This window comes from Marmota marmota, unplaced genomic scaffold (genome assembly GCF_001458135.2).
Source record: "Marmota marmota marmota unplaced genomic scaffold, marMar, whole genome shotgun sequence".
NCBI lineage: Eukaryota > Metazoa > Chordata > Mammalia > Rodentia > Sciuridae > Marmota > Marmota marmota.
The window spans coordinates 76498770-76570858 of NW_026000026.1; the positions used below are offsets into that span (position 1 = coordinate 76498770).

General features: G+C 38.4%; 2 long non-coding RNA genes across 2 annotated transcripts in view; one reads left to right on the plus strand and one right to left on the minus strand.

Annotated features, from left to right (window-relative positions):
* Window positions 1–26359: 26359 nt before the first annotated feature.
* On the minus strand, window positions 26360–41098 carry LOC125619191. Its single transcript, XR_007350704.1, has 3 exons — window positions 40951–41098; window positions 39489–39493; window positions 26360–26372 (listed from the first exon to the last, which is right to left on the minus strand). It is a non-coding gene; the product is annotated as an uncharacterized LOC125619191 (long non-coding RNA).
* Window positions 41099–61399: 20301 nt separating this feature from the next.
* LOC125619192 overlaps window positions 61400–72089 on the plus strand; it is a 20646-nt gene continuing 9956 nt past the window's right edge. Inside the window, exon 1 of the long non-coding RNA XR_007350705.1 lies at window positions 61400–61410. This is a non-coding gene — a long non-coding RNA (uncharacterized LOC125619192). The remainder of the gene's footprint in view (window positions 61411–72089) is intronic.

The window sequence follows — 72089 nt, forward strand, 5'->3', positions numbered from 1 at the left end:
AGACCCTCAAATAAGGAGCAGTTCACCCATGCTCAGACTCCTGATGCACAGACCCTTAGAAATAATAAATTCCTCTTGTTTAAAGCCACAAAGTACATGGGGACTTTTGATGCAGCAGTTTTAAAATTTATATAGCAGTTACATGTGTTCTAGAATCAATTTACTTATCAACTAGTAAATGATTTTCAAGACCAATGTGCTTCATGCCCCATTTCAGTTCCCCACATCTAACATCTGAGTCAGTCTTAGTGGGAATACAAACACTAATTCACATTTCCCCTTCTCTTCATCCACAGCAGAAGCAAAGAGCCAGCAACGGAGAGGATAAGCTATATATATGTCTGCTGAACCAAGAAAATCAGCTCCAATCATCTCCAGTGAATCTACAGGACCACTCCAATTGACAAGGATATCAGACAAGCTCTGAGTCAAGAAGCTTTGCAACATGCACTCCAATACCATGCTGTTTGCTATTCTGATTTCCTAGGGGGAAAAGAAAAAGTTCACAAGTGCACACAATTGCTATCAAATCAGCCGCCCTACTTGTACCTCTCTGTAACAACTTCTGCTGGCTTTAGGTCTCAATAGAATAAATGGCCACTATTTCCCCTGCTTTTCACCTGTCTAGGCAAATGGGAGTCTCTTCAAAAGCAATGCTACCACTCTTAAAGTAATTTTTCAATGTACCTCATGATATTGGGCAAATACCAAAACAAGGATATAAGGATCACATTTCCAGCAACTCTGTGAAAGAAGATAGGATTCTTTCTGACTCCCACAGGGAGAGCACAGATGCCTCAATTTCCCCTTTCAACAATTGCTAGAAACTGCTTGATGTGATAGAAACCAAGTGTTTCCCTTCTCCCATGCAACCAAGTGCATTGTACTCATCAGTAGGGTGCCCAGGTAGTCCAGGAAAATAGGTTGCCCATCCTTTCCCCCCACATTCTGGTACATTTGAGGGCAAGGTCAATACAGATGCATTTGCCAGCACAACAGCAATAGTGTCAAAGTTGTTCTTCTTGCTTCCAATTCCCATATTTCAATCTTCTGAAAGTTATCTTTCTCAAATTCAAATGTAATTTGATCATGCACATATTTTGGCCCTTCACTCACAAATAAAATTCTTTTAGATAAAATCCAGACTTGCCAGCATGAGTTACAAGGCTCCTGATTTCAGACTTTCACACCTTGCACTCAAAAGTTGCACCAATATTCAACTTGTAAGACCCCTAAACTAAAAAGTGTGCTGTTTTTCCACTCAAAACACTGTCCCTCCACCCTTTCCACTTGATCAACTCTGAGTCATTCCCACAGAGCCCTCTCTAACTCACTGGATCAACTTGTCAGATGTTCCCCCTTTGTCTCTGGCTATTGAGATATTCGGCACACTCTTATGGAACAATTTACATATGGGTCTCTCTCCCTCACCAGGCTGAAAACTCATTAAATAGTATCTGGAAGAAAGCAAGTTTTAAATAAATATTGTTGAATAAATGAAGAAAAGGATAAGTTAATGAAGTCATTCTTTTAGAAGACATGTTTGCAAAAATTATATTTGCATATTCAAAGCCCTCCAGGATGAAACCTTAACTAAATTTTTCAACCTCTTATACAACATCCATCATCACTCTGTAGCATCCAGCCAGACCAAAACATCTATTATTTCGTATTCAAACTCTTCACAGTCCTACCTCTGAGCCTTATTCACACTGCTCTCTTGACAAGAACCCACACATCAGAATCCTACCATCAAGACATTTCATCTGTAAATACTTGCTTGGTTCCCCTGATGCAGAATTAATTTGTTTTCCCTCTGTCCTTACAGCGTGATACTTGTGCCTTCTGTTTAGCACTTTGGAGTTTTGTCTTGAGTTGTTTATGTGCCTCTCTCTTCAAATGAATTATAAAATCCTTAAGGAAAACAATGTTTTAATCATCAGAGAATCTGAAATGTTCTCAATAAATATTTATAGTATTATATAATAGAGCTTATACCAAAAAAAGTGTGCTTTAGTGTGATTTTAGGAGTAAAGGATATAATAGAAATAATAATAATTTATAATAATAAAATAATAACTATAGGTATTAACTTCAAACCATGCATCAAGCTATTTTGGTTTAATGGTTTACATTTATTACTTGTGATCTGCTCAAAATTGCATGCAATTGTAATGCATTCTGCTGTCATATATAACAAATTAGAATAAAAAAGTTTTAAAAATTGCATGTGAATATTAGTATCCCCATCTTATAGATGAGAAAACTGAAAATTCCTTTACAGAAGATGACACAGATCACACAGCAAGGAAATGGAAGATTCAAGATTAGAATGCAAGCCTACTAGTATGGCCAAAAACCAGTGGCCTCTCCCAGGAAGCTAAACAAAAGACTCTTCCAACCAGAGTATTTCGCATTCAATTCAGGTTGGAAACTGACCATGAAAAGATACTCTGTCCTAAAGGTCTTCAGATGTATAGAATTTGTAATCATAGCAAATAACAATTATTGGGTACTATATAACAAACATTTTTGTGCATTATTTCATTGAACCTTCATAAATATCAAATGAGATAGATACTACCATTGCCCCTACTTTACAGGTGAGAAAATTGAATCTCAGAAAGGTGATTAGATCCTGCTGGTCCAGGGCCCCATGTCTAGAAAATGCTGTAACCAGGTTCCTCAAACCCAGCTCCCTATTAAGTTCAGATGTTTTCAATATTGTGTTCTCTTCCTGGAAAAGTTCCAGGGTTTTGCCCAGAATTGGAACTTCTCTTTGCCAAAAGAGAGCAATTCTCAGAACTGAATCACACAATTAACTGGTAGAAGGAAAAAAAGACTTTATAAAGATAAAATGATTAATGATTAATCAATTAGAAGAAAAACCTTGTCTAAGAAGGTGACATGCCAGGTCCTGGAGGATGTAACATTCTACTCTTAAGAAAAGAGAATGAAAGGAAACAGAGATCATCATCTCCAACTGCCTCTGCACAGATGGGAAGGGAGTTTCTGGAAGTCTGAGTGTTACTATAGTGATGCATATATGAGAGCACTCTTCATGTTGCCCACAATGTCAATATTATCATCACTGCCATCACTATTACTATTAGCGTGAGCAGTAGTTGAACAGTTACTATGACTTTATTATTAAGACTGTGAGATGTTTAGCTTAAGCTGTCCCAGGCTGTGTTCCCCACCACATCAGCACTAGGATACAGTGAGGCACTCTCCTTATGTAATGATGCTATACACAGCAACAACCATAGCCAGAGTGTAGTCCTTAATACCTTTCTCTTACCTACACATACACCCTCTATTCCACTTCTTTGTTGAATTTTCTCTCAAGCACTTATCACTATCTAAATTTACTTATTTTATTTACCTCCTTATTCACTTATTTATTATTCAGTTGGATGTTTACTGTCAGTCCCCTCCACTGACTATGTGGCATAAAATCTTGGAGAGCATGAATCATATCTGTCATGGTGTCACTATATCTCCTGAGCCTCAACAACATTTATTGAGTGAGTGAAGGATGGTACCATTGACAAGAGACAGTTCAAGTATGTGAATAATGTTTCCTTTTGAACAGATCTGTCTGAGGTAAGATGGATTTTATAACAACAACAAAACAAAAGACGGGGGAGCTGGGGCTGTGGCTCAGTGGTAGAGCATTTGCCAGCACATGTGAGACACTGGGTTCAATCCTTAGCACCACATAAAAATAAATAAAAAATAAATGAAGGTATTGTGTCCACCTACAACTAAAAAATATTAAAAACAGAAAAGATGAGGAATAGCATTTCTATATTTTTATATCTTACTATGATGTGATCCCTGGCATCATTAAGTTTTAATAAATAAGTATTGCTTATAAATAGCATCCTTTCCTCCCAGCACCTAGGAAGCAAAGAGGAAAAAAAAGTCCTCACCTATTGTCGTAGCAGATTCTGTGATGAAAACAGATGTAAATGCTCCTTAATACTTGCCACTTCTTGGTACAGAAGTTTATGCCAACTTAGGTTGACCCCATGATTTTGTTGGCAAGTCAGAATAAGGTAGTGTTTTAGATCTTAGATGGTATGAGACCTGGATTAGGTGCTGTCTTGGACCTAAGGGTCTGTTCTTCAAGAGAATCAATGATAAAATAAATAGCAAAATATACAAGAAATAGATTGACTTTTCCAAAAACATAACTCTGGATTTAAAAGATCATTTATAAAGGTATGTACATAGCAGGTTTGAAATCTTAGGTCATAGAAGGAAAACAAGTTATTACAAAAAACTCTAAAAGACAGCTTCAGTCATATTATATTGTTAAATGCAATTGCATAAACATAAATATTGTATACTTAGCATAGTAGGGGCATGGAGGAAAGTGAGATAATTACAATAAAAACCACTTTCAAGAAACAGAACACAGTTTGAAAACCAGAGGGAGGAGGGCATGGTTGGAATAGGGTCATACCAATATGAATATAGGTAAAATGCATTTTAGAACCATCTGGAGGACTCTTGTTTATGTTCCCATCCCCAGTCCCTGAAAGATGTCTCAACCATTCAGAGCCAGAAAAAGAAAAAAAAAAGCATTGAAATAATTGCTTTGGGGTCTTGGTGCTTAAGAGACCATACTCTGGATCCACTAATGAGTTTACAGTCATGGCTTGTCAATATCTTATCACAGTCCCAAGATTCTTCACTTCAAACAGCCGTCTACCCTTCTTATTATATTGTTAAATGCAATTGCATAAACATAAGTATTGTATACTGAGTATGGTAGGGGTGTGGAGGAAAGTGAGATAATTATAATAAAAACCTGCTTTTTCTGCTCAATGTGAAACTACTCAATTCTAGAATCAGGAAAGTGCTTCAGGTTGGTGCTCTGAGTTTTGTTGTTGTTGTTTAGTCTACAGAATGTTTTATATAAAAAGTTGAACTAATATTTAATAAATGGTAAATTCCATAAATGGAATTTAATACCATTTAATAAATGGTAAATTCCTTTTGAATTTTGTTCTTTAACTCTGTCTGGAACACATTTATATTCCCAGTGGCAAATATCAGCTGGAGAGAGGCTGCTCCCTTCGGACAAGACTCCCTGCAATCCTCACCACCCTCCCCTGTGTCCAGCATCATGGTCCATGTTTATTGGCATTTAACCTTGCACTCACGTTGTTGTGGGGTTTTAATAGTACATGATTGTTTCTTCAAATAACTATCTCTATCAAAAATGGGAAATCAAAAGAGGGCTCTATGTTTCAAGACAAATGGAAAATTCGATCAAAACAGAGAAGATCAAAAGCAGCTTGATCAAGTTGTGTTTCAAGACAACTTTGAAACACATATCAAAGGACTCAACCTATGGTCATATAATAAAACTTATTATAAAACTAGAGTAATGGTTTTAAGTAATAGTTTAAATAAAGAAAGCATAATGTTGACACATGTAAAATGAAAATCAATAAAATAAAGTAGAATCCAGGGGGGAAAAAAGTGTGTGTGTGTGTGTGTGTGTGTGTGTGGAACAATTAGATAGCAATGTTTTAAAATAAATTAACTTATAACCATATTTTATAACAGTATCTGGTAGACACCATTTCATACACATTAGTAACAACAACAAAAAGGATAACTTGATAATACCAAGTGCTGGTTGGGATGTAGAGAAGTAAGGACTTTCATACGCTACTAAGGGAAGAAGAAATGGCCTCACCATTTATTTTTGTAAGGAATTGGGCATAACTAGTGAAGTCGGAGATATGTATAACTTTTTTAAAAAATTGTTGAAGTAAACATAATGGGTTCAGTAAGTCCAGTATAGATGTATTCTGAAACTTTTGCACATGTGCTAAAGAGACAGGTCCAAGAATAAACTACAATTACATGTCTCAACATAGATACATCTAAAAATATAATAAACTATATTTGTAAAGTATACCATAGTGTCCTATGTAGAGCACTAAATAATGTTTGAAAGTACTCAAGTAGCACTATATTTTGTGAGTTTAGGCATATATAACAAAAATATCTTTTAAATAAAAACATTTAAATAGAACATCATCTTCGGATAGTGGCTATCTTTGACAAGGGCAGAAGATAAAAGAATTGTGTTGCCATTGTTTTTGTTAAAGAATAAATTGTTGATTCTTTGAAGGTGATTATTTTCTCTCAGCTTTGAAATTTGCTCTTTATCCATGGTTTACCTCAGTTTTATTATGATGCTTTTAGGTGTGATCTTCTTTGTATTATTCTGCCTAGGGTTTGTGGTTCTTCATGTATCAATGGCTTTAGAATTCCTGACAATTTAGAAAAATACGTGGTCCTTGTATTTTCAAATGCTACTTCTACAATATCTTCTATTCTCTTTCTTGGCCAGTCCAAGAAATTCTAGATACATTCTAGATACATTCTAGACTTTTCATCATGCTTCTTCTTCTTCTTTTTTTCTTGTACTCTCTTCTGTATTTTCCATCCTTTCTTTCTTCCAGATTTTCATTTCTCCTATCCTCCAGTTCACTACTTCTCCCTTCAGCTGTGTTTAAGCTGCTGTTTAACCTAATTAATTCTTCATTTCAGTTACTGCATCTGAAGTATTCAAATTTTCTATTAGACTTTTTTACATTTCTATTTTTCTGTCAAAATTCATCAGTTCATCTTTTAACTCCTTGAGTATATAAACTGCAATTGTTTTAAGTATAATATCTGGTTCTATTGTGGATTGGTTTTCATAATGTGTTTTTATACCAACTTGTTTATTGTTGTTTTGGTCAAGTCTTATCTTCTATGCCTGAAATATCTTCATTGAGTATTATATACTGCACAAGAAAGCTGTAGAAAATACATGAGACTCTGAATGGTGTTGTCCACTTATAACGCCTTTCCTGCTTTCACATGATAGAGCAATAAGCAAACAGAATTAAATTTAATCATATTTATATTGACAGGAACCTCAAAAGAAAAAGTGTAGAACTTGAAATCTATTGTGCTTTATGATATACTAGGAAAATGATACAAACCCTCCTTATATATAATATTGACCTAATAGCATGACTCTACCTATATCACAGATTTCTTTGGAAGATTAATTAGAACATGTTAGCAAAAGCATCTGTCTGATACAGGGCCTAACTCAGAGTCAATACTCAATAAACATTAGCTTAATTATAATTTGTGGAAATAGAATATTTATACTTTTTTCTTATTATTAAAAGTTTATTTCTGGATCTTCCAAAGGAAGAAGTCTAATAGACAATAATCATAGCCCATTCAATAGCATTCTCAGCATGCATACAAGGATTTGGTGTTAGTTTGGGGATTATTTTGCATAGCTATGCTATTCTTTCCCTTAAGGTGGATCCAACGTTGTGAACTTTGTTGAAAATAGGAAATCTGTACAAAGAGGAAAGTTTTCAAATAAAAAAGGGCAAGCTCCAACTAGCAATTGCTGGATGGCTTTGCCCTCTGGCCTCATCAAGGATACATTAGCTGAAAGTGAAATGAGTTCTTAAGTGCTGACAGATGCGTCATGCGCAAACTCTGGACTCAATGTTGCTTCAGTCTTGGGGACAGAACATCCAAGGTTACTTCTCCAAAAAGGATACAGAGATTCAGAAGGTCCCCTTTTGGCTCATGAATTTTCCCTGCCAACATCTGGGATGTGTTAAGCATTCTACATTCATTGTCTTTTGGCATCCTTTCCAAACCAGTAACAGAGGAGCCATTATTCCCTCATCCCCTCCCATATTCTGCAAGTCTGTAAACTGATGGTTCCAGAAGTCAAATACCATGCCACATGCCAAGTCTCACAGCCAGTATGTGGAAGACAATTCAGTTAAGATTATTGAGTACCTCAGTTAAGATTATTGGTGTGACACTCATGTGTTAGTCACTGAGGCTACAAAAGTGAGCAAGGCAAGTCCCTGCAAGGATGATATGCCAAGGAAGGAAAGTGTCAAGGAACAGTACTGAGCACATGCTCAAAAATGGCTCCTCCTATTATAAAATGCTGATGTGACAACAATTAGGACTGTGAAAAAAAAAATGTTAAAGGAAGAAGAGGGAAAGCAAAACCATAGACAGAAAAGGCAACCAAAGGGTAGCTTCATGCTCCATCAAGGTCCCGTCCCTGCGCAGACCCAGCCCCTGACCCCTACTGAAATTCCCAGCTCTGCACTTCCTGGAGCATACCTTCACATGGAAGTAGAACAGAACATGTAAATCAATAAATAAGCAAGATAATTGCAGATTAAGTGCCAAGAAGGAAACAAATCAGAGTAATCAGATAAAGAGTACCTGAGAGGAGTAAAATGTGTCACCGAAAGCTCCATGAGGAAGTGTATTTAAACTGAGATTAGACTGAGGGCAAAACTGAGGCAGGGACATCAGTACTTGAGGCAGGAAGAGTCACGTACGCTGAGAAACTGTGCCTGCTGTAGACAGGTCAGACGGGAGTCCATCCCAAGATGAGGCTGGAGTTAGAGGGGGGGTCAGAAAGCAGTAGGGGGACATCATAAACTTACAGATCAGCTGCCAGTACACATTTTACTTTCCAAATGTCAATAACTTTTTGTTATTCCATAACTCCCAGAGAATGATCAGCCATAGTCCAAGTACTGGGCTGGATTAAGGCAACTCCGTTACTTCATTGATCCAATCTGGAACTTTGTGTACATTTTTCTCACCATTTGCTTTAAGGGAGAGCCCACAGAAACTAACATGGTGCTTTACACATAGTAAGTGCTCAGTAAGTGTTAGGTGGTCTGCCTGGAGAAGGACGTGGATATGACCTTGGGAAAGTTGCAAAGGCTGGTAGGAGTCAAGACGAAATGGTTCAACTAGCTTAGAGTTGAGGTGAGAAGGAGAGGTAGGAAAGGAGCCTCCTTGGGTCTTTCCTGCCCCACTCTTAAATCACTTCCTCAATCACTTGTACTTACCCTCAAGCTTGGGGTGGAGAGATTTGAACTTGAGAATGTGGCCTTTAATTCCCCAGCCTGATATAAATGCACTATTGATTTTTCTAGACAAAGCAATTCAAATAAAAAGAAAAAGATGTTTTTAAATTATGCTTCTCAGCAGTGGTAAAAAGAGAAAATACTATATATTTGGAGAATGACAGACTGATGGCTCCAGACTCTGCATCTCTATCAATTACATGTACTTGAGAGAACAGCAGTAGACGTTTGTTAATTGGAACTTTAATGACAACCTTTTACCGATATCTAATTTAGTGCTTCTGTCAGGAGCTGTGTTCGTTTTCTCAAAAATGAAGGATAAATGAAAGACTTTGGGGCTTTGGAATGTCCTATTACTGCACTGCAAGAAAGAAAAGACCCCCTTTTCTTTCATTTTAGGTCAAACTATCCAATGACTATATCACAATATTTGGATAAAATAAGTCTCTCTGTTTGAGTTAACACACACACACACACACACACACACACCATCTCACCCCACATCTCTATCATTCAGAGCATCTCATTTTCAGTTTGACAGGGACAGAACAGCTACTTAGAAAAGATGGTGTTTGATCTGAGTTCTGAAGGGTGAACAGGAGTTTTACAGGTAAAAGAAAGGGAGCTAGGGGGGAATGACTTAATACTTCATTTAACCCTGTAACTGAATCCTTACTAGTTTTTGCTTTTCGTTGTGTATTTAGTATCAAAGCATGGTGAGTCTGGTTGGGAAGGGAAAGCATCGCAGGAGGACACTCAATGCCTAGAAAAAGACCTACACCTGAAAAATAATAATAACTCCAGCAACAGTGAGAGTAGCCCCTGCATATTAAGCTGACAGGTCAGACACAATGATGAGCACTTTGCATATATCATTTTCATCTCTGCTGACACAACCACTACAGGGATCATTACTCTATTTTGAAGATGGTGAAACTCAGGTTCAGGTGCTAAATGGCTTGCCTAAGGATTCATAGTCAACAATGAGCAGGACCAGGAGTTACCAGGTTTCTCTGGAGGACAGTGAAATGGAGTATGGACTTGGAGTCAAAGATAAAGACACTCTGGAAAATATGCCTCACCAAATATTTTTTGTGTGTATTTCTTTTCTAAATTACAAAGGCATTGAATTCCATCATCTCTACAGGTCCTCACAGGTTGGTGCTCTAAAATCTTCACAATCCAGCCCTGGGTGGGACCATACCACCATGTCTTTTTTTTTTCCCCCCTCTTCTGACCATCCTGTATCAGGTCCCTGCCCCTGATTCTCCAGATAGAATAAAGCTCAAAAATGAATTCAAGAAGAAAGCTTTTTGTTATACTCTATTACTGATGCAAGGTGGAGGAGGTTACTCATCCAGTGGCCCTAGCACTAAGAGCAAAGCTTTCTAAGCTTCTAAGCCACCAAAAGGACTCTTACAATGAAGAATTAATGGATGCCAGAACCAGCATCAGACCGACTGGTGCCAATGGGGTTCTGCATAATTTAGTAGTATACTGTCAACTACGAAATATCACTAGGCAACAGCCTGAGTATCTTTTGAACAACCTGAATCTAAAGAAGGGACAGTAGGAAGAGAAGGGGGAACAATGTCAAAGGGACTAATATAAAAAAAATGTTATCTGAAGGGCTTGAATAAAGTTGATCAGAAATATAGAAGTAGGGGAGAAGTCTTTCTAAATTAATATAATACTTTCTGAAGTATGTATGTGTAATGAACTGAATAAATATTATTTGTAGGTAGATAACCATGTCATCTATGGACATAGAAGTGCAGATTCAATTAGATCAAAAAATATTTTAAAATCTCATTCTTTTTGGAGAAGATACTGAGTCTTCTAATTTAAGGTTGCCTTACATTAGGGCTTATGGGGGTAAATATTAGGACTAAATTGATCTATTCCTTGGATTATAAAACAGCTCTTGACTGCTTTTCTTATACTATGCTATCTCTAGAAATAGGAAGTGGTACAAAATCACTCCGTAATGGTGATGTTCAACTAATGTTTAAGGAACAGCATTTGCTGACTTAATTTTGCCTTTCACATATGCACACAGGCCTGTCTTTCTTCATGTTTCAGTAAATATGCATTCTCTTTTGGCACTGGCATAACGGTACGCTGTGTGTCTTTCACATGCACCAAGTGTTACCGAACCTTAGGCACTACTGCATGACCTATTTAACTCTAAATTCCAACAGACAGGGCTTTGCCCACATGAAGCTGCCATCACAGCAAAAATCAGCTCACACGTTGTTATTGATCAGCGTTTGACAGCTTACTTTCTGCTGGAAGCTGGTTTAGACCCACTGCCTGGAATTATTCAAACAGAAGAATGGACCCCGTCACTGTAGAGGTTAATGAAACCTCTGTAATTAAAAGTGCTTCCTCCGTGGGCCTGTCACCCTGCCTGAGATCCACACCATGGACACCATTCCCCAATATTAAAAAATAACAAGCCACCCAAAACAAAATGCTCTCCATAAAAGTGCCATTTAGACAAGGAAATATTAGCTGTCTAACTATTCCAAGTGGAATGTGATCAACAAGCTAAAAGCAAAGACTCCAAAGAAATGCAATCCAGGATGCTGAGTGAGTTGTAAAAGATGAACAGGATTTACTTTTTTCAAGAAAAATGTGGGGGACAGGGGCCAGTCCCTGATGATAATAAACATCACAGGACAGTGAAAAGAATAGATTGAGCATTGGCAGAGGGCAGACAGGCCGAGCCTGACTGACACTGTGCTTTCTTCACAGCTTTATCAAGGAGTTCCCATGCTCAATGCGTAGACAGGATTCTGTGTACAGCTCATTTTTTTTCCCAGTTACAGTCTGATACCTCTGGGCCCAATGCCGGCACTTGTCTAGATCAATATCCCACTGTGAATGAATCCTGACAGCTGCTGCTCTTTACCCTACTGTGGTGCTGATGAAATCTCAAGCCTGGAGGACCAATGAACCAAACGTTCCTACCTGTTGGCCATCTGCTCTTTGGCAACAGGCAATGGAATTATAGAGAAAACCAGGGAGATGTCACATCGAAGAATAAGTGATTGAACACAACTGGATTAACATATAGGAAGAAACTGTCTCCCAAATGTTACTGTGGAAGCTCATTTTGGCCTAAAGACAATGCTCTTCTGACCTGTTCCCTTTCCACCTACTGACATCTCCTGTTCAGTACTGGCTGGGTTACGGCGTAGGGAGAAAGTAACAAATGGTTGCCCTTTGGTAAGCAGATATTTTGTCTTCAAACCAGAAGCGTGGATACTATACCTGTAATCTGAATATAATGGTTTTTGATTCTCCTGGAATTGCAGATTCAGTCATCAGAGAAAATGAGAGGGAGAATCAGTAAATCTATAAATATGTGACAACTGGGGGAAGTTCAGAGACTGAAGAAACCGTTAATCATTTTCTCAAAAAGCAATGATCTAATCATGAATCGAGAGTTAGATGTGACAAATGTGTGGCACACAGGCCTCTTCTCTCCTAACCTCCTCACAACAGACATCGCTAATTGATTGTGGTGTCCTTTCGAGCTGGGCTCACATGCAGCATCAGAATTATTTTGACCAGCTCTTTACCAGCCATTGTCAGTCTTTCAGAGTTAGCATATAATTCAAAATATTTGAATTATAATTCAAAATATTTTAATTATATGCTAACTCTTTATTTATATTAGGCTAAATATTTGCTACCCGTGGTCACTTCGAAGAGAAACAATGACAGCACATTACTAGCTCCTATTATGAAAAGTCTGCTTTTGGGGTACAGACAGTAAGGCAGTAGGGATTCATAGGGCAGCTTTGTACAGGAAGGACTTAAACTGGCTGTGGACATTCAGGTAGAATTTAAAAAGCAAAACAGACTAAACACATTCACCTCTATAAGCTGTAATATTTGGGACACCAAGACAAGAAGCTAACAGGAAAAAAAAAAAAAACATTTTGTTTTCAAGGCCTCCCAGGCAACTAGGCTCTTCCTGACTCTGGGCAAGTACTTCTCACCCCAGAGTAGCATCTGCAGCCCTGTGCTCAGTATTTGGCCATACCTCTGATACCCCAGCTTAAAGCAGACTGTCACTGCTAAGAAGTAGCTCTATAGTGACCCCAAACTTCAGCCTTTCATGAACCCTGCTGGCCAGGCATGAATCACATAGATTTGTGCTATATCCATGTGCCACATTTATTATTATTATTATTATTATTTACTTAACATTTTACTTAAATTGGTTCACTTTTAATTTACATAATTTGAAATGCTATATCAATACCAGTAGAAAAGACAATCTCATTTGCCTACATTAATTTAAATAAGAAATAACTACCTTTTTTTGTTTGTTTTTGGTACTGCAGTTTGAATCCAGTGGTGCTTAACCACTAAGCCACATCCACAGCCCTTTTTTTATATTTTATTTAGAGACAGAGTCTCCCTGAGTTGCTTAGGACCTCACTAAATTGTTGAGGCTGGCTTTGAACTCACGATCCTCCTGCCTTGGCCTCCTGAGCCATTGGGATTATAGGCATGTACCACTACACCCAGCAGAAATAACTACTTTTTAAAAGTATTTGTTTATGTGTCCCTAAAATAATTTCATTAGCCTCTATTAATAAGTCTCTATTAATATGTACCACATCAGCTTAATCAAGCAAGGCCTGAAACCTAACCCCAGCTGCACAGCTTATTTGTCCAGAAGGCCTTGCACAACATAACTGGAATCTGGACTTCCCCTTCTGTAAAATGGACAAATAATAGAACCCAATGCATAGTTTATTCTGAGATTGAAGAAAATACTGTAAGATGCTTAGCATAGTGCCCGGTATCCATTATTTTTAGGAATTTGTCATTCTACTTTATCCTGATTGGGGATATCTGTTCCACCTCAAGTCATTTTCTACACTATAAGGTATTAGGATAATTCATGTTAAAAGAAAAAAAAAAAAAAAACTGGGCTTGGGAACCAGACTGATGTGTGATGAAATTCGAACTTCATCACTTGCTAGATGTGCAAGTAATTTTTTTGAACTCTCGGTTCCTTCATTTGTAAAACAAGGGCAATAACATGAGTCAAACAGTGCAAATGATCTCATGTGAAGAAAGGGCTGGCATGTTTATGTTGCTTCATAGATGATAATTTTATATACAGTATCATGTCCAGGTTTTCTTCTCCAAATTTCTGAAAGCATAGATACTAATAGGCAATTGAAATTCAAAATCCCCAATAATTCCTGTTTTAGATCCATTTTTCTTCATTGTAAAACACTGGATTCCCAAAAATACTTTTGCACTCTCCTTTCTGTTTGAGCAGTCAAGATAAAGACTGTAGTAAGAAGCAGAATGAGGGAACCCTTCAGAAAATTTTAAACCCCCACACCAGAGGACCAGCTTCCTTCCGACAAGGTCTCTTGAATGCTGTCAAATAAGGAATTTCTCTTCTTGAATTAAAATGCAGATTTGATTTACTCTAAAGATTCTTTTTATAATGGATCTAGGAAATACATCCCCTCTCTGCTATCTGGTGGGTGGAAGGCAGACCACTTCTCAACTCCACAGTCATTCAAGTTCCCAGGTTTTTTAATCTAACTCTTTGAGCCAGCAAATGAACACAGACTCCACTGCCCAAGAGTGTCCTTTCTTCAGTGAAAGCTCTCACTGTAACCTTTAATGCAAAGGGCCTCGAGGTGGCTCTGGGAAAATCTCTTTGATGGGGGGGATGCAGCAGCCCTGTCTCCACTTATTCCTCTGCCTTTCAGTTCAGCACTCCCTCTCCAGCAGTAACTCCAGAATGGCTCTGCTGAAGTGGACTCATGCTACTAGGAATGGTCCTGAGACACGTAACTCATTTCACAATGGCTGCCAAGGAGCTGTCAGACAGTGGTTCTTATAGCCACAGGTCAGATTTAAGGCTGTGACCTCAAGGAAATGCACATGTTCCATATCCCATTAAAAGTAGCTTGAGCTAGACATTGACTCCCCTGGAGTCCATCAACTTTGTTTTGCTTTCTGGGTTAGAGCTGTTGTTTGCATTGAGCGAAGCAGAAAAGTTACGGTCTTTCTTAAAGACTGAGATTTCAACTCAAAATATATTTTTTTCCTTCTTATCAAACACTCATCCATTTATTTCTACAAGTTCAAAAGAATTTTTGCTCTACAATACAACCCCAAAACAAGAAGCAAGAAGCAACCCAAGGGAATTTCAAGTCCCATTATGCTGTCCATATTGACTACTTCCTGAATGGTCTGAAATAGCAGGTAGATTTCGACGTGAGTACCAGCACTGACAAATAATCAGTAATGGCTCTCTGGAACATTGGGCGGAGAATGCTAAACTGGGAAGGGGGGTAGTCAGCTAGCAATATCTACCTAAGATACAGGATTGGGAAAATATGTCAATTATGTCATATATTTACTGACTCTAGTCAATGAATATTTTATGGCTTTCATGAACTGCTGCCATAGGCTCTAAGTCAACTTTCCTGCCTAGAGTTTCAATACTCCATCCATTCTCCATTCTGCCACCATAGTAATCTAACTACATATCTAATCACACCATTCCGCCTGCATATCATATTGTCCGAGATCTTCGGCATGGTGGATAATGTCCTGAGCAGTTAACTCCAGTCCATCTCTCCATCCACTTCTCATCTCTCTTCCCACCACAACACTATGTTCTGGTCACTCGAAATTTCTCACATTCCCTGAAATGCCCCTCCTTTTCCCACATGTTGTCTTTCTCTCTGAAATAATTTTCCCTACTTTACTCTCCATTGAAACTTTACACTTCTTTCAAAGCTCAACTCAAATTCTCCATCCTGGATACCACAAGACCTTTTATTCATATTACTGTTATGGTACTGTTTTATGTCATAATCTGGTTATTGGGCATCTTTTTTTCATTACAAATGATACAAGAAAAAAGTATGAAACTATTTTTTTAAATAATGCATTATTTATTCCTACATGTTAATGAAAAGTTTTGAGACAGTCTTTGGATCAAAGTGTCTCTTCATCTCTAGGCATTCATCTCCTTTGTGTTGACTTATTTCCAAGCAGTTGATTCCCACTTGGAGTTACTGTAGCAGCGGGTCTACATTCAGGGAGTTTTCTTTCCATATGGTTTTAATGGAAGGTCCAGAATTGAGTCTTATTGTTCTATCCTAGAACATCTCTCACCCCTGGACCAAGAGTTGTGGTCAAGAGGATAGAATTTTCTTATTATTCAGGTACAGGTCAGATCCCACTCCTGAAACAGGAGAGATAAATTAACTCAATCCAAACCATCTGTGCTGAAAGGGGGAGGACTGGGTTTACCAAAGGAAGATTAGGGGTATTTTTTCCAGAAAAAATGGGGAATCTATTCCAGGCAGGGGAAATATAACAAGTGTTATAAGTACATACATTAAAAAAAATGGTGAGTTTGAGATTGTTCATCTCTTTTCCAACCAAACCGATCCCCCTCACTCATGCATGGCACTCAGTGACAGTGCTTTCAAGGTCAATGTAAGGACAAGCACTTTTCTTTAACTCCTTGGGAGTACATGGGAGCTCCATTCAGTCCCTTGGGAATAGGGCTGTTAATCGTCAGGGTTTACCGAATATTTCCTCATTCTATGAAGCAATTTATGAATCTTTGTGGAGCTTGCAGAGACAAGCATTTCTCGAGTTCTTGCTTGACAAGCGGAGAAGGGAATTTATGTGAAGTGTTCTGTGATATGTATTATGTTTACTTGCTAATGAAATTTATTCCAGTTTTGTGCTTATTTATAGCACATTGGTTCAGAATTGAGGCAGTCATTAAAGAATGGCTTATATGTGATCAACTGAAAATATTTAGAACCTCTTATAGTAGTAACAAAAAATAGAGGAGTTAAAATGAGTAAAGAAAGAGAAGTTTTTATTAATGACGAAAGACAAAGAGGTGACAAGAGATCTCCAGTGAATATAGATGTATATGTGTTGTATCTGGACTTGCCATTATTTTTTTGACATTATGTTTGATTTTTGCATCTGAATATGCAAAGAAAATCCTAGTCACCCATATCTAATCCCTGAAAAGCCTAAGACATGTAAGAATGTTAGCCTTTGAGTTAATACCTTTAATGGATTTTTTTTCTTGTGTAACTCCCACAGTGTTCCATTTTATGCTTGACGTGGTAGGAACCATATGGCTCTATAGTTTTATTTTGTGCTTTTGTTTTGTGTTTTGTTTTGTTCTGTTTGGTACTGGGGATTGAACCTAGGGGTGCTTAACCACTGAGCTACATTTCCACCCCCTTTTTTAAAGCCAGGGTCTCCCTAAGTTGCTTAGAGCCTCACTAAGTTGCTGCACCTGGCTATGAACTGGCAATCCTCCTGCCTCAACCTTCTGAGCCCCTGGGATTATAGGCATGTGCCACCACTCTGACACTGGATTTATAGTTTCAAACACCTGCAATTTAAATTTTAGCCTGAAATATTTAGGCTCTATTGTTAAGAATAAGCAACTTGTGCAGATATATATATAGGCTACATATAGAGAATACATATATATGTATATATACATATATATCCCCAAATATATATATACATGTATATACATATATATACCACAGAACACTGCTTATATGTATATATATATATATATGTGTGTGTGTGTGTGTGTTCATTTCATATACCTATGAAATATAAATATGTATATATATATGCACGCACATGCTTGTGTGTGTGTGTGTCTGTGTGTGTGTGTATGTGTTCATTTCATACTCACACCCTTTGAGGTTGGTACTAATATTATTCCCACTAAATAGGTGAGAATACTGAGGCACAGGCAGTAAGCACCTTGCCCAGGATTGCACCACCAGTAAGTGATGGAGGCACCAGCTGAACACAAGCATCTGACACTGCAGTCATGCTGTTGACTACATGGCATACTGCATATTACCCTATCATGCTTATTCTGCAGCAAAGTGGCTAGGGAGTGAGGCAAGCTGACCTTCAAATTCCATCTCTAATACTTACTAGCAGGAGACTTAGGCAAATTATTGCACCTCTCTGATTCTAGCTCTGCATCTGCTTCATGAAGATAATAACAGCATATATACCTGTAAGCACCATGCCTCACACTCCCTGCAGACAGGAGTGTGCTAATTGTAGATAGGCTTAGTGTCCAACCCAGCCACTGAATGGATATGGCTTTAGGAGGATGTTCAAAAGAAAGCACAGTTCTGGAAAAATAAAAAGAAGTATTATTTAAGGCTTGATTCTCAAAAGAAAGGTTTAGCTTTGAATCATCCAATTTATTTTGGGAGTGTCAGCTTAGCTTGTGAACTGTTGACAGAGGTCCAAAAATCATATTAGGATTTTGGGAAAGAAGAACTGGACTATTGATCTGCACATTCAAGAAGTATCAAAGTGAATTCAGGGTTCCTCTGTGACAGAGTGAGTAAGTATTGGCAAAATAATCCCTACATAGTGTTACCACGTAATGGTTATCCTTAAAAAAAAAAAAAAAAAGAGGAAAACTGCAGTTTCTGGCTCCAGTAATTATCCAGCTGGTGTTTCCTGACAAGTGCATAATCAATCTGCATCATCTACATGATCGGTCTTGTGGATTGAATTAAAATGGATCGTCAAGGTGACTAAAAAAAAGAAGAAGAAGAAAAAGAAATTCAGGCAATCTAGAATCTACAGCATACTTACAGGTCCATGTCCTAACAAAATCCTAAGAATCAAGGTAAATCCAGATTAAATAAAGCAAAGTACTGCTTTTTATTTATTTTTTTTCAAGTAATTTGTTATTATACAACCTGTAGATACTGGGTCATACACAACCAGAGTCCATCCTCCATGATTCTACTATGAGAGAGGGTTATCATTCACTTCCAAATCAACAATTTGTTGAAACACTATTTGATAGAAAGCAAGCTAAGCACATAAGGTATATTATATAATATAATCCTCACAACTACATGTCAGTGTAGAAAGCTTACCATCTGCTTTATAGATAAAAAAAAAAAGTGGCTCACAGGCAGTAATCAGCTATCCCAAGTCCACAGAGTTTATTTATTAGTTCCACTTTTAAATAGAATAAACTTAAGTTCAAATTAAGGACATTTGTGTCCCCTGTAACAGGAAGTCAGAGTGAGTCCTGAAGATGATTAATTTAGTTGACTAATAGCTTAATAACATTATTAAGGTCAGGTTCAAAGTTCCTTCCTGTCTCTCAGATCCACCATCCACAGGTTCCCTGGTTTCATACCAAAAGTCACTTCCTGTAGATTTCTTTCAGAAGACAGAAACTTTCCTCAGAAGCCACATTTCCATGCTTCCCGACTTCCTTCATTCCTCACTGACTAGAAATATCTCACATATTCATTCCTGAACCAATTCAATATTATGGAATGGAAACATTATGGAATTACCTTCAAACTCATCAGACCACACACAGAGAGAATGGCATTGGAAACTAATAGATTAAGATTGATAAGAAACAATATTGGACTGGAAAGCAAAAAGCAAATTGGACATTGGCTGTTGCAACCAATGTCTCAATAACAGTTGTGTCCAAATCAAGTACCCTTGCCTAGTACACTGTGCTCTGACTGTAGGTCTATATCCCACTGTTTAGATTAATAGCCTTTATACCAAGGCTACTAGCCCAGAAAGACTGCAGATCTCCTGTTAACACGTCATCTTGGAAGTCAATCAGTGTTTGGGGGCATGGATCTTACTGTGATGACCTCCAAACTGAACTACTTGCTCCTGTTGTTGCCCTCTTTAGTCATTTTCTCATCACAGTTCAGGTGATCTGTTGGAATTTAAGACCCGTCATGCCATTCTCCTGCTTAAAATCCACAGTGATAGGGATAAAGACTAAAACACTGAACATGTTCCAAGACTGCAGAATCTGTCTCCTGCCCGTCTCTCCAGCAAGTTCCTCCTGCCCTCTCTGCTCTAGCCACAGGGGCTTCTTTCCCCTCATATGACTTTTGCTTTTCTTTCTCTATCTTCCCCCCACACACCCCAAAATTCTTTTCCCTCTTTACCAAATTTACTCATTCTTCAGATCTCAGCTAAACCATCACTTCTCAAAGAAGTCTTCCCTGACCCAATAGTGCCAAGATCCCTCTTCTAGCACCATGCACCTCACCTGCAAGCACCCACCACAGTTACATTGGTCATTTATTTGACAGGTTGGTTGGTTGATTCATTAATTCATTGCATCTTGCTCCTTAGCTAAAAGCCCTTGGGGGTGGAGACTTATTCAGTATTCACTGTTTTGTGTCTCTGGTTTCTAGCATACTGCTTAGCATGTGGCAGATGCTCAAGAAATTCTGGTTGAACTGAAACAAATTAGAAAAACCAACAGCCCCACTCACTTTTCTTAACATCTTCACTACTGATCTTTTCTTCACCTCCTACTCTGCACAAGCAGCTTCACACCTTGACCCTACCTTCCTAACTTCCAACATCTCTTTTGACTCCACAGCCTCCAAGGAGTTGAACTGTCCTCCAGGATCTTTGTGATCCATGCATGGTATAGATGATCTCAGGACCTGGATCTAAAAAGCAACTATAATTTTCTCAAGTCATTAAAATGTAGTGTAAATAATAAACAAGCAAACAAGTAAACAAATTAGCAGTACTGTGTATAATTAAGAGCCTCCTGTATGTAATATATGATAGTGAGATTTTAATATATTAAACATGTATCATTGGGGTTGTTTACATAACCTCTCAGGCAATCAGTTGTTTCATTATAAAATCAGGATAATAATATTAATCTCACAAGATTTTCATAGGTATATTCAATAAGTTAATATATGCAAAATATTTAGCTTAGAAATAGAAACTGTTACAAATTCCTATAACTACACAATTATTTTTCTCGGAAAAGTTGTTTTCAGAAAGAGCCAAACTTTTGAATAAAATGATACAGTGACTTAAGTTATAAGGGGTTAAGAATCGTTGCTGTCCAGACTCCAAGCAGTAGATGTAGTTGATATTAATAATTCACATGACACAGTGGTTGGCTTTTTGAACCCAGTTAGTTTATGTTGTTCTCAGAACTCCCACGAAACTTTTAGGTCCAACCGAGTACTAAAATCCAGGTCAATTATTCTGTTGTCCAGAGCCCAATCCTGAACTATATTCCCTGAATTAAAACCTATTCCATGTCAATTAATTCACTTCCTTCTGCTCTATTAAAATTTGATATTATTCAGGGGCTGGGGTTTAGCTCAGTGATTGAGCACCTGCCTAGCATGCATAAAACCCTGGATTCAATCCCCAGCATCACAAAAAATAATACTAACAATATTTTTCTGTAGAGTTCTGCATGCTTGTATATTATAGTTGTCTTTTCTGTCACATGGGCTGTATATCACAAGAAGAGTCAAAAATAATGTGTTCCAATTGCAATGGCAGAGTCTGTGAAACATGAAACATTCACCAGCATTTCACAGCCATGGCAGACATCACTAATCAATCATGATGTTACTTCTCACTAAAACCTGCCTAGTTTCTTTTTTCTTCTCAATGTAAAACTCCAGAAATGGCAACCGTAAGTCAGAGACGAACTGTGAGATCCAACCTCTTCTCCATGCTTGATCTAGGGGAGTATTCTATGAGAAATCAGCAATCAAATTACATACAAGAAAAAGAAACTCAGATGTAAACCTTAGAAAGGCGCCACCCCTGAGGACTAGTTTTAGAATGTTCTAGCAATCAAAGAACTACAATCCAGAAACAAAAATAATAGCAATGTTAAAATAGCTCAAGTGCTTTACTTGTATTTTCAAATATGATGAGTGGGATATATATTAACCTCAGGAATACTTTGTTTTAATTCTCTATTTTCTTTCCCCTCTACTCCTTTCTCATACTTCCTTTATGACTTATTTGTCAAAATATTTGCCAACAAGCCTATAAGAACCCTTCTTATCCTTCAAACTTCCTCTACTTTTCTATCCCAAAGTGCAAAAATCTTCTCTGGAATGATATAGAAGGCAAAAGTGAGAAGGGTAAAACCAGCATAATCTTTAATAGCGGAGAGAGAAAGGATTGGGAGTTCTCACATTTTAGAATATTTCCATAATCTGGTCTATGATTTTTTTGGCCATTACTTCCTCTTTCCTACATTTTTTGGAATTAGCATTCCCCATTAACAGTGTTGATGCTCACAAAAGGTCGAAAAAGAGCCAAATGTAAAAGCCTCTTTGGCATAAGGAACAATTTTTTTTAGCTAAGGTTTAAAATTCCTTTTAGATCAAATTTTTTTTTAAAAATCAGTCACTTCAAATGATAAGAGCTTATTTTCTTCTGTGTAGTCAACTTCTCATGCTCTCATTTCTTCATATAATGGAATATGTGGAAGGAGAGGAGAGAGATGGCTAAGAAAGCTAGCCTTGATTTCATTTGTTAAAGGAACCAAACATTAGAAACAAGTAAAAACTCCATTGGTTTTAACTTGTCTCAAAACAAAAAGGCCCTGAGCAATGAAAGAGTCAGGAAAAACAAGAAAAAGGACTGAAATAAAATGAAACCCCTAGCCATCATTTCCTTAACTTTAAAGGAATACAAATCTTCCCATCAATATGCCGACATTTCCCTCTAGCTTTGAGTCACAATAATTGTTATTAACGACATTTAATTATATTTTAATTCTAAATTTTTTTCCAGAATATGTACCCTCTATAATTTTGAAATCCACCATAGCAGTCTTCTCTGGGGTCCTTTCTCTCATTCAGGACAACAAAGTACCCATATTTGGATTCTATGATGAAAGAGTAAGAAGCCCCCCCCAAAAAAAAAGTGGGGTGGGGTGGGATAAATGGAATCTCAGAAAAGCTCACACAAGGTCAGAAGCAAATTTTCAGGAGAGAGAGCCATCTGAGTCGGGAATTCTGAATTCACCAGACCTACTTAGAAGGAGCCACATTCACATCAGCAGTGCCTGACAGTTCTCTCTCAGACCGAGGTTGCAGGCACCCAACAAAAGCTCTTATGCTCTACTCCAGCTTGGCCAGGCATGCCTCTAAGCATCCCTATCCTCCATCCTGAGCAAGCTTGCTGTTTCAGGGCCATGTTCCCATTCTACTATTTCATACATGTATGATAAGAATTTTACCACACAAAACCAAATGTAAGGCTGGGCACAGTGGCGCATGCCTGTAATTCCAGTGGCTCAGGAGGCTGAGGCAGGAGGATGGCGTGTTCAAAGCCAGCCTCAGCAATGGCAAGACACTAAGCAACTCAGTGAGACCCTGTCTCTAAATAAAATACAAAATAGGGCTGGGGGTATGGTTCAGTGACCGAGTACCCCTGAGTTCAATCCCGGGTACCCCAAAAAATGTAAAAAAAAAAAGTCAATATTTTATATCTGTTTTTCAGACAATTATGTTGAGATGGGAAATTCAATTTCAGTCCACCTTAAGGAAGCCCCTTCCCTTCTGCATCATCATGTGATGTGTCTGATGACATAGACAGGCCAGAATATTTTGGGAAAAAACCCTTTGGTTTCAAATCTACTCTGCTTCCCGAGGATATGCTCATTAAACACATCTGCAGGATCCCCTGAATGCAGATGGCATTACAGCTTTCCTATGCAACTTGAGCACCGGATATTGATGAGAGATGGACCTCAGGAGCCTTATGTCCAACTTCATAGGGGAGCTATATTCCCAGTCTTCTAATTCTCCAGGGCACTTTCTCATGTCCCCTAGGAAACTGAAAGAGTGAGCTACTCCCCCCCCCCAATGAAGGTCATTATCTTTCATTTATTAGCATCCAAGGAAGTATCAAAAGAAACTCTGGAAGATTTTTATTATTGAAAAGGGTAAAGAAACTATTAAAAACAGAGGACTAAAATCCTCCCCTTTTCGGCCATCAAAATTTGGTCTTATTCCCTACTCTATGCATATCTCGGGGCTCTGGGGAAAGAAGAAGCAGAATGAGATGCAAGGAGAGATGCAAGGAAAGATGCTGTCATTTTTCTTTTTCTCCCTTTCAGGAATAGCTAATCAAAATGGAAACAGACAAGAGAACATAAAGAAAGGAGACTCAGCTTGATGATTACCTCATAGGTGTTCGCTGATGGACAATTCAGCATTGAGTTGTTCCTGGGAGAGGGAGGGGAAGGTAAAGAAAGAATTACTAACCAATTTCCATATTGCATACAGTAGGGAAGCATCAGAACCTATCCAAAACAAAAGACATCAGATGTATTGTATAAAGATAACCATTAGACCAAATATCCATACCTTCCCAAATGCTGAAAGATATATCAAAAAAGGAAAAAGAGAAACAAGCAAATAATATAAGTTCATAGTTAAATATTTCATACACATACAAAAATGCACACACATTGTGTTAAATAGACAAAACTCACAACTGAGGTCAAACCTCTTCATCACATTAACAAATGTAAATAGGCTTAACACCTGCAAAATATTTTCAGATTGGTTAGCAAAACCAAATTCAACACATCCAAGAGACTCACTCCAATCAAATAATGAAAAGTTAAAAGTAAAAAAGATGGAGATATGAATAAGAAAAATTCAAAGACATCATGGAAAGGAAAAATCTTATTTAAAAATTAATGATAACAATAATTATTATTATAATACTTCAGCAAAATACATATGAGAAAAACCATTAAATATTTCCAAAAGGCACTTTCAAAAGCAGAATTGAACATATGGAAAGACTTCTTTCCAAATTCTTGACAAGGAGGGGCCAACATCAAAAAATTGTCAATGCACTCAAAGCTAATTTTTATACTTAATGAACACCAGTAAAATGTGATCATATTTTATTTTGATAGCCAAAGTTGAGATTATATAGTTAATTTGGGAAAGTACTGAAAGAAATGAGAAAATATAAGATAATGAAACACTTTTTAAAAAATGTTTTAGATATGGTACTGGTACATGAATAGACAAAAAGACAAATGGAAAAAATAGAAAAATCCAGAAATAGATTCAATTGTATATGAGCATTTAACATTTAATAATTGAAATGTGTGTAATTGAAATTTTTGCTAATTCAAATTCAGCATTCCTAATGAGATGGGGAAAGATTGATATTTTAATAAGTGGTTTAGGGATATGCCTGGTTAGTAATGTAGAAAAAAAAATGGATATATTTCTTATTCCACACACCAAGCATAAATTCCAAATGAATCAGAAATCTAAATGTAAAAATAATACTTTATCACAGAGAGACAGCCCACATAGATACAGTCATCAGATACTAGACAAAGGTGCCAAAACTACATTGGAGAAAAGAGCCTTTTTAACAAATGATGCTGGGACTACATAGCCATGCATAGCAGAATGTAACTTGATCCCTACCTCTCAACCTGCACAAAAGTCAACTTAAAGTGGATCAAAGATCTAGGGATTAGACCAGAAACTCTGCAACTGCTAGAAGGAAATGTAGGCCAAACACCCCAACATGGCACAGGAACCAACTTCCTTAACAAGACTCCTAAAGCACAAGAAATAAAACCAAAAATCAATAAGTGGGATGGTATCAAATTAAAAAGCCTCTGCACAGGAAAGGAAACAAGAACATGAAAAGCAAGCCTAGAGAACTGAAGAAGATCTGTGCCATCTGCTCAGATAGGGCATTAATATCCAGAATATACAAAGAACTCAAAAAATTTATTGCCAAAAATCATACAACCCAATTAATAAATGGGCAAAAGAACTAAAGAGACACTTAAGAAATGCAAATGACCAATAAACATATTTAAAAAATGTTCAACATCTCTAGCAATCAGAGAAATGCAAATCAAAACTGCATTGAGATTTCATGTCACTCTAGTCAAAATGGCAATTATCAAGAATACAAATACTAATAAATGTTGGTGAGGATGTGGGTGAAAAGGTATACTCATGCACTGTTGGTGGGACTACAAATTAGTACAAATCTGGAGACCAGTGTAGAGATTTCTCAAAAAACTATGAATGGAACCACCATATGATCCAGCTATCCCACTCCTTAGTATTTACCCCAAAGATCTAAAATTAGCAATCATAGAGAGATGCTCTCGCATCAGTGGTTTTTAGCAACACAATTCACAATAGCCTAGCTATGGGATCAACCTAGAGGTCCTTCAACAGATAAATGGATAAAGAAAACATATATATGTACACACTGGAGTATTATTCAACCATCAAGCAAATGAAATTATGGCATTTGCTGGTAATTGGATGAAACTGGAGACCATCATTCTTAGTGAAATAAGCCAGGCCCAGAAAGTGAAAGCTTGAATATTTTTCTGGTATGCAGAAGCTAGTCCAAAGAAAAAGAAAAAGAAAAATGTGTGTGTCAGGGGGTGGGGGGAATCCCCATCAAAATAGGAGAAAGATCAGTAGAGGAAGGGGAGGGGGAGGGAGAGAGACAGGACAAGGGAAGAACAGTAGAATGAATCTGACATAACTTTCCACCATCTTGCATATCCAAAAGGCACTAATTTTTAAAAACTGTAAATTAACAGAAAGATCTGTAGAGCAGAGAGAAAGGCAGGGAATTACATTCCATGCTTTTATAATTATGTCAAAATTAATTCTAAAGTTATGTATAACTAAAAAGAACTAAATTAAAAATATTACTTTATCAGTTCTAGAAGAAAATAGATGAATTCTTATAAACTTGAGAGTAGGAAACACATTCCTATGACTCAAAATCTCAATGCAGTAAGGGAAGAGTTTGACAAATTTGACACAAAATGTCTAAAAATAAACACTTCTGCATAACAAAAATTCTACAATTAAAAATTAAAATGACAACCTAGAGAAATACATTCACCACTTTCAGCAGCAGCATCACTATTAGAGTTAATATTCTAAACATAGAGAATAGATCAATAAATTATTAAAAACTGGGCAAGTGATATGAATAGTTCACCAAAAGCTAATATAAGTGTCTTTTAACTCAAATGAAAAGAAATTTGATCTTGCTCATTATGAAAGAAATACAAAGTAAAATTATACTTGCTGATCACACAAAGTAACAAAAATCCAAAAGTTCAACAACCTACAATTTTTCACCAAGGTTGAAAGACATAAACATTATCATCTATTGCTGGTACAAATGGAATAAAACCTTTGAGAAGAAATTGATGGTATCTAGCAAAATTAGCATGCATTTACCCTTTGATTGAGTAATTCTACTTCCAGGGCTCCATTCCAATGGTGTCAACGGCAGAAGATGTAGTTACAACTGTGAAGGTCTGCAAACAAATCAAATAGCCATCAGTAACTAGTGACAGGCTCAGAGGTCAGCAAACTGCAGCCCCTGCAACAAACTCAAGGGCTTGTTTTTATACAACCTGCATATTAAGAGTGGTTTTACATTTTTAAAAACTGCCAAAAAAAATGTGACAAATATGTTATTCTCTGATCCTTTACAGAAAATGTTTGCTAAACTCTTAAATATGAAACAGCATGATACATCCACACGATGAAGAGCTACACATTCATACAGAAAAATGAGGACTAAAGATAATAACTGCAATGGACTGAATGACAACAAATATATTTAGCATGAGTCGATAATGATATTAGAGATACAGACAATAAAATAACTTACTGGTCACTTTTGGGAAATGCCAAAAATAAGTAAATAGAACGAAAATGCATTTGACCCGTTTTTCTTTAGTAATCCTATTATTTATTATAGGAATGCTCCAAATAATAAATGAAAAGGAGTGATAAAATTAGAGCAACACTGTTTCTGCTATTCCTAACAAAATAACGTCTCGAGGTATCACCATTAGTGACTATCACTACGAATAGAGGCACATGTACCTACTGATAAGACCATCATGTGCCTACTGACCACCACCATCTATGGAATGTTGGGGGAAAAAATCAAATCCTAAATATGATTGAGCCTATAAATCTGAATATCAATTAATGGAAAATGCAGGACACAGAAAAATGCATTCCACAACACTACATGAATAAAATCAGCAAAATGCTGACTGTGGGAAACCATTATTTTTAAAAAAGACTAGATTTTTTTCAACAAATTGCAAAGACATAAAGAAAAGAAGACCTATAGCTAAAAGAAACTTAAAAGCCCTATCAATTAAAATATATAGGCTTTATTGATATTCTATGCCAAATCAATTGTGAAAAAGGATTTCCTGCAACAACTGAGGAAATTTTAACATTGAGTGGATATTTGGGGGGAAAATAAATTGTTGATTCTTTCAGTGTGATGATTGTATTGGGGTTATATATTTTTTAATTTTTTTTTACATGGACATAATACCTTTCTTTTATTTATTTATTTTTATGGGTTCCCGAGAATCGAACCTAGTGCCTCACACATGGATGGCAAGCACTCTACCACTGAGCTACAACACTAGCCCCTGGGTTATGTGTCTTTTTAAAGAGTCCTTATTTTTACATATCAAGATGTTTACAGAATAAATGATATTATATCTTGAGCTTTCTTCAAAATAATCTGAATATGGGGTCAGGCCCAGTGACATATGTCTGTAAGCCCAGCTACTCTGGAGGCTGAGGCAGGAGGACCACAAGTTCAAGGCCATGTCTCAAAATAAAATGAAAAGTTCTGAGGATGTAGCTCAGTGTTAGAGCCCTCACATCTGAATGTGAGGTGGTAGTAAATCAGAGAGGGCATAGATCAAATAAAATCAGCTGTGAGTTGATAATTGCTGGAGCTGGAGTGATGAATACAGAAGGGATCATTAATCTATTCTACTTCTGTGTATAACTAAAATTTCTTACAATTAAAAGCAAAATGTTTAAAGGAAACCAGAAAAAAAGGAAAACATGGAACACCATAATCACCCGAAGACTGGAGATGGAGTGCTGATGATGAATTTTAGGATTGGCAACTATTTCTGATTTCATGAAAAATTCACCACTGAACTTAAGAGTTGCCCTTTGAAAACCCTCTTCTTTGAGCTGAAGTTCTGCATCATCCACAGATTTAGTGAATTCATTCTGCTTTATATTCCATGAACTTTGGGTATAAATCACTGGCCCATAAATTTGGTTCTGAAGCAGAGTCACCTAGGGAATTGTTTTCAAAATACAGGTTTCCATGTCCCACCCAGCTCCACTGAACCATCATCTCTATGGGTCATGTCCCAATACTGCTCTGAGATTTTTAAACCCATGTCCTCTTCTGATAAACATAAAGATTTTATCTACCTTCAATATCATTAATACAAGCACTGAGACTTATAAAACATTTGCTAACTATATGTATATTGCATCTATTTTATACATATTTTCATATATATAAAAAATATATACTCCACATCACCTCTCCAAATCTTAGGTTGGTCCTCAAACTATTTCTTGAATACTAATTCAAAATAGTTTAAGCAAAACAGGTATTGTATCATATTTATCTCATCAGTTTCTTCATCACCATTAGCATCACATCATCGTTAACATCATTATTTGGCCAGATAATTAGTTCTTCCACTCAAGAACTGTTTTCTAAGCACCTACTATGTGTCAGGAGTTGTGTTCAGGATACAAGGGCAAATAAGACAAGGTCTCTCCTCCAGTGGAGAGCACCACATCCTAACACACAGGAATAGTCCACAATCGAGTTAAGTAAAGTGGTGGTGAATTCTATGAAAATAACCAAGTAGTGTGACTCATTTGGCTGGGGTTGGGAGTAGTCAGTACTTCAGAAAGGGTATTCTAGAAGGACCTCTATAAAGAGGCAATGTTTTAGCACAGACTTGAAGCAATGAGAAACAACCAAATTATGCACAGGTGGAAATGTCCAAGCAGACAAAAATGCAAACACGAACCCCTGAAGCAAAGCTCTATATTCAAGAATAAAAAGAGAACTGACAAGACTTCAGCTGATGGAGGCTGGGGAAACACAGTGCTGGCTGATCTTTTGAGACATTAATTTATGTCTCGTCACCGGTGCTATAGAAAACTGGAAAAAATTGAAAGCCAATTTCCCTCCACAGACACCAAAAAGATAACAAAGTTTTTAGAATGTTTTTGCTTTAAGGCATTGCTAACAACTTTCATGTTTCAGAAACAGAAGCAGAAGTTGCCAAATTCCTAAAACAAAACTCTGTCACTCTTCTTCAGGCTTTTATAGTTGGAGGTAAAATCTAAATTAAGAGAGTGGAAGATTCCTCAGTCCAAGGGAAAGAGGGAACATGGCAAGCTGTGGTCCTGGGAAAATAGCTAAGACCCTCACGCCCAAGTTGAGTTGGAGAGATTCAATGCCACTCAACTTCATGCAAGAAGGGTGTGGAGGGGTTCCTCAAGTGAGCAGAGTGGGCTGTAGCCCAGAAAGCATTTCCCAAGGGTAGAGGACTTCAGAAGACCCACAGAGACTTTCCACATCCTGGGAAAGTTTAGAAGTCTCTAGAGTATCACTGAAATTGAATTCTCTCCTAGGGAAATGAGGAGATCAGAGAGGACAATACCAATTGGAGCAAATAAAGAAATATGATTTACTTGCAATTGAAAGTTATACATGAAAATTCTCACCTTCCATAATAATCACAATTAAGCAAAAAGGTGACTCTGTACTTGATGCTTTCTATATATAATTTCTAATCTTTACAGTCATTGAATTGGGGAAATACTATTACTCATCCTCACTCTCCCCTCGCCTTAGTGTGCAGAAGGAGATGCTAACTTTCCCAAGTTCTTAACTAATAAATTTATAAGACTACTCACCTCATAGCATTAGGTATAGTAATAGGCATATTGATAGTATGGGCACCTTTATTTGATTGATTAATTGGACAATTAAAAGATCCCTAACTCAAAGACTTTTAAACCAATAATTAGTTAGTCTGGTTCACTGAGGGTCATTGAGGTGACTCCCATATTCAGAATATGTAGTTTAGGAATCTCCTATGTACCATGTGCTCTCGCCAGTCCTAATTAGGGACAAAATAAGACAGATGATTGATTGTCCTCAGAAGGACAATCAACAAGCAATAGTCTATCTGAAGATAAATGTATACAAACAAGTACATGGAAGTTAAATAGACTAGAAGAGGCGTCCAAAGCATTTCTTTAAAGCATTTAGAGAAGGAAAAGACAAAAATTTTGCCTTGGGGTACCAAAAGAACCCCCTGCAAAAGAGGTTTGTGACAGATTTTAGTTCTTAATGCCAGTGAGAACTATCCAAAACTTACTCAGATTTTGATAACCAAACAGTTGTCTTGTGTGTTTGAATAACATTCGCTCACCTAATTAGTTCAGAACAATCTCAAGCCTCTTTTCCCTCACCACAGGTTTTGCTTGAATTATATGGATAATTTCATCAGTCTTCTCCTTCTCCTTCTTCTTCTGTTGAGGTGCTTTACCCCTGAGCTACATCCCCAGTCCTTTTTATTCTTTTAATACAAGGTCTCACTAAATTGCTAAGGCTGGCCTTGAATCTGTGATCCTCCTGCCTCAGTCTCCTAAGTAGCTGGGATTACAGTCTTATGTCACCACACTTGGCTCAGTTTTCTTATTTGTACAACCTAAGTGAATCTCTCTGGTTCCAAGAAGAAGGAAATAATAAACTTCCACAGACGATGACCTTCTGTGGATACTTACTACATTGCACTAACCCCCATGAAAAATGAAAATCATGTCAACATCACCAATTTATAAATATATGGTTATCTCTGTGGCTGTCTGCCCCTCAATTTCTTATTCTATAAAATATTTCCCCCTCAGGAGCTGGAACAAGATGGGGGCCTAAAGTCCTGTCTATCCCACATGATCCTCACTGAGACCACAGCTGACCAGACCCTGCTTGTAATAAATCAGGATTTTCTCTATTTGCAGTAGAATAAGGGCCCCAGGGAGCTACTTTTTTTGACAAAGTATTTGGAGTTATGGAATGACCAGAAGTAACTGTCTTGGCTCCTGATGGTTTTTCTGGTTCCTGGGTCCAGTCCCTGAGATTTTTAAAATAAATTTTCCTTTATTTGCTTAAGCCAGTCAGAGTGCTTCTGCTGCATACAACCAAAAGATTGTTGGCATTCACACAGGGCCAGAAGGGGGGCAAACACATAACAAAGACAGGGTATGAGAGAAACCACTTTGTTCCAATTGCCAGAACAAAGAAAAACAATCACCCAGGAGGGCAGTGTGGCTCAAGGGGTCAGGTTCTGGTGCTCTGCAGCAGGCTCTGTGTGGCTTTTATGGGGAACGGTGACAGCCCCTGCCCAGCAAGAGCCAGGAGGGCACTGTGCCTTTCACACCCTCCTGATCACAGCAATTTGACAGTGGAGGCTAATGAATCCCACAGTTGGGATAGGAATGCTCCTGCCTGCTTCAGCCGTGGGAGAAAGCCCAACTGGCCTCTTCACCCAGGTGCTAGAAAAAAAGTGCACGGGAGGAAGCTGGTTTCCCAGGTCAAAAACAATTACTGAAAAATTCTATCCAAAGGGCCACTTTCAAAAAACATAATGTGCACAGTTGGCAGGAAACAAGAAACTGTGCAAAAAAACTTCAGGGAATCAGTCCCCCTCTAAGGATAAATTTTATCTATACTGAGATTTAAAAAAAAATTCACTCTTTCCTTTGCTTCTATCTTGTTTCTTTTTTGGCCCTCTATCTTGTTTCTTTTTTGAATTTTCTTGGCTACATACCACAGTTGTTTGTCTTCTCTGTTTCACCACAAGATAAACACTCTGAAAGTAAAATCCAGGTCAAGTTCATTTCTAGACTTGCCAAGGTGCATTGCATAGTGCCCTGCACAGAAAACATGGCCAATGATAGATGTTGAAAAAACACTGACCCTGCCACTTACTACCTGTATGGTCTTTGGGAACTTTCTTACCTTCTGCAAGTATCAATTTCCTTATTTATAAAATAGTGACAATATTCCCTTTCTCCCTTGGTAATATTTACATAAAAATTAAGACATATGTAAAGTGCTTTGCATTCAATAAGCCCACTATAAGAGGTAGCTAAGATTTCTAAGCTCTGGGCATGAGCTGTGATGGAAATTCTCTCCTACATATTCTTTTCCAGCTGTCCTACCTAATTTCTATTTCAACTCCACTCTGCCCCAATAGCAATGATGCATCTGTTCTACCAGCATAAGGAGCGAGGCTAGAAAGCAGCTACACTAAGATAATCATGATAAGTACACAATAAATGACTGCACCAAGCCCAGCTTTGAAATGTGCAAAAATTATACCTGCTCATGCCAAATTAAAACGGCTTCCAAGTGCCTGATGCTGCATTCATCCCCATGTCCCCAAAAGATGCTGACGGAAGGTTTTCAAAAACTTCAAAAGACTCTTGCAATAATTGCATATTCATTAGACAAATTCGTTCTAGATTATTTTTAAAACCATAACTTGAAAAAAAAGAACAACAAAGAATTGAATAGAATTATTCAGGAGTGGTGTTTAGAATATAAAAATGTAGAATACTATTCATTCTCTCTGAAAGCATTAAATGGGGAAAATAAATGGGGGAGGAAGCAGTAAACCTAAAAATAAAAAGCCACAAAGAGAAAAATAGTCTGTCTTTATGAAATTCAGCTCTCAGGAGGTACATAGAGATTTTTTAACAGTTTGGGTTAGGGGGGGGAAATGTACACTCTATTTCCACCTCTTGTTGGGGGAACGTCATTGAGAAAATAATAACTACTACCACCTCAATATTCCACTGGCTGAAGTAGGTGATCAGCACAGTGGGAGTCCTATGAGAAGTGTCTGCTGGGACCTTGTTCATGGAGGAGCCACAGTCTGGTATAACAGACCTGGTTTTATTCTTTAGACTTCATTATACACGAAATAAGCAGCTGCCACTTCACCCAGATGTGTTAATAGGATGGAGAGTCAGGAGAAAGCAAAGAAAAGCCACCAGCAGAGCATCAGGTGGCTCACAGCTTCCTGCCTTGAAGAGCATTACAAAATGGAAAAACACATCCTAGAACACCAGAGTAAGAGGGCTCTTTATGACCAGAGCCACCAGGAGTGCAGGTGCTGGTGTTCACCGTGTGTTAGGGTTAAGTTACTTGCTCCATTCCTGAGGCCACATGTGTGCAATATTAAGGTATAAATTAAAGAGCCCAGCAGTAGTTCCTGGTACTTGCCAATGCCCACTGAGGTTGATCATTTCACCATATGCAAAAGGTTGGCTGGCTTTCACCTGGCAGAAAAATTAAGACGCCTTTCAACACGGCTTGTTTCAAAACCAACCCCATCCTCCTAATTGTAAGCACAGCATTGCTCTGTGGTCTAGTGAGAGGAACAAACATGGAAAACATGATCATAGAATCAAATTGATGGTTACAGACTCTAGCTGGTGCTCCAAAGGAAAGGAACAGGGAACCAAAGAGAGAAATAGGGGTATTATTTACATTGGAGGAAGAGGAGCAGTCAGTGACCAGTATCTCTAGGCAGTATAGCACAGTGGTTAAGAACCCAGGCACAGATGTCAAAAAGATTTTGATTTGCACTCAATTCGGCCCTTTACTAGCTCTGTGACTTTGGCTTTAAGTAAATCACTTCTTTTTACAAACCTAAGTTCTCTTGTTTGCAAAATGAGGCTAATAGTGTCTAGATTGTATCTAAATATGTAATGATGTAATTTACACTACCTCTAGAATTTAGTAAGAACTTAATAAAACTGTTATCAGACATGATATTCATGTAAATATATTACAACCAGTGCATTACTATACTAAGGGTACTATAACAAATACCACAGCCTGAGTGGCTTAAATCACAGAAATTTCATTTTCTCACAGTTTGGGAAACTAGAAGTCCAAGATCAAGTTGTCAGCAAATTGGATTTCTATTGACTCTCCTTAGCTTACAATGGTCACCTTTTCCCTGTGTCCTCACATGGTCTCTCCTCTGTCTATGCATATTCCCAGTATCTCTATGTGTCCTTTTCTTAAAAGGACACCAGTCACCTTGGACTAGTAGTGCCCACCCTAATGGTCTCTTTTTTAACATAATCACTTTTTTTAAAAGGCCCTATCTATCTTCAAATACTGTCGCATTCTGAAGAACTAAGAGTTAGAGCTTCAACGCGTGAATGGGGATGGGCACAATGCAGTGTGGTGCGGGAGCTGACCAATCAGAAAGGACGCTGCTTGGCCACCAGCCAGTGGGAATAGCGGCTGGCTGTATGTGCCCAGCAAAGTGAAGCAATGGGAACTGGTCAGGGTTACAGTTGTGATTGACATTATCAAATGTGTGGAGCACTGTGTTTTAGTCAGCTTTTTCTGTCCTGCGACTAAAAGACCTGACCAGAACAACTAAATGGGGAGGAAAAGTTTATTTGGGGGCTCAGAGTTTCAGAGGTCTTAATCCATAGACAGCAGGCTCCGATCCCGGGGCTCGAGGTGAGGCAGAACATCATGGTGGAAGAGGGAAGCAGCTCACATGGTGATTAGGAAGCAGACAGACTGAACTCCACTCACCAGATGCAAATATATACCTCAAAGCCACCACCCCTGTGAACCACTTCCTGCCTCCACTTACCATTAATTCACTGATTAGCCTAAGGCTACAATCCAATCATTTCTCCTCCAAACCTTACATTGGCTCACACATGAGGTTTTGGAGGACACCACATCTAAACCATAATAACATACTGCCTCTGTTGAGAGATACGGCAGGCTTTTGCAGAATGATTCAACGTTTCTTAGAGACAGGATTCCAAAAGGCAAAGCAATCTTCAGCAAATATTCATGTCTCCATCCTGCCTGTGCCTGGAATTAGAACCTTTAGCAACTACACAACAGCAGAGGCAGGAGGAGGCCAGGAAGAGCTAAAGAAGGCTGAGATTTGAAGATAAAGCTATAAAGGAGAGAATTAAAGTGGAGAGCAAGAGATGACCATGAGAAGGGCTAAGAGTCTTAGGGACAAGGGGCCGTGTTGGACCTATCCCTGGCTTAGATTCTAGACTAAGCTTCAAGAATCAATCAGAACTTTGATGTGGACTCTTTTTGGCATACCTACCTCATGTCACCATGCTAAAAGAGATTTTTCCTCTTCCTCTCTACTCAAATGGCCACTCCTGATACCCTGGGTTGTGCCAGACTATAGGTTCTAAGTGGGGGACCCAAACCCTAAACTTTGTTGCCCTCTTCTGCATTGTCTCCTCCTTCTTCTTCTTAGGCAAGCTTTATTTTGTGCTTGCTATTTGCAGGTCTTGTGCTTCACATTCATTTCTTCATTTAATCCTCATCACTTTCATGAGAAATTTTATAGTTTCAATGAGAAACATTACAGTGGAAAAAATTTGAAGTCCAGGGAGATTTGTTGACTTGCCAAAGATCACACTTGGAGTAAGCAGAGAGCCAGGACTTGGAACTGCATCCATCACACTTGAAAGTTCCTGCTCTTACCCATCATGATATCCTGCAACTATGCTCTCAGCACAGAATGGATCTGGAAGGTCTAAGCCAAGAGTAGAAATGACCAGTACCAGTGTTTACAGTTTGTAGCCACCAGTACTATGGGTACCACTAAAGCACAGTCACCATGAGGCCTGAGATTGGTACCAAGAATTGAGGTCATGGAGTTGACAACTGAGAACACAAGAAAGACCAAGATTGGGGAAGAAGACAGGCGTGAAGAAAGTTGGGATGTTTCCTCTCCCTCCTTCCTTACACTACACATCTGATTAATTCTCAATTCTTAGTGTTTTCACCTCCAAGGTAGTCTGTCATTCTTCCACCTCTCCTCAACCTTAATGCCACTATCCTAATCTATTGAGAGACACAGTTGGTCTCTCTACACCCAGCTTCCGGCTTCACCCCTCCAGTCTGTTTTTGGTGCTAAGAATTGAACCCAGGGACATTTAACCACTGAGCCACATCCCAGCCCTTTTTACATTTTATTTTGAGACAGTGTCTCACTAATTGCTTAGGCCTGGCCAAATTACTGAGGCTGGTTTTGAACTTGCAATCCTCCTGCCTCATCCTCTTCCTGTGTGTTCTTTCTGAAACATAAATCTGATTCTGCCATTTCCCAGCTCATTTGGCTTCAGTAGTTTCCCATGGCCCTTAGGATAGACTGGCAGCTCAACAAAAAGCCTCCTATGCTCAGTTGCCAACTTCATCTCTCACTGCTCCCCTTCCACCAGCCATCCTGAGCTGCTTCTAGCTTCTTTTGTGTAACACGCCAAGTTTTCTCTAGTGGCCAGGTCTTTGCAAATGTTATTCCTGCTCTTGAGAGCACCATTTCTACCCCAATGCCTTCAAGTCCCAGCTTGGACATCACTTCCTCCCAGAAGACTTCTCTGGCACTGGTAAGGCCTTGCAGAAACAACTGGTTCCATTTCACCACTCCTTCTACCCTCGGCACTCACTACAAAGGCATCTCTAGCCATCTTCATTAGGATTCCATATCTGTTTCAGGAGTGTTGTAAAATATTGTCCATGAGTATATAGAAGGAAGCTCTGTGTATTAACCAAAGAGAAAGACAGCAGAAAACAATTACCTGCAATAAATATAAAGTAAATATCACTGAAATAGGCAGGAGGAGGACAGTGTACAGAAAAGGATGGAAAGTTACCAAGTCATGGGGGAAAGTAGCCCTGCTCTGCAGAGAATCACCCAGGGCAGGGAATAAAAACTTCAAGATCATCAGCTTTCTGATGCTGGACAGTTTCTGTCTCTGAATTCTCTGAAGAATCTCCTCTGGGTTTGTTGTTGTTGTTGTTGTTGTTGACAGAAATTGAATCCAAGGGCATTTAATCACAGAGCCACATCAACAGCCCTTTTTTACTTTTTGAGACAGGATCTCGCTAAGTTGCTGAGGCTGTCTTTGAACTCGTGATCCTCTTGCCTCAGTCTCCTGAGCCACTGGGATTACAGGGGTGCACCACCCAGCTCCTCTGGGTTTTCCAAAACTTCTGCTGACTTTCCTGGTCCCACTGGTCCGTGATAGCCACATTGTTCAAAAGTTGGTGGTCATTAGTTTTCCAGGTTAAATGGAGTGGACAACATGGAGACAGATAACTTTTTAAACAAGTCAAAGCTCTCTTCTTCTGCCTCCATTTTTACTAGAGATGACAGTGTCTGCCACAGAGCAATAACATATTCAAACCACTCTCAACACCTCCTTCCCAAGTCTGACTTCTCATAGCACCCTGTGCTTGGCTTGTGTGATTGTCTAACCTATACCTGACATACATGCACACGACTAAATTCCCTGAGGCTAGAGACCATGTCTGAATCCTTCATTTTTAAATCCGCCACCTAGCACAATGCTTGGCTTATAAAGAGGGAGGGATTCCATAAATAATTTTGAATAAATATTTATATAAAAATTAAAAACCCACCCATATGTATCACTTCTCATCAATAAAACAGGTAATATATGAAACTTCCCTACTACCAAACCCACTCTACCCTGCAGCGACAAGAACTAAGAGGGAGAGGGTCTTCTCCCATTCCCACCCAGCGACATCCTTCTCTTTCCACTTCTGGATTCATGAAAGTGGCATTTCTAAACTAGGATGAGAAAGCTGAGCAAAGGCAGCATTCATCTAGGGTTGCTTTGGAGACTGTTGTTTTAAAATAACATCTGGACAAGTTTTAAAATGTACTGTGGTGCAATTCATGAAAGGGAAAGCAGAACACGGTCTTGGGGCACCAATTACTTGCCCCTTTGTCTCCCCATTTCTTGGAGAAAATTTATTGAGCTAACTTCTAGCATGTCAATATAATAGAGTACCCAGCATTTGGGTAAAATTATAGATTAGCTGTAGCAATTGTTCAGCTTTTAAAAATAATTTTCCAAATAAAAAAAGAAGATTTCTTTTAATTTTAGTGCATTTTGTTCAATGTCCTGCAGTTTTGAAAAGCACATCATAATAGAATCAAAATGGTCTTATGGCATTCTACCCACATCGGGTCTAATTTTCCTCATGTTTTTTTTTTTTTTCCAGCTGTTCTATTAAAGCAGGACAGATTGTCACCTTGAGAAATGAAGACAAAAAAGTAATAAAACAATATAGATTATTTTTTAAATTGTCGTTCAGATCTGGAGATGTTAAATGACAACTAAGAAAACAGTGAGGTTCGCCTGGGAGGTGTTCTGGTTATTGTCACGTCGATGCTGCTGTTATTTAGCAACCTTGGCTGTGTTAACAGGACTGTTGCGGGTGGAGCTATAAGGTCTTCCGACCTCCAAGCCTCCAGAAAGCTTTTAAGAGGGAAGTGCACAAGACATGGGGTCAGGAAAGCGGGGTCCCAGTGTTAGCTCTGCCATTTGCTAGGTGCATGGCCTTAAAAAGCTCATTGTCAGAAAATAATCACACAAACCCAAATTGAGAGACATCCTGCAAAGCAAGTGTCCTGGACTCCAAAAATGTCAACATCGTGAAAGTCAATGAAAGGCCAAGAAACTATTCTTGAGGAAAGACAATTAAAAAGACATAAATCAGATGCCATATGTGGTCCTGGACTAGATCCTCGATCAGGCGGAAATGTCCTAAAGGATAAGTCAACTGACAAAAATGTCATTTTTTGTGTACTGATGTTTGTTGCCTTTTCAGATTACCTCTTCACAGTAGAAACTCTAAGAGGAGAAGGACACTTTCTAATTTATTTGCTTAAATATCACTAGAATTGAAGACAGGCTCAATGATAGTTTTGAATAAATGAGTGAGTGGGATCAGCTTTGCCAAAGCCACATTTGCCTCAAACTACCAATATTTCTCAGCCCTGTGCTGAATACTTTAAGTCCTTATTCAGGACTCTAAAAATAAATAAAGGGAAGTGTATGCACAGATTAATTTTGTAGATTACCAAATGATGACAATCATTCCACAAAAAAAGAAATTAAGAATCTCACCAAGCCCCTGTCTTTCCATGGAGCTGGAGGTAAAGTCAAGATCTGAACCAAGTTTGGACTCCCAAGTTTCTGCTTTTTCATTGCATGAAAAGCAGGCACATTCGCAGTCTTTCCCTCTAATCCAGTGCCTCTCATTTGCATCCTGAAATCATAGGTACAAGGGTTTGACAGGGCTTCATTTTCTTTGCTGCTTAGCTTTGACACAAGGCCTTCAGCTGCTGTGGGTGATGGGAAGGCTTTTAACCTGGTGAATCAATAGCTGATCCCTGTCCACCTCCATCACTGGCGTGACACGTGGAAGGCTGGGAGACAACACAGGTCTTTAAAGGCACCTTGTTTGTTGCCCTCAAGTCTCACTGTGGCAATTTTCACAACATTAGCTTGTCCTTTGGGTGGGAGATGAAACCCTCAGTAATCATTCTAGGGCGTGACTTGCATCAGCAGTAATGGTAACTGAAATGTCCTTGCTCCAAAAAGTAAAATGAAAATACTGAAATTTCTAAAGAGGTCTCTCTCAAATACTAAGCTGCCTGTTGAGTTTCAAGTACTGCTCTCCAGGAGCTTGCAGCCCAGTGAGAGAAAAAGAAAAGAACATAGTGCACTCTCAGAAAGGAAGTACCAGATACCAGAGGAAAAGTGCAGAAGTCAAGAAAGATTTCCCAAGGGAAGTCGTCTCTGCAGGAACCTGAAGAATACACAAAAGTTACCCAGGAAAAAAGGTAGAAACTACCAGCGTTCTTAGCAGAAGGAACAGCACATTCAGTGGCCTGATGGTGACAGAGCATGGAACATTGAAAGAACTTAAAGAAGCTTCGTGCACCTAGAACACCAGGTGCAAGCTTGTGACAGCAAAAGAGGCAGCAGTAGAGATCAGGCAGGCCCCAGAGCAATGGGAACCTGATACCAATTTTCCAAGGAATGCTCTTCTTCAGGCTTAGTTCAAAGGATGGCAAGATAAGGCAGTCAGATGGGTAAGGGGACTGCTTCAATCAGAGTTCACTCAGGAAAGAGGAACCCACTATTATTCATTTCATTATTTTAATGAAAATAATTAAAGGTAAAAAAATTAGCCAGGTAATGGAAACCTGAGAAAACCAGAAGGAGACACTAGAGTATTATAAATGTAGTAATTGCAGGAAACAGGCACCACTCCAGGGCTGGGAAAACACAGAGCAGAGGTTGGTATTATTAAAAGGCTGTACCTAATATGGCATTATGGTAAAATGTGAATGTGTAACCGATGTGATTCTGCAATTTGTATTTGGGGTAAAAATGGGAATTCATAACCCACCTGAATCAAATGTATGAAAGATGATATGTCATGAGCTTTGTAATGTTTTGAACAACCAATAACAAAAAAATGGAAAAAATAAAATAAAAGGCTGTACCTGGAGGAATGCTGCTGGAGAGCTCAAGCCCAGACCTCTGAGGAGACAGCACTGCCTGGCTGGGGTCGATTCCTCAGCAGTTAGAGAATCTGCTGAGCTGAGATTTAGACTTCCCAAGAGAGGCTGAACGGCAGGTGTTAATGTCTCTGAGGGCACAGTGAGGCAGGTTCTGAGAGAATGAGAAAAACCACAAAACTGGAACCAATAGCTGCTGTTGCTGGAAGCAAGTGTCCCTGCCAAGGGGAAGAAGCATTGCTGGGTCACACAAACAGGAAGGAAGGCTCACATCTTCTGGCCTCCCCGGCCCCGGTGACAGATCTCATCTGTGAGCCACCCAGCAAAGGAGAAAAGCTTTGCCAAATCCTAGTCTCAGTATTAAAGAGCTAAGTAACAAAGGTGGGTTTGGAGCTAGGAGACAATAGCTTAGTAAAGATCCCACCAAAGGCCTGCAGGCTTCTGTCTCCATAGATACCTCTTTGGGAGTTCTGGAGGTGCAAACAAACTGGGATACGATGGATTTAAGCAAGCTCCAAGGAGGGGTAGCCAAAGGAGGAGAAGCAGCACACCCTGAATCTCCTGTCTATCCCCCAGTGTGGTGCCTACCACAAAACTTCTATCTCCCGCAGTCATTCAACTCAACTCTGTGATGAATCTGTAATATTCTAATCGCCTTTCACTTTACTTTTCTTCTGTGTTTCTTCTTCTCTTAGGCTGACTGCTTAGGGTGAAGTTCCAATTCAGCTTAGCAGTAGAGCATGTGACAGATGTCTAAGTCAATCAAAATGCCATATTCCCAGCCACCATGATTGGTTCAGGATGTTAAGGTGACCCGATCAGACCCAAGGAGATTTGGAAAGAGACAATGTTTCCATCTGAAACTTACCCCTGGAATTAGAGAGTATGGGATCGGGCCCAGATACATAACAAAAACAGGGAGGGAGCACATTTGAACACAGGGCTTCTTCATCAAAATGGAGAGTACAGAATCCAGAAATAGATCCTGGTAGCATCATTAGAACTCAGAGCTGCACCTAAAACAAATCTACTGTTGGGACTTTTTAGTTGGATAAATTACTGAATTTCCTTTTTTATATAACCTACTTGGGGGTGAGACTTTCATTTGCCACAGAAAAATACATTCCAAAAAGGTACTCATACAGCAACGTGTCTTGCACCTGTCTCTCCACTTTTTCCTCATTTGCAACATACTTCTTGTCTTTCCCTTCTTTTGAGTCACAGTGCCACTAGGAAAATGACTTCACACACTAGAAAACAATACTATTAAACAAGTGAAAATTATGCAACCTCACTAGTAAACAAAGAAATACAAATTACAATAAAAATGACCTCATCTGGATTAAATCGTGCCCTAAAAAAACTTCAAATTTCAAAACCAACTCTTGAACAAAGTTTTAATGAAACCAATAAATTTATGTATGTCATGTGACAGCACAAATCAGTACAGCTATTTTGAAAATCCATAATGCAATTTGTGCCTAAAACTGTTTATAATCTTTGAGTAAGTCTACACTTAGAAATGGACCTTGAGAAATAATTACATAGACCTCTATCATGCCTAACCCCTAACTTTTATTTGTCCATGTCCTATTTAAAACTAGACAGGACACTTGACATATAATAGAATATATGGTTTTTATCCATTATCAGGACCCTGAATAATATTTCTGTTTATAGCAAGTGAGCTTGCATTAAGCTCTTCTTTTGGAACTTACAATATTCTTGTCAAATCTCTTCACATGTAACAGTTACTTAAATCTTGCATTGTGAATCCATCCAAAAACATTTCAGTCAACAATATCTATATACCATGATTTGGAAACTGCACAGTAGCTAACGCAGGACTGTGCACAACTGGTGACAGATGAGAGATTGTCCTCCTAGGAAAATCTTCACTTAAAAGCAAAGAGCACAGAGCCAAGGCTAGCCCCAAGCACTCAATCCTGACACAGAATCCCAGGAAGCTTCAGAAATTCTCTGTGACCCCTGAGTTTTTCCCAGACTCCTCAAATCTTCTGGTGAGGAGAGCTGATGTTTCTTACGGCCTCAGTTGTCTCTTCCTATAGCCACTGACCAAAGGAAGGGCTAGCTACTTCTCCAGCTCCTCCAGCTCCTCTGACTCCAGTAGCGCTCACTGACTTAAAACCCCTGAACGCTCCATGCTATTTCTTTTTATACTTTTATTAGTGCATTGTAGTTATACATAATATTGGAGTTCCTTTCCACATAATCATATACGCATGGAATACAATTTGCTCCATTTCAGTTTCCAGTATTTCCTCTTTCCCTCCCTTCCTCCTTCCTCTACTCTACTTGTTCATCCTTCATTTATTTATGGTTTTTTAATTGATGCTTTATAGATAGACATAAAGGTGAAACTCACTGTGGCATATTCATATACATACATAGAATAATTTGATCAATTTCATTCCACCATTCCTCCCTTTTCTCATCCCTCCTTCTTCCCCAATCCCATTCCTCTACTCCACCAATCTTCCTTCTATTTCAGGAGATCCCCCCAACTTTTTTCCCTTATTTTGCTCTAGCTTCCACATTATGAGCAAAAACATTTGACCTTTGACTTTCTGGCTTATTTCACTTAGTATAATATCTCCAATTCCATTCATTTATCAGCAGATGCCATAATTTCATTCTTCTTTATGGTTGAGTAAAATCCCATTATGTATATATACTACATTTTCTTTATCCATTCATCTGCTGACAGGTACCTGGGCTGGTTCCATAAATTGGCTATTGTGAATTACACTGCTATAAAATTGATGTGGCTGTATCACTATATATGCTGAATTTAGTTCTTTGGATAAATACAAAGGATACCCCATGCTACTTCACCTCTGTGCCTTTGAACACTCTTTCCTCCTGTCTGTCATGCTACCTTAGCCACCTGAAGGACACATCCTCTAAGACCTAACAAAGGGAAACTTCTCCTATGATTCTTGCTCCAAATTTCCTCCCTCCTTGATCCATGCTGTGTTCCCTACACTTGTCACTATGTGTAACACAATCCCACGGTCACCAACTACTTTTTTACCTGGCTAATTTTTCCATGATGCCATGAAGTCCTTGAGGTTCTCGCGCACCTTCTTATTTTAGGGTTTAGAGCAGACCTGAGGTCAGACCATGCTAAATAAATGCTCACTGAATTGATTATTGGATGAATTTTAAACTAATTGCACTGGAAGGTTTTCGAGAATTGTGATTGATGAGGCAGAAAAGGTTTATATGTATTTTTGTCCACAGAATTCTGCAAGCTTGTCTGTGCACATGGACACAGACACATGCATCCCTGCACGCACACGTGCACATACAAACACACACGTGCACATACACACACATACACACACACACAAACACACACAGACCTTGTAAGCCTCAGGTGTAGCCATTCTGTGTATTTCTGAATATTTGCAGAGACAATACTTGACCAGCTGGAGACCTTCTCCCAGAATAGCACCAGGCATCCATCAGGAGAGATTGGGCTGACACTTTAAGAGCCAAAAGTGTTTCATGTTTTCACCCAAAGGGTGACATTTTGTCTAATGATGTTAATTTTCCACCATAAACACTTTATACTACAAAAAAAATCCAAGTAAATGCCTGTCAGGTCAACAATTACAAATGGCAAAGGGAAGATAGATTAATTCCTGCAACAGTGAACTTGAATTATTCCAAAAGGCAAGTATTTAAAAAACAATTTGACATAGATTAATTAGCTCTGTGTCTTCAGAAAGCAAGATCTTTGTTTGGCTTAAAATACACTCCAATTTGCCTGTAGTGTTAAGTATACTGATTTTCTTGACTTTACTTGCTCAGTTTTTTCCTGAATTTTAGTTCTGAATTTCTATTATCAATTATCACTCTTCCCACAGACAGAATTTCTCAGTAGGAACCCAGTTCCTCTTGTACAAGTTACCAAATAAATTTTTAACTGAAGCAACCATTTGATAGAGAAGCAGAAATACAGGTGAGTCCCCCATAAAGATATTTGTGAAATAACTACATAATTCTCAAGATGCCTAAAACTGGAAAGGTATCCACTCTTTAAAAAAGTTCTTATAAATTCCCTAATGTGCATGCTTTTGTTGAACTTTATATACCCATCTGAGAAATTTAACCTGGCAAAGTCATCCTATTGGTGTGCAAAAACTTACTTTCAAGATGTTTTAGTGAAGAATTATTCATAGCGGGGTAGGGGGATTCTTAACAATTCTTTAAAAAGAATAGTCAGACGCAGTGGTTCATGCCTGTAAAGCCAGTGGCTCCAGAGGCTGAAACAGGAAGATCACAAGTTCAAAGAGAGCCGCAGCAACTGAGTGAGGCCCTAAGCAACTCTACGAAACCCTGTCTCAAAATAAAAAATAAAAAGAGCTGGGGATGTGGCTCAGTGATTAAGTGCCCCTGGGTTCAATCCTGGGTAACCAAAAAAAAAAAAAGAAGAAGAAGAAGAAGAAAAAGAATTAGCATATTGATGTCTTGAAAACACATAGCCTTTACAAAAAATGTTGAGGAATATACAAAACTTGAAGAAACATTCTTGATGTGGGAGGGAAAAAACAAATCATAAGAAAAACCAGCAAAAAGAATAATTACCAGCATGGATTCTGGAGGCTGCTTGCCTTCACTCCACCCTTCATGAGACATGTGGCTTCAGGAGCCTTAACAGAGGAACTAGAACATACAGTCCTCATGAGAATTAAGCCAATATAAATATATATACAAAAAAATACACTTAAATATAAACAGGGCATTCAGTAAACAATACAAATGCAACACAAATTTTGGCCCTTACATTTACAGTATGTTTCTGTTTTTAAACACAGTATATAAATATATTTAAGAAAAAAAATACTTGGAAGAATATGCCTCAAAATGTTAGCAATGATTATCTCAACAAGATTAAGGATAACATTTAGGGTTTTTTCTTTGTTTGTTGTTGGTTTATTTTGAGGTACTGAAAAATGAATTTAGGGCCTATGGCATAAGAAGTGAGCACTCTACCACTGAGCTACATCCCCAGATCCAAAACTTTTATTTTGAAACAGGATTTCTCTAAGTCCCTGAAGCTGGCTTCAAGCTTGTGACACTCCCAAGTTGTTAGGATGACAGGCATGTGCAGACTGTTTTTTGGTTTTGTTGTTGTTGTTGTTGTTGTTGTTGTTTTTTAACTTTTCCAGAATAAAAATGCAGCATTTTTGTAATTTTAAAATGTTGATGATCTCTAATAAAGTCCTTTTTTCTTATATGGTTTTTCTCTCCAAATATTAATAAAACACCATGCTTAAAAAATAAATACAATGTAGTATCACAATGTAATATAAAGTATGGCTACAAATTTTATTTGAGCTTAAATAAAAAATACATTGTATTTGATGCATTTTAAATCCCCAGTATAAAGTAAGATAGGACTGTTATGTTTTGATTTTTAGATATGTTTATCCTCTGGCATCGTGGCATTCAGAAATGTCATTCATTTATTCACTTAACAAGCACCTAATATATGAGTGGAATACACAGAGACCTTTTCCTTCAAGTACCTTGTGTTCTAGCAAGGGGAGGTTGACAGTAAGCAAAATAAGTAAATTATGCAGGGTCCTTGAAGACAATAAATGGATCTGGAAAACTATGAAGCAGAGTGTCAGGGTTTGGGTACAGAGACAACAGGGAAGTGAGTAAAGCTGGCTACAGTTTTTAAAAGGATGGTCTTACTAAGCCTCGGGCAGCCCTCGTGCATGAGGAGTGATGCAAAGCCCTTTGACAAATAGGAAGACAAATATCCGTTTCATCACTCCACAAGTAGTAAGCACTGAGGACGTGCCAGGTACCAGTCCGGGTGCTAAGAATGCAATGTGGCAAAAAGGTCATGGCTCCCATCTATAAAATCCTATGTTCAGACAATAGAAATAAAGTAAAAGATAAAAATAATTACAAATTAGGTTAAATGTGCGGGAAGACATGTACGGGCAGGGAAGGGATCTACCCCATCAAGCAGTTAAAGTTGTTCTGTACGGTGACATGTAAGCTGAGAACTGAAGGATAAGAAGGAACCAGTCATGGGAAGAACCAGAAGAGGAGCTAAGAAGAGCAAACAGCATGTGCAAGGGCACTGAGGCAGAAAAGAACCTGGTGCACTCAGAGTTCCTAAAGGACACCTGTGTGATTAGAAAGTAATGGGCAGGGAAGAAAGGTGTAGGTAGAGGAGGATGCTGCTGGAGAAGTGGAGAAAAGCCCGCTCACACACAAAATCAGTCAATGCCTCATTTCTCAACAGAAGAGAAGGCAGTCTTGGTCAATCTCCAAATGCTACCTCTAACACACCCTTATTCCTTGAGCTGCCCAGTGACACCACCCTTGCCCAAGAGAATTCTGGTCCTGACTCAGAGTCTCTCATGAGGCCGCAGTCAAACTTTCAACTGGGCTGCGGTTGAAAAGGCTTGGCTGGGGCTAAGGGGTGTGCTTCACAGTGGCTCATATTCATGCATGATGACAGGTTTCCATTCCTACCCGGGTGGGCCTTTTTCCACAGAGTTTCTGGAATATCCTCACCAGGTACTGGTTTAGGTGCTAAGGATGCACCTACATTCATAGGATGTAGGTTAAGATATTTGCCAACATAAACTAATAATGTCTGTTTCATTCTGCTGTCTTTCCTATCACCACATCCCCTCCCCTCTCCTCCCATCACCTAATCTAAGGTAACGCTATTCTTCCCTAGTGCCCTCCTGCCATATTGAGAATTAGCATCCGCATATTAGAGAAAACATCCAGCCTTCAGTTTTGTGGGATTGGCTTATTTAGCTTAGCATGATATTCTCCAACTCCAGCCATTTACTGGTGAATGCCATAATCTTTAAAGCTGAGTAATATTCCATTGAGTATATATACTATATTTTCTTTTTTTAATTTTATTTTTATTTTTTATTTATATACAATAGCAGAATGCATTACAATTCTTATTACATATATAGAGCACAATTTTTCATATCTGGTTGTATACATAGTATATTCACACCAATTTGTATCTTCATATGTGTACTTTGGATAATAATGATCATCACATCCCACCATCACTAATAACCCCATGCCCCCTCCCTTCCCCTCTAACCCCTCTGCCCTGTCTAGAGTTAGTCTATTCCTCCCAAGCTCCGGCTCCCTATCCCACTGTGAATCAGCCTCCTTGTATCAATTAAAACATTTGGCCCATATTTTCTTTATCCATTCATCAATTGAGGGGCACCTAGGTTGGTTTCATAGTCTAGCTATAGTGAATTGAGCTGCTATAAACATAGACATGGCTGCATTACCATAGTATGCTGATTTTAAGTCCTCTGTGTATAAACCAAGGAGTGGGATAGCTGGGTCAAATGGTGGTTCCATTCCCAGTTTTCTGAGGAATTTCCATACTGCTTTCCATAGTGGTTACACCAATTTGCAGTCCCACTAGCAATGTACGAGTGTACCTCTTTCCCCACATCCTCGCCAATATTTATTGTTGCCTGTTTCCTTGATGATTGCCATTCTGATAGGAGTGAGATGAAATCTTAGTGTAGCTTTGACTATGTAGCCAATATGTTTATGCAACATTTACACTCAGAAAAATGAGAAATTATATCCCATCATGTATGATATATCAAAGTGCATTAATGCATTCTACTGCCATGTATAACTAATTAAAACAAATTTAAAAATTAATTTAAAAAGGAAAAGAAATTTGCCAAAGGTCTCACAGCATCTAAATGGTAGTCAGGATTTGGATCCATATATTCTGGCTCCAAAGCCTCTGTATTTAACCACTGACCAGCAAACTAAATACCCATGGATGATTCTCTTCATAGTATGTTTTTATAAAGTTTTATTGAAACAAACCTCACCATTTCTTTATGTAGTATTTATGCTGCTGTATGCCAGCACTGTGGAGCTGAGTAGTTGTAACAGAGGTCATGTGGTCTGCAAATCCTAAAATATTTACTATTTGGCCTTTTACAGAAAGTTTCCCAACTCCAGATCTTTACTATTATCTGACCTGAAAAACTAATTTGAGAAATCTAGGCAAATCATCATAATGCAGTCCATTTAGATAAGAATTGCCTCTCAGATGTGGCTGTGTCTCCTTAGTTTAAATCTACAGTCAGCTGGGAAATGCAGACTGTGCCTTTAAGGTTTAATGCATTTAATGTTCCAGAAGAATTACAAGAAGACATTTTGTGACATTTGAAGCTGTTTTGATTTCAGCTGCCTGTTATCTGATACTCCAAAATAAAATCACTAAAAATTTGCAGCTTACTTACTTCAAAGCTCACATATGAGACCTGTGATTCTCCTGATGCCCCTCAAATGCAAAAAACAATAATAATCATTTTAGAGACACTATGGTTTGCAAAGCAATGAAAAATATATAGATTCCTGTTATTATTAACTAAAAATAACATCCAGTCTTCTTTGCGAGCTTCATCATATACATTTCTATTACAAAGCCATAGAAAGTTTAGATTTCGATTCCAATCCACAATACCTCATGGATTCATTTATTCAATAAATTTTTACTGAGGACCTACCACATAATCGGCATTGTAATTGCTTACAGAATACTTGATTGTTAAGTGTCAGTAGGCTTATCAAGTGTTACACACTCCTCACCAATGACATGAAAAAACAGATATGTCATTATTATCTTGGAGCATATAGTATACAGGAGTAAAAAAGGACTCAAACACACAAATAACTAAAAAAACATGCATATTATAATTATCTTAGTCCATTTGACTGTTATAACAAAATGCCACACACTGGGTAGATTATAAACAATAGAATTTTATTACTCACCATTCCAGAGGCTGGGAAGTCCAGTATCGAGGCACTGGCAGAGTCCATGTCTGGTGAGGGCCTGCTTCCTGGTTCGTGGAACAGCACCTTCTCCCTGTTCCCTCTTCTAGTGAAAAGCGGATCTCTGGGGCTCCTTTATAAGAGCACTAATTCTATGAGATAGTCCTTATGATGTAATCAACTCCCTGGGGCCTCCCCTCTTAATACCATCAGATTGGGGTAGATTGAAGTGGATTTCAGAGGAGATACAAACACATCCAGTCCATAGTAGCAGAAAGTATGAAGAATAGTGTGTTAAGGAAAAACATCACAAGGCTGTTCGTTCCTGATGGACAGTCAGGAAAGCTTCTTAGAGGAAGTGACATCTGAGGTGGGAACCAGGGGAGGATCAGGGCAAAGCCAAGAAAATTGTTTGGAAAGAGTACCTTTGCTACAAAGTTCATGCTGCAATGCCAAAGACTGTGGGGGAAGCTGGAAACAGGATGTGATATTTAACATTTGCAAGTTGGATATTAGTGTTATTGTAGCCTGCCCCTCCCCGGCCCCACCAACTTACAAATGAGCGAGTTAAACAGGAGGTGAAGAGCCGCTGATTTCTCCATTTGCCTAGTGAATACGAGCCTGAGGGTCAAACAGGCTTAGTCCACTGGCTGTGATTTCTCTGCCCCATGAAGTACGTCTGTTCTGCTATTCTCAACATTAATAAACCTGAGAAACCTTTGCACGTGGTCCAATTTCCATTTCAGTTCATGCAACACAGGACTATTCTAAGGAAAGACTAATTTCAGAGCCATATGATTTTGCCTTAAGATTTCTAAATTCAAGGAGAAAAATGTCAGAAGCTGTCGTTTACACTCGGCCAGACTCCCCAGCACTCCAGCAACCCACTCACCCACCATCACCAGCACAGGAGCTCACAAATTTCTTTTTCTGAAAAAAAAAAAAAGAAAAAGAAAAAGAAAACATTGCCCTCAGTTCTTTGGACTCATGGAGATTCCCATGAACACACTCTGGTGTTCAGTGAAATCTCATTGCCCCTTCTCCCGGTTTCCTGGATCACTGGGTGGCCCACTTCCTGGGGATGCAAACTGGGCTCAGGAAGCTGGATGTAAGTTCTGGCAGCCCCTAAAGCCTCCCAAGCAGAAAGCCATTTTTCTTAGAGCAGGCCTCCACACGGAGAGACACACCCAAGTTCCTACATGGGGATATTTAATTCCTACTTAACAGTGAAAATAGATAGAAAAAAAAAAAAGTTGGAGCAGAGTCATATGACCCCTGCAAGTCCTAGCAGCCATTCATTTATCAGAACCAAGAACATCACCAGAATTGTTTTCCTATCATCAGCATCCTCAGCTTTCCCTCTCCTCCGGATAGCAATCTGCAACGAGTCAGGCAAACAGACCTAGATTCAAATCCCAAGTCCTCCACATTCACGGCATGACCTTGGGAAACTGAAGTGATGTGCCCGAGTCTCAGTTTATCAATAACACACACTCAAAAACTGTTTACTTTCCTAAATTTCCACCTTTCTTCACTTTTAATTCCAACATCATGGATCAATATTCTGCTGGTTTTCACCAACAGGGCAGTAGTATTTTTTTTTAAATGTTAAATGTACTTGTAGTTTTAACTGCCTGAAACTCTCCAAAGAACCCTCCTATGGTGCCCCCAGAATCTCTCCATCATCCAGCAATGAAAGCCTTAATAACTGGCATGTGTAGAACCTCTAGAACCCACAGCTGGCATCCTTTCTCATTAGTAAATGCTCAAGACAACCAAAGAATCATGAATTCTCCCCAGGGCTCCCAAGGGCTAGCTATGCTTCATCCATACATTCCTCCTGGCCCTGGGATCCCTCGGCAGACACTGCCAGGATACCCTGACTCTTACACGTGGGAGCAGCCAATCCCCTGTCACTGCCAGATGCCAGTATCTGTCGGACCTGACACAGTATGTCCTAATCTGACAGAAGGAGCGGGGGATGACTTTGACAGCTGATCAAGCCCTCCAGGCCCACCTGGACCTCCAACGCTATGATGGCCCACCTCAGGCCAGCATTCCTTAGAGTCATCCCTGTGTGGCCACTTGTGGAAATTAGAGCCACCATAAGCCAGGTCCTGAGAGAACCAGAGAGAGATGGAGACAGCAGATGTCTCCGAGAGGAGATAGTAGGAGTCATTGCAGGCTCGGAGCAGCACTTTGAGGCTTCAACTCCATGACTGGCACTTCCAAGTACTTCTTTGGAGTCCTATAATTACCATGATTTTCTCTATTTTGCAAATAAAGAAACTGAGGAACAAAAAATATCTTTAATATCCAAGTGACAGAATGCAGACCCAATCCTGGCACGTTGGCAACAGGAGGATGTATATTGAGCCTTCACTCTGCACCACCTCTCATTTGGCCTCAGGTATACCCTTAACTTAATTAAAAATGACATTCCAGTAAATGATTTTCATGGCTTAGTTGATAAGAGAGAATTTGACTATATAAAAGTTTCAGGCAACATTATAAAACCTAGGAAAGAATTTTAATGTAATTGCTTAGTTCAGCAGAAGCTGAGAGAGGGCTCAGGACCATGAATAATATTACTGATTTAAAAAGAAAATCTCTACTTTTTAAAGATTGCAGGTCTCCTAATGACTGTCAACTGAACCAAGAGATTGGCAGAAGAGTTTGATGCAATCCCTAGATCAAGAAGTCACTTAGGTGACAGCCATGCCATCAAACGCTCATGATGACAATTCTTTAAAATCAACAAATGATCTGTAAATCATTATAATTTTAATGAACTTTGTGCCCTACAACTTAGATCACTTGGTAATCACTTTATAAGTTTAGATTAGAGAATAAAAAGGAATGCATGATTAATTTTTTATTTATAACTTGATTCACATATTAACTTATATTCTCATAATGCTTATTAAGTCTTTTTAACACCATCCCTGCATACACTTATAAAAAGGATGTCTACATAAGTGTGTGTGAGAGTAAGCCTGTGGGTTTATGATGCTCTGTGCATAGTACTCCAGCACCTCTAATTTGCACAAAAGAGCCCTCCAAGCCTGGCAATCACATGAACACTCCTCATCTCATCTGCGACCGAGGGTGGAGCTGTGCGCAGAGAATAAAGATGCTCAGATAAACATAAAGGAACTACAGTAGATGTATTGAGATGTATTTTTCTTTCTTTTATAGCCTCCTTAGGGGAATAAACAATTCCCTACTTCATGTGGTCATGGCAGAATATCAGGACGCTTTCAGCGACACAAATTAAGAAAGAAAAGAAGAGAAAAATTCTAACAGTTAAAAATCTCAGGCTGGAGATATAGCTCAGTTGGTAGCTTGCCTCACATGCATAAGGTCCTGGGTTCAACCCCCAGCACTGAAAAAAAAAAAAAAGGAAAAAAAAAGTTCATGCTTTATGCCATATAACTTGCTATCCAAAAAAATAATTTTAAAAAACTCACATAATAAGAAACTGGAGGTAAAGCAATTCAAGGTTTCTTAAAGAGCTAAGACGCCTTTCCCTGAGGCACTCTCACTCCCAGCAGATTCTCAGCTCACCTCTGTTGGCCACATATACCCTGTGGATCTACATAAGCACATAGGAAAAGGAATTATCCTGAAAAACACACTCGTGGAGACACTGCCTACCTTCCAGAGCAACTCTGAAGGAACTTCATGAGCTAAAGTCAGAGAAGGTATCACCTGGGCTAGGGTCCCACGTCCACTCAAAAAGTCCTAAAGGTAAACCATAAGGAAGGAAGGAAGTCATTTAACAGATGGATACATAATTATTTACCTTGCTATCAAAAGACAGCAACTATTGTCAAATAAAGCCCTTACTCACCTCTCAACCCTGACAAAAATGCAAGTCATCATACGAACTTAAAGCTGCTTCAAGGGGCTGGGGTTGTGGCTCATCGGTAAAGCGCTTGTCTAGCATGTGCGAGGCACCGGGTTCGATCCTCAGCACCACATATAAATAAGTAAATAAAGTAAATAAAATAAAGATCCATGAACAACTAATAAAAATATTTTTTTAAAAAAAAAAGCTGCTTCAAACTGGAAGCTAAATTCACCATCCCCTGCAGGTCAATCCAGCACCCATTGGCCACCAGGGGACAAGGGGCGTAAGCCTTTGGCAAAAGCTGGTCAAATGTCCAAGCGAACATAACCTATTCAGAGTAATGCTACATGTGCAGTGGGAATTTATGTGCGAATTGTTTAAAACTCAGATCAGATGGCGTAAGCAATTGATTTAGAGGTGCAGTGAGCTCTAATGATGCTTGTTGAGCAGCATTCAGACACCAGGGATCCTGGGTGTCTCATCTTCTTTCTGTTTCTTGGCCCTACCTGCCATGGGGCCAGCTTCCTCATCACACTCCCCTCTGGTGGATATATCCCAAACTCTCCCTCGAGGTGGACTCTTGCAACAATAAAATATCTGCTTCCACTTCGAGTCTCAAATTATTATCCTAAATGATCTAGATACAAGAAAATGTCAACCCTGGGCTTGGGATCTCTTCCATTGTTGTTCATCTGACTAAACCCAGCAAACCTCCAGTTTCCAGAACTTTTTGAAAGCTACATTTCACAAAATCACATGGCTGATTTTATGCACTCAACGTAAGAGAAATAGATTCATAAACTCATGGTATATTTTATTCAGCAACTATCCAAGAATCAGAATCCTGCTACCTGGGGCGTCCTCCTCTGCTGGCTTAGGAGTGGGTTTTGTGGCTACAATTTCCCCCTCCCCCCATGAAACATCATGTCAAAGCTGGATTCATGCTTACTGAGCTGTAACCATGGCTAATCGAGCTTGGAGATATAGCTGCTGGCATTAGACACAAGATGTGAGACAAAAGCCTGGCTAACTGATGAGATGCCAGCCCAGATTGGCATGCAGATCATTTTCATTCAATTTCCCTCCACTGGTGGATCAAAGCACTCTGAGCGTAACAGTCAACCAAAATCTACATCTGTCCATCCGTCTCCCAGCTGTGGCCTGGAATCAAAGTCAGAGTACAGAGGGAATTTTCAACTTCCAATGATCTATCAAACAACGGGATGAGAAATGAGCAGAACAGGATCTGCAACCCAAATATGATGTTACTGTTGTAGCACACGAGGACCATGGCAACCAATGAGCAGCAGTCTGGTGTGCTGGTGTGCTCAAAATGCGTGTGGAATTTAAAGTCCATACATTTGTATTTGACAAATTCCTACTCGGACAACTCATTTGGAGTCTTAAGACTCAATCTTCTCTGTAAAATGGGAAAGATGTAATGAAGTACACACCTTTTGAAGTACCTGCCCAACCCACAATTACTCTAGTTAACTGTCTCCCAATGTATAGAGGAGCCTCTTGGTACATAATTTCCTAGCAACCATTTTCCTTTTTCTTAATTGGTTCTTTTCAGTTATACATTAGGATTATTTGATTAACATTAGGACTGGTTTTGGCATAATTATAAAAATCACAGAATATAACTTGTTCTAATTAAATCACCAGTACTTCCCTTTTTTCCTCCCCTCCTCCTTCCCCCTGTCCCCTCCCCTCTACACTACTGATCTTCCTGATACTTACATATAGTTCTTTTTGTTTAACCAGTGTCTTGTGTATATACGTAAAGATGAGATTCACTGTGGTATATTCATATATGCACACAGGAAAATTAAGTCAGATTTATTCTGCTGTTCTTCCCTTATTCTGAACCCTCCTCTCACCTCTCAATCCACTTCCTCTACTCCACTGATCTTCTATTTTGATAGAATTTCTTCCTCCCTCACCCTTCCCCGCTTACTTTGGACTAGCTTCCACATATCAGAGAAAACAATTAACTTTTGACTTTCTGAGCCTGGCTTATTTCACTTAGCATAGTAGTTTCTAGTTCCATACATTTACCAGAAAACACCATAATTTCATTCTCCTTTATGGCTGAGTAATATTCCATTGTGTATATGTACCATATTTTCTTTATCCATTCATCTGTTGAAGGGAACCAAGGTTGGTTCCATAGCTAGGCTATTATGAATCGAGGTGCTATAAATATTGATGTGGCTGCATCACCATAGTTTGCTGCTTTTGGACCTTTTGGATATATATCAAGGAGTGGAATAGCTGGATGATATGGTGGTTTCATTCCTAATTTTTTGAGGAATCTCCAGAGTGACTGCATTAATTTGCATCCCTACCAATAATGTATGAGTGTTCCCTTTTCTCCTCATCCTCAGCAACACTTATTATTATAATACTTGAGTTCTTGATAATTGCCATTCTGACTAGAGTGAGATGAAATCTCAGTGTAGTTTTGATTTGCCTTTCCCGAATTGCTAGAGATGTTGAACATCTTTTCATATATTTGTTGGCCATTGGAATTTCTTCTTTTGAGAAATTTCTGTTTAGTTCTTTTGCCCACTTATTAATTGGGCTATTGGGTATGTGTGTGTGTGTGTGTGTGTGCACGTGTGCTGTTTTTCTAGTTCCTTGTATACTCTGGATTCTAATGTCCTGAGGAGCAGATGGCAAAGATCTTCTCCCATTCCATAAGCTCTCTCTTCAAACTCTTAATTCTCCTTTGCTGTACAGAAACTTTTAAATTTGTTGTTATCACCTCTGGATTTTTGTTTTATTTCTTGCTCCTTGGGAGTCTTGTTAAGGAAGTAGGTTCCTGTGCCAACATGTTGGAGTGCTGGACTTACATTTTCTTCTAGCAGTTACAGAGTTTCTGTTATAATTCCTAGGTTTTTGATTCATTTTGAGTTGACTTCTGTGCAGGGTAAGTAAGAGATGGGGACTGACTTTCGTTCTTCCACAAATGGATATCCAGTTTTCCTAGTACCATTTTTTTTAAAGGCTTCCCTTTCTCCAACATGTTTTTGGCACCTTTGTCTAGTAAAAGATGACTGTATGCATGTTGGTTTGTCCCTGTGTCTTCTATTCTATTCCACTGGTCTTCATGCTGGTTTTGTTAGTATGGCTCTGCAGTGTAATTTGAGGTCCAGTGTTGTGATATCTCCAGCATCACTCTTTTTGCTCAGGATTACTTTAGATATTCTGGGTCTTTTATGCTTTCAAATCAATTTTAGAACTGCTTTTTCTAGTTATGTGAAGAATATCACTGATATTTTGATGAAGATTACATTGAATCTGTATAGTGCTTTTGGTAGTATGGCCATTTTGACAACATTAATTCTGCCTGTCCAAGAACATGAGAGGTCTTTCCATTTTCTAAGATCTTTCTATGATAGCTACAGCTGATTAAACTGAAAGTAAAATCTGACTAAAGCTAGGTCACCTACATTTCTCTCCCTGATAATAACTAGAACTGAGCCTGAAAGGGAAAAATCAATCACCTTCCAAGTGAGGGCACCAGTACAAACAGGACTCGAGCTATTAGCAGACAGATTCACTTGTACTCGTGGGTAGAGGAAGACAATCTCTGCAAAAAAAAAAAAAAAGAACTAAAATGTAGATATATGAAAGAGCTGAGAGGAGGCCCAGAGAGTCTCAACTGCTTTCTAGGCCTGTTCACAAACCCAGCCGAGCCCTACCCAAGGATCCCACATCAAATCCCATATCCTCAAAGTCAACATTTCTTCATACTCTTTCTTTGTTTAAGTCATTTAAGCTGATTTCTGTTACTTGCAAGCAAAGAGCTTTTATGAACACATGATGTCTAACTCATTGGATGACCATGAGAATTAAAAGAGATGACAATGCTTTGTAATGGGAAGCACTATAAAAACTACAGGTGACAGTAGATCCATACAAACATGCTATTTTTTAAATAAAAGACTACAATTATTTTGGAGAAAAATATTTCTTGATGTGGAAAAATTTTTATCATTAAGCAGATGAGCAGATTATCAAAAAGAAATTATCTATACCAGGAATCATCAAACGTTTTCAATAGAGGGCCAGATCGGAAATATTTTAGAGTTTGCATGTCATGTGAGCTTAGTCATAACCACTTAATTATGTTTTATTGAGGAAGCAGCCACAGATAATATGCAAACAAACAGACCTGCTCATAGACACTGAACTGTGAATTTCATATAAATTTTACATGCCCTAAAATATTTTTATTTTATTTTTTTTCAACTATTAAAAAATGGCTAAAGTATAAAATACATTCTTGGCCACACACACATTCGGCTTTGAAATTCTCACTTCAAGATGTTAAAATGATTTATCTTAAGGTGGTGAATTTCAGGAATACTACTTTCCTCTTTTTGTTCACCTGCATTTTCTATTTTTCTAGCATAGACATATTTAACTTGTGAATTATTTTCAGCCTAATGGAAAAAAAAAAAAGCAGAGTCATGAAATGTAGTTCAAAGGCAAAGAAGGAGGTGGAAAATGGCAGAGGAGGTGGCACAAGGATCCTGGAACTCCCACAAGCGAGGCTAGATCAAAGGCTCTCTGGACACTGTGGCTGGCCACTGAAACAAGGCAGGGAGCCCTGTGCATACTGAGCTGCTGCACCAACACAGAATGACCTTACGACAGAAGGTACCTCCAGCTATCTGGGCCTCCAGTTCCAGAAGCTGTAATAACAACGCCTTGGCCTAGAATCATAGTATCCTGTAGAAGGAATGAAACAAAAATATGAGCATAAACACTTCTTTTTTGAACCCAGTTGATCAGCACCCAGCCCAACTCTCACCATGGCCTGAATGCTTCTATGCAGCAGCTCCGCTGGGTCCTCAGCCAGCTTCTGCCAATACGAACCTCACGTATTCGGTGCTGTTCATCATTGGTGTCACCTCCTATGTACCACACAGCATACAAGGTGCCTTCCAAAAAGATGGTCACGTCCCCAATGTCAGCATTGCTATAAAACCTAAGATAAAGATGGCAATGATAATAATGGTACTGAGCTTGTGGCACCCACTATCTCATTTTAAGTGTCCACTTTACCTGGGAAACATAAGTAAACCTACCTGAGAAACTGAGGCTTAGAAAGGCAAAATGTCTCTCCCAAGCTCACCCAGCTGGCAACTGGCAAAGCCAAGACTCCATGATGTAGAACTCTGAAGTGACCTAAGATCTGTGTCCTGGAGCTTGCTTACAAGCTAACAGTGCGAGCCTGTTAGAAATGCTGTCCCAGGTCCCATTCACTGTCCCGCTCATTGGAATCTATATTTTGACACAATTCCCAGGTGACTCGTGTGCCCTTCAGCTTCAAAAGGAAGGAAAATAGGATTTAGTAAGTACCTAAGATCCAGGCACTGTGCCACCTCAACATGATTATGCTCCGTTTCATCACCATGATCATTCCGATTTCATGCCCATCCAATGAACCTAGGAGAAACATGAGGCTCAGAGAAGTTAAACAGAGTGCTCAATGGTCACAGCAGGTGAGTGGCAGGATGGCATTGACCCCAGGGATGGGGTCAGCCCTCTGCCCATCTTGCTTTCACGTCCTGGCCTTGTCACCAACTTGGAAAAGCACTCAGCTGATGTTGGAAAGAGGGCAATTTCTATATTACTGCAGTCCTCTCTTCAGTTTCAGTTCCCTATGGTCAACTCTGGTCTGAAAATGCTGAATAGCAAATTCCTGAAACAAACAGTCCATAAATAACTTGTTATAGTATATTGTTATACTTGTTCTATTTTATTATTAGTTATTGTTGTTATTCTCTTTGCCTCATTTATAAATTAAACCTTATCATAGGTGTGCATGTATGTTCCTGGGAAAACATGGTACATCAAGGGTTTGGTTCTAACCATGACTTTAGGCATCTACTGAGGTCTAGGAATGCATGCTCCATGGTGAGGGTGGACTACCATGTAAACTTTAACTTACAATAAGTGACGTTAGGGGCCACAGGAATAAGATCTTTAATTGTGTCCACAAGGGATAAGACTTTTTCTAATCCTGTTAAGTGAGTATATTTATTTTCCTTATGAGGTTTATCTACAAGGTGGTAGAATGGCAGCCCTTGGAATTGGCAAGTTCCTCTTCTTTAATAAAAGTGAAAACAGAAATTAGTCATGGGGCAACTGCTAAACCAGCTATGGGGAACTGAAATTCTCCAAATGAACATTGAAAAGGTTGGATGTTTTTAAAACAAAAACAGATGAAAAAATTACTCATATCAGGAAAGGAAAAAAAAAAACTTAGCCAGTTTGGAGGTTCCTAGGATGGTTTCCATCAAGTGTTGTTTCTAGTTCAATTTATAAGGAATATCCAAACCTTCAATAGAGGATGCAAAGAGTATCCCTAGGCTATCAGGAGACAGGTGACCCTCACCTCCACCCTACAATACTGCCCCTTCCTTCTGGCTGTATTCTTTACACCTCAAAAGGCACCTGGCATATAGTAAATGCTCGATACACACCTATTGAATAAGTGACCAAATGGTATCGTGCAGTGATTATTAAGTGTATCATACACCATTTGAAGAAATTTGAGGTGTTCTATAGGAGCATTTTGAAACCAATCTTGGGGTGACAGGGTGAGGTAAACAGGCTTGAACTTCCCCCTCTGCACCTGCTTCCATTCAAGTAGAACATGCTTATTTTATGTTGAGTTCTCAGTAATATTTGACTTAAAGAAAAAGTCCCAATGCTGGGGTTGTAGCTCAGTGGTAGAGTGTTTGCCTTGCAAGCATGAGGCACTGGGTTTGATCCTTGGCACCACATAAAAATAAATAAAATAAAGATATTGTGACAATCTATAATATCTTTATTTTATTTATTTTTAATATTTTTAAAAGAAAAAGTCTCATCACTAAAAAGAAAAAAAAATTGAAAACCACCGGTATAAGTAAAAAGATAATTGAGAACAAAAAAGACAAAAATTCTATTATTAGCTGAGTAACCTTGAGCAAGTTGCTTAACTTCTCTCGAACCCAGTCTTACCATTGATAAAAATTTTGTCAAGTTAGATTATTTCTAAGGTCGCTTCCAGCTCTCATGTAATTTTATTTCATCATTTTAATTACCACTCAATTTTATTTATTTATTTTTCCTTTGTATCTTTTCTGATTTATTCTAATTTCTTTACAATGAGCATGTTTTTTTTTTTTTTTTTTTTGGGTAGGAAGAAAAGATTTATTTTCAAAGACATATAAATTAAATTAAACAACAATAACAAAAAAGATTCCCTCCCAAGTATTCCCTGCATTTGCATTGCTTTTAACAAAAGCTAGAAGAGATGTTGTTCCACGTTCTCGCCTAGGGAGAACAGAATTTAAAGTCATGCTGCAGGGAGAGTTGGAGCCTTCAAAAGCAAGTGATGCTTAATCTGTTCTATTTCTGAAGCACAAAATAAAACCAAACAAAAAAAGAAAAATAAGCCACCGCTTCCCCAGTGCCAAGTTTCCTCATGCATAAACAGAGATCCATCCAGAAAAGCAGCATTCTCAGTCGGGTGGGACAAATCCTCGTGTGCTTTTGTGGAAAATTCCCCCGGCAAGCTGGCCTCAAGCGCTCTGTCGACAGCTGCCTCTGGGTAGGGCCAGAAAACTGCACAAAGGTTGTGAGATGCCCTGAGCTCTGCGAGAAAGCTGCTGCTCCCAACTCCCATGGAGTATAAGTGCGGCTGGTGTCCGGAAGCGGACACCCTCTGGGATCACCGTGAGCAAAACCAGTACCCCTGGGACAAGGTCTGATCCAGACTGCCAGTCTCCACCCTGTGTCTTTTTCTGGTCCGCCAATCAACTCCTGCCCCAATCCCACCCACTGTGAGTCTTACCAATGCTCAGTTCCTTTTTTCCATGGACTTATGATTAATCCTCTCTTCTTTTTCTTCAATACCTCTTTCAGGAAGAGACCTAATTGTTTTAAAGTGTAAATAATTAGATGGCTTCCTGTGATCTCTCTCCCAGGTGGTTACATTTTAGTAGAACCCAAGGGATAATTGTCTACAAAGGGAGCACCGGGTGCAAGGAGAGCTTCAGCCCATCTGAAACCAGGCATAACTGCCTCGGTCCACCAGCGCAAAGCTGGACTTAGCTGATGGCACTGTTTGGTTCAGAGAGGTGGAATGAACACTATGATGGGAATAAGAACAAAAGTTCTAGTTCTGGATCCACATGTTTGAGGATAACAGAAATAAGTATGTATGCTTCCTTTGGACCAGAACAAATTTAAATATTTTCATAGTACTAAGATGGAAATGTTAGGATATCAAAAGACAGGAAAAACAATCACCAAGCAGGGGATCTTCACAGTCCCTATTTACTTTCAATTGTGGTGCTCAAAAAGTACATGGATAACACAACACCCCATGTTTAGCCCCCTGATCCAGATGGTCTGGGCTCAGAGATAGCTTGGAGGCCAGAGTAGATGAGACTGGGGAGGAGGGATTTGTGTGTGATCTCACAGTGAAGGCTCTCGAAGGTCAATTTCAGTTTCTTTCTAGTAATAAAGAGCAAGCCTCCAACCCACTTAATTTCTGTCCCTGGAGCAGAAAGAATGACCTAATATTGAAACCCATTTAGAGCTTTCTTTTGCCTTATTTGGGAAGGAAAAGGACAATTTTCACACGGATCTTCTTAAATAAATGGGATCTACATTTATTACAAGGGCAATGGAAGAATTCTAATGCAAAGGAACTTTTCCAAGTAATTGGTAAATGCTGCTAATTTATCTCCACCAAGTGTTCCAACATGTGCTAAGACTTTTTGTCTGCCTTGTTTAAGGCAAAATATTTTAGTTAACTTTTATATACATAGATAGATAGACATACATACATATGTGATACATTTTAAGATATTTATTATCTTTAGTGACATCTCTATTTCTGTAAGAAACAGAGGGAAATCGTCTTGCACGGCTGTTGCATGGATCCTGGGCCTCTCTGGAGGACATTCCCAAGTACTGTTGAAATCAAACTGCCATTAATTCAAATTTTCATTAGAAGAGTAAATTAATTTCTCTGAGTCTCAGATTTCTCATTTAAAAAGAAAAATAAAATGGAATTAAATGATTTTAAAGGATTCATCTAGTTCTAAAATTCTAAGACTGACTGCACGATTCTAGTTCATTTATTCTATCAGTTAGTCTTTGGTATAGCTTCATGGGAATGGATCCCCTCCCCCCCCAAACTATAGGTAACACAACCGAAAATTTACTGTTCCCTCCCATGAAAGACATCAGGACGAAAGTAACCCAGACCTGACATAAACAATCAGATTTCAGAATCCTTTCATCTTCCCAGTGAGTGGCATCCTCTCTTAAGGACACAGCATAGTCCATAATGGCTGCTAAGGCTTATGCCATTTCATCTTCATACAACATAGCAGGAAGGGATAAAAAAGAAGATCCTTTATAGAAATGTTTCCATAAGCTGTCATAAGACATCTCTGCTCATCTCACTGGCCAGAACTGAAGACATGTTGCTAAGCCTATCCATAAGGGAAGTTGGAAAAGAGACTGAATTCTGGTGATCATGAGTCAGGTAAACATTCAGGTTCCTACTGGTGAGGAAGAAGATGGCATTAGAATAGACAATTAGTCATCTCTGCCACGTATACATCAAACCACATACTACAATTTCACTTACCTTTTTCTTACACTCACTTACCCTCAGCGCAAACCATTTAAATCTCCTGAATGAAAGCATTCAAGAGAATCTGTCTACTAGCCTCTACTTATTTTTAGCTGTAATTTTCTAGCTACTGGGGCACAATTTAACACAACTGAAATTCATGCTTAGATTAAAATATAGACAATTTTACTTTCACATGGAGAGTAAAATGTCATGGGAAAGTGTTTTCCCCATCCTGACAACAAGAGCAGACCTACAAAATCACCACATTTTTTAAATTTGTTAATAATCTGGAGTTGCAAAGAAATCTAAAAACACTAAAGTAAAAAAAAAAAATGGTAAGCTCCTTCCAGGAAAGAAGATACCCATGGCTGTTTCCATCCTTGACAGAGCATTAGGATAGGAAGGAGGCTGCTAGTCAGCCCTGTCAAATCGTGAAAGGCCAAGCATGAGCCATCATGACTGCTTAGAATGCCCTAAGATCCCCAGCCACAAATCTGCAGCCACCTGCCACTTTCTCCGGAAGATCTTCACTAGCTGCCTACATGGAAATGTGGAGACATGGCAGAGAGTTGAGAGACCCTCCTGAAGGTACAGATGTTCAGTGTCTGCTGAAGGCTGAGGGCAGAGCAGGACTAAGAAATCCCCTCCAGTGCACCCCAGTCCCTTGGCAGGCTCCACTCATGGCTGGCCAGAGAGCAGGAGGAGCACTGAGAGGAACCCCTCACAACCACTTTGGGCTTCAGTGAACACACTGCCCTGGGCAGAGGCAGGGCAGAGTGAGGATCGCAGGGCCAGCGGCAGAACAGAAGTGTAACAAGAAGTCTCCAAGTCCCCAACAAGATGGCACCAAGCTGCAAATCAAAGTGACCTTTCCAAGGATCAGAAAACAGGAAACTGGACTATAAAACACAAACACATCTCCAGAATCTCCCTGGTGTTCAAATCCCAAAACTCACTGAAGGCAAGACCATGATACTGCCCCACAAACCATTTGAATTCAGTAATGAACTGAGTCTAACTAAAACAACAGCAAAGCCCTAATACAATGAGCTAACAGTGGTGGGCAGGAGCCCTCCCTGCCCACCTGGCTTGCAAGAGGGTGATTGTCGTATTTTCAACAATTTAGCACATCTGTTGCAATACACAGTCAATATTAAATATTAACTTATATAAATGAATTACATTTAAAAGGTAATAAATGCTTTGAACTCCTAAGGATATTAAAAGTTATTATTATATACACTTAAAGTTATTCACATCTATTGCATCTGTATGTTAGAAATATTATATCATGCTATACTGCTGTGCTTTTCCAACTCTGTTCAGTGATCTGTATCAACAGTTCAAAGTTGGCATTAGTAGAAATCTGCAAGTCTATAAAATGGGACTTCTTTTCTTTATATAAACCTGGGTGTTAAACATTTACCAGCACCTCACTGACAGATTATAGTGAGTTCCCGCCCAGCAATTTTAGCAGCCCACTACAAAATGAAGAAATACTTTTGCAGATAAAATTCATTTAATTCAGCTGATACTGTTCTTTTACATATCATATATAACATACATTTTTTTTTAGTACAAGATATGTGAATAAACAAGAAAATGAAGCCCATAATCAAGAAAAAAAAACAAAAAAACAGTCACTAGGCCAGGCATGGTGGTACACACCAATAATCCCAGCAACTAGAGAGGCTGAAGCAGGTTTGAGGCCAGACTGGGCAATTTAACAAGATCTGTCTCAAAATGAAATTTTAAAAAGGGCTGGGGATGTTGCTTAGTAGTAAAGGCCCCTTAGGTGCAATCCCCAGTACCATTTAAAAATGAAAGAAAATAGTCAATAGAAGGAGATCTAGATATGGCCCACATGTTAAAAGTAAGACAGTAAATTTAAGAGTAAAGGTAAATGGCTATAGTGCTAAAGGTCAACAAGAGTTGTTTATTTCAGCAGATATGAAAGCTATTATTATTATGTATATATGAAAATGTTAACAATTACCATAAATATGAAAAGTGAAGAAAAAAAATCAGAGATAAATTTATTTGATAGGCTTATCATAAGACTGAAAACAGTAGAAGAAATAACCAATGACTAAGGATAGATCAATAGAAATTATCTAAATTGAAATACATAGAGGAAAAAGAATTAGTTATGGGACAAATATAGATAATTGGAGTCCCAGACAGACAGAAGAGAGACTGCGCTAAAGGGAATACGTGAATTAATAGTGCCTAAGAATCTCCCAAGGGTTGATAACACACCTTCAACCACATATCCAAAAGTTTAGATAATCCTAAACAAGATAAATACAACAAAAACACACCTAGACACACTGTGATTAAACTGCCAAAAACTAAAGATACAGAGAAAAATCTTAAAAGCAACTGAAAGCAGCGGTTACATGCAAGAGAACAACCATAAGAATGATATCAGACTGCTGATAAGAAAAAATATAAACCAGAAAACAATAGAATTACATCATTAGAGTGTTGCAAAAAGCCTGGCGTGCATAGTGGTACATGCCTGTCATCCTAGAAGCTCAGGAGGCTAAGGCAGGAGGATTGCAAGTTCAAAGGCAGCCTGAGCAACTTAGCAAGGCCCTAAGCAAGTGAGTGAGATGCTGTCTCTAAATAACAAATAAAGGTCTGGTGATGTTGCTCAGTGGTTAAGCACCCCTGGGTTCATTCCTCAGTACAAAAGAAAAAGAAAGCCAGGTATGGTGGCTCACACCTGTAATGCCAGCTACTGGGGAGGCTGAGACAGGAAAAGCAAAAGTTTGAAACCAGCCTGGGCAACTTAGCAAATGACCCTGCCTCAAAATAAAATTTTAAAAGCTGGAGATGTAGCTCAATGGTAGAGTGCTTGCCTAGCATGCATGAGGCCCTGAGTTCAATCCCTAGTTCCAGTTCTGAAAAAAAAAAAAAATACAAAATAAATTTTAAAAAAAATACTAAAGTGCTTAAAGGGAATATGGAAGCAGAAACTTCTCACCTAGAATTCTATCTGCAATGAAAACATTCTTGAAATAAGCACATTTTCACATAGACAAAAACTGAATTTAAGTAGTCCATAGCAGAAACATACTACAAGAAATTCTTTAGGCTGATGGGAAATGATACTTTGAAGAAAGAAATAAAGTATAATAGAATGGTTACCAGTCTGCTCCTGAGCTTCCACAGTAGTCTCCTAAGAAGTAACTCACCAGAGGAACTCTTGTTTGATGGGTGTTTTAGCCATGACATTAATCACCTTTAGCCTCCATCCACCCTGTTCAGATTAGAACTAAATGATGATGATGGGTTGGTATGAAACTTGGTGACCTGGGATTTAACCAGCATGAATACTCAAGGAACCAAGGCAAGAGCTAAGAAAAGAGCTCCATGGGACCCCATGGGAATAAACTTGCATTCGTACCCTGGGATAGAAGAACCTTTCTGAAGTCTCAATTCTCTGGGTCCAGGGACCCTTTTTCCTGCTGCTGTGGTTTGCCCCCTTTGGAAACTCATGTTGGAATCTAAACTCCACTGTGAAAATTAAGAGGTTGGAAATTTACTCCAACTATGATATTCAGAGATGGGGCTTTTGGGAGGTGATTAGGATTTTAAAAGGTTACTGGCGTGGAGCCCCTATGATTGAATAATGGTGGCTTCATGAAAAGAGGGCGGAGACCAGAAGCACATGGGCTCTCTGTCTCTTACCACGAGATAGCCTGTGCTGCCACAAGAAGGCCGTCACCAATTACAGACCCTAAACCTTCAACTACAACAATGAGCCAAAACAAACCTCTTTTCTCTATAAGTTACCTGGTCTGTGGTATTGTGTTACTGGTAACAGAAAACAGACAACTAAAAACAACAGCTTGGGAAACACCAACTGCCGAGGCTTCAAAAACAAAACACTAGAAGCTAGAATCTCCTTCCTGGGATATTCCAAAAATGCTACCTTTCCAGGAAGTGGTATTTATTGAATATCTATTACATGCTAAATAATCTCATATGTTTTATCTTATTCGAATTTTACAACAAAGCTAAGATTGAAGCCCTCTCTTACCTGTCTCCAAAATCTGTGTCTTCATGTTCACAAATCTCCACAAACCTTTCTAGTGCCAAATCCAAAATTTATCTCTCTACTTTACTAGACCTTTCAATGCGTTTGACACAGTACATTCACTCTATCATTCTTGAAACACTTTCTTCTCGTTATTTCTGTGCCACGATTCTCTCCTGTTTTTCCTCCCACCTCCTCAGCTGCTCCCCTCAGTTTATTTTCCTGGTTTCTTTTCTTCTTCCCAACCTCTCGGTGTTAGAACTTATTCCTGGGTCTCTCCCAGTTTTATCTCCACACTTTCTCCAGGTATGCCCACCCAATACCATGGCTTTAAATACCACATTGGAAACAACAAGTTCAATAGCTGCCCTGGAAATATGCACTCGTGCAAATATATGTCATTCATATTTAGATACCTAAAGGGAAGCTTTAATAAGATCAAAACAGAACCTTTTTTATTGCCCAGAAATTCTTCAGAATAAATAGTATTACCACTTTCCCAATTACTCAGGCCAAAGCTCTAGAAGTTATCTTGAATTGCTTTATTTCCTGTGTGCCCCACAATCAATTCAAAAACAAATTCAGCTAACTTATCTTTGAAAGAATCCCAACAACGATTTTTCTTTTTCTCTACTTCCACTCTCCTAATCTGAGCCACTGTCATCTCTTGCCCAGACCAATGTATACCTTCTAATTGATCTCCCTGATTCCAGTCTTCCTAAAATGCATTTTTCCACATACAGCCACTGCACACATATGTATGTATGTATCTTTCTCTTTTCTCACAGTGGGAAAGCTGCCATTTATCCCCCAATTTTTTCATTCTATTTTTTCTTGCAGGATTTGTAGTTGTTTTTTTTTTCAGTGTAGTGAGGTGCAGTTTCTTTAATGAGTATCTACTCATCACTATACTGATGGAAGAGGAATCTCTCAAGTCCAACCCTTATAATCTAACTTGACCCACAAAATAAGGACTCAAAGAGTCCACATCTATACAAAGATATTAAAAGCATAAAATGGAAATTTTAAATTAAAACATTAAATCAGTGAAATTCTTCTCACATTATGCCCCCAAACACCTACAAAGCCAAGAAATTATAGCACAATATTCCAAACCAAATCCAGTATTTTCAAATAAGAATATAGGAATGTGAAAAATGCCTTAGATCAGAAAATCAAAATCTAAGGAACATAAATGGTCATAAAATAGGAAGAAAAAGTAAAAGCTGATTTCAAAAAAATTAAATTGAAGAAAAAGAAACCATCTCAGAAATGAAAATTTAAATTATGAAGTTGATATATATATATTCAAATAGCTATGTAATAAGAGGAAATGAAGAAAAGCAGAAAAATAGCCAAGATAAAAAAATAATAATATAAAAAGGGTAAAAAGAAAGATTATAGGAAAGATAAGCAAACAAGATCCACTTGTACATAATAAGACTTCAGAAAAGAAAACCAGAACAATGTAATACAATTAGGGTTTTAAAATACAATCCACGAAAATGTTCAGGAAACTATAGAAAAATCTAAATCCACATACTAAATGGTCCCACCAAGTACATGGGAAAATTCATCCAGAATGGTCAAGCCTGAGATATATTCTAGCAAAACTACTAGATTTTAAACAAAGAAAACCTCAGGTCTCCAGGAAGTCAAAAAGGACCAAAAATCTTACAATGGCAAGGAAATTTATTTGGCATCAGACTTCTAAAGGACAACCTACAAATCAAAACCAGAAACAAGCAGCATTTGCAAGGAACTCAAAGAGAAAAAAAATGTGAATCAAAGAATTTTAGATTCAGCTAAGCTGTTCTTCAGAATCAAGGCCATACACAATAAATCCCAGTGTTATATATAATTATAATTCACCAATAAAAATTGAATTTTTAAAAAAATATTAAACCTATAAACAAAAAATAAAATAACCACCACTTTTACACATGCAAGAACTTGGAGAATCTTATATTTGTGAGTTCTTTTTGAGAATTTACTAAAGGAAGAGTGTTATTATAAGCCAGGAAACTTAGGAAAAAGGTAATGGTGAAGATTTAATACATTTGATTTTAGATTTAAGACTAAAAACAGAAGTAAAGAGAAGACTAGCACAATAATATAAAATGCCATATGCCCTGATAAAATAAAAATAATGTGAATAAAAGCTGTAAAATAAGGGAAAGGGAAAATGGAAAGGAGAATAAATTTATTGATTGCTGTGTAGAAGCAGTTCTCAAACTCTTTGGCCTCTGAAATCTTTAACATTTCTAAAATTGTTGAGGACCTCAGAAAGTTTCCGTTTACACGAGTCATAGCTATCTGTGTTTGTCATATTAGAAATTGAGTTTTTAAAATATTATTTTAAAATAGAAATCATAAACCTATTACATATTAACATAAAAGTTTTATCAAAAATACAGCAAGAAGAATCATTTTACATTTCTACAAATAAGTTCTGGCTTAGCAGAGGACCGGGATTTTCCTGGCTGTGTCACCCATTTCACTAGCCAGCACAGAGATGACGTCATTGCACACCACATAGTTCTGGAGAACTTTTATGTGCACAGAGAGAAGATGAGAAGGAGAAGTGATATGCTGACTTAGTATTATTATGAAGAGTTTTGCCCCCATGCACCTGCTGAAAGGGTTTCAAAGACCCCCACTGGAACATGTTTTGAGAACATCTATTACAGAAATGGAAAGGAGGATCCAAAGGATATATAAGAAACTGAGAAACCATATGATGAATGTTAAGGAAGAAACCAGTGATAAGGGCACTTTCTAAAAGCCTAAGTATAAACTTATTCTTAAATATGCAATTCTAATACCAAAAGAAAATTTAAAATTCAAACAGCAAAGCAAACAGAAAATAGGGCAACAGAAAATAGAAAATGATGCAGTAATTACAACTCAAATAACAGTCTACACAAACAAAACAACTATATTAATAATTGTAAATTAACTTAACTCATTTTTAAAAAAAAAATAACCAAACTGATTCATGAGAAAATGTCAAATCCAGGAGTCACTTCTAGGAATAAGCCAGGCACAGAATGATATATCACATGATTTCACCCACCTGGGGAAGCTTAAAGTGCTGTCATCCTATAAGGGAGTAGCATAGTGATTTCTAAATGGTGGGAAGGGGAGGGGAGAGAGAAACAACTGATAAGATACAGCCAGAGAGGAGAATAAGCGCTAGGGTTCCATGGCACAGTGAGGTGACTACAGTTTACAATAACATATGATACATTTATGACAGGAAGAGGAGAGTTCAAAAGCTCTTAACACAAAGAAATGATGTATGTTTAAGGAGATGTGAATGTTAATCACATAGCTTGATCCTACATTTTGTATACAGGTATCACCTATCACATTGTATCTCATAAATGTATACAATAATTATGTTTCAAAACAAAAAATTAGTATTAAGGGGCTGGTGACATGGCTCAGCGGTAGAGTGCTTGCCTAGTATGCACAGGCTCTAGGCTCAATTCATAGCACACACACATTAATTAAGTTAAATTTAAATTTTACAAAAGAGTCACACCAAAAATAGATAATTAAAAAATATACCAAAGGGGATGAGCACAGATATAAGAGGAAAAATGGAATCAATAAGAAAGGTTTGCCATCCTGATGCCAGATGAAGCAGATTATAAGAAGAGAAATTTTAACATGACTCAAGATTATTTTTTTTAAACATTTTTCTTTTAAAGAGAGAGAGAGAGAGAATTTTTCAATATTTATTTTTTAGTTTTCGGCAAACACAATATCTTTGTTTGTATGTGGTGCTGAGGATCAAACCCGGGCCGCACGCATGCCAGGCGAGCACGCTACCGCTTGAGCCACATCCCCAGCCCTAAAGATTATTTTTAATGCTAAAAGCTGAAATTCAAAATAGAGACATAATATTTAGGAATATCTATGTACCAAATGACATAACAACCATTTTATGAAACAGAAACCACAGGAGAAGCAAATGGAAATATACAGAAACACAATAATAATGGCCATCAGCGTGCTACTTTTAGTAGAATACATATCAAGTGGATAATAATAATAATAGTACTAATAGGGCTATACAAGATGTAAACAACATTCTTAATACCCTAGTTCTTATGAAAACAAATCAAACATTAAACCCTGATGATAGAAAATTATTTTCTTCTCAAGCATACAAGGAACATTTATAAAATTTATCAAATATTAGGTAATAAATAAAGTATCAATAAGTCACAGTGAGAAGAACTATTACAAACAACACTCTTTGATTATAGTATAATGAAAATGGAATTGATAATAAATTTAAAATAAAAATTCTTTGACCTGAAAATTAATTTTTTTCTCCTGAATCTTGAATGAAAGAAAAAAATACAACCCAAAATTTCATAATTTCTAAAATATAGTGATAATGAAACACAACATATCACATTCTATGGAATACATTTAAACAGTCTTCAGAAGAAAATAATTGACTTATACACTTATTTCAATAAAAATGAAATAATAAAAATAAAATTAATCAAATTACAAAA